The sequence below is a fragment of the Trematomus bernacchii genome, unplaced genomic scaffold (assembly GCF_902827165.1).
Source record: "Trematomus bernacchii unplaced genomic scaffold, fTreBer1.1, whole genome shotgun sequence".
In the NCBI taxonomy this organism is placed as follows: Eukaryota; Metazoa; Chordata; class Actinopteri; order Perciformes; family Nototheniidae; genus Trematomus; species Trematomus bernacchii.
Window position 1 is genome coordinate 5,976,468 of NW_022987582.1, and position 66,826 is coordinate 6,043,293.

The 66,826-nt window shown below is 40.9% G+C and overlaps 4 protein-coding genes across 9 annotated transcripts in view; 2 read left to right on the forward strand and 2 right to left on the reverse strand.

Moving 5' to 3' along the window:
* The first annotated feature begins 2,890 nt into the window (after positions 1 to 2,890).
* phactr4b (phosphatase and actin regulator 4b) lies at positions 2,891 to 17,793 on the forward strand. The gene is given in 15 exon segments (XM_034127984.1): positions 2,891 to 3,444; positions 3,447 to 3,521; positions 4,848 to 5,018; positions 5,483 to 5,563; positions 6,458 to 6,976; positions 8,790 to 9,137; positions 10,767 to 10,898; positions 12,301 to 12,814; positions 13,656 to 13,948; positions 14,046 to 14,244; positions 14,420 to 14,475; positions 14,826 to 14,887; positions 14,973 to 15,110; positions 15,243 to 15,319; positions 16,248 to 17,793. Coding segments are annotated over 15 exon segments (2,790 nt in total). The 5' UTR covers positions 2,891 to 3,335; the 3' UTR covers positions 16,264 to 17,793.
* Positions 17,794 to 18,721: 928 nt separating this feature from the next.
* On the forward strand, positions 18,722 to 28,574 carry rcc1 (regulator of chromosome condensation 1). Its single transcript, XM_034128139.1, has 10 exons — positions 18,722 to 18,824; positions 20,358 to 20,459; positions 20,753 to 20,940; positions 21,023 to 21,202; positions 26,451 to 26,547; positions 26,649 to 26,771; positions 26,939 to 27,079; positions 27,231 to 27,350; positions 27,545 to 27,697; positions 27,811 to 28,574. The coding sequence occupies exons 2-10, from the start codon at positions 20,378 to 20,380 to the stop codon at positions 27,984 to 27,986; spliced, it is 1,260 nt and encodes a 419-aa protein (XP_033984030.1). The 5' UTR covers positions 18,722 to 18,824; positions 20,358 to 20,377; the 3' UTR covers positions 27,987 to 28,574.
* A 12,869-nt stretch (positions 28,575 to 41,443) lies between these two features.
* Positions 41,444 to 46,109, reverse strand: oprd1b (opioid receptor, delta 1b). Of its 2 annotated transcripts, XM_034127693.1 has the most exons (4): positions 45,865 to 46,011; positions 45,528 to 45,530; positions 44,311 to 44,666; positions 41,444 to 42,028 (listed from the first exon to the last, which is right to left on the reverse strand). In XM_034127693.1, the coding sequence occupies exons 1-4, from the start codon at positions 45,879 to 45,881 to the stop codon at positions 41,499 to 41,501; spliced, it is 906 nt and encodes a 301-aa protein (XP_033983584.1). In that variant the 5' UTR covers positions 45,882 to 46,011; the 3' UTR covers positions 41,444 to 41,498. The 2 variants fall into 2 exon arrangements, with proteins under 2 accessions (XP_033983584.1, XP_033983583.1); XM_034127692.1 differs by lacking the exon at positions 45,528 to 45,530 and having other exon boundaries at positions 45,865 to 46,109.
* A 20,135-nt stretch (positions 46,110 to 66,244) lies between these two features.
* Positions 66,245 to 66,826, reverse strand: part of tcea3 (transcription elongation factor A (SII), 3) — a 7,778-nt gene continuing 7,196 nt past the window's right edge. For all 5 annotated transcript variants that reach the window (XM_034127695.1, XM_034127696.1, XM_034127694.1 and 2 more), the window contains 2 exons: positions 66,699 to 66,770; positions 66,245 to 66,613 (listed from right to left, as the gene is read on the reverse strand). In XM_034127695.1, the coding sequence (XP_033983586.1) occupies positions 66,605 to 66,613; positions 66,699 to 66,770 (81 nt within the window). In that variant the 3' untranslated portion in view covers positions 66,245 to 66,604. The remainder of the gene's footprint in view (positions 66,614 to 66,698; positions 66,771 to 66,826) is intronic.

Here is a 66,826-nt window from a genome sequence, read left to right on the forward strand (position 1 = left end):
TACGTGTTTACCTGCTCAGTCTGTGCGCCTGCTGAAGTGGCCTGGCCCAGTCTGTTATCCAGGTCAGGCCAACAGGTTCTGGGCTCATGCGGATTGGCTCCGCTCTCTCTGGAAGCGGGCCCGGTGTGGAGGCTGTATTTGGGGCACAGGGAGAGAAAAAGGAACGCAGCCGAACACACTCGCTCTCCATCTTTAGACTGGCTCGAGATGAAGCCAATCACTCAGGAAACTCAGATCTATCTAGGCATAATGACACAGCTCAATGCTCTGGATTCCTCTGAGGAGCAGTCAGACAAGCTTTTCTGAATACACGGAAATCTCAAAAGGAATCAAAGCAGTACTTCAGGGGTCCACTCTGTGCTCTCACTCTTCTTGTTCTTTAGAGAAGGCTGTCTCTTTCTCATTTCTGCTCACTATTCTAGCCCCAGCTCTCCTTGGCCAATATGTTTCAAAGTCTTGCTAATGACTGCAAAACTGTGATAAGAGACTTGGAGATGTGCATAAAATGCTGTCTGGAGGCATTAGGAGAGGTGAGCGGCATGATAAACACCCTCTGTTAGTTATGAAGAGCCCGTAGTAGTAGCTTAATATAAGCGTGCATGCTGGATATAGAAACCGCGGCGTCTTCCTGTTCGTCAGAGTGACTTCGTTCCTCCTATTAACGAGCTCAGTGCCATAGTGGCTGCTGGGATTCATGTCTGTTGTTGAAATGTTGAGAGGGAGCAGCATCTCAGACACTCTTGACCTTTAAACAGCTCCCGCTAAAAGTCTCAGATTTTAAGTGACCTTTCTCTTGATTCAGGGCAGTGATTGAAATTGCCCCATTTTTCTTCAGCTCCATGCTTCACATCGAGACTAAATTGAGGTTTTTGTTTGTTAGGATGGATGCATTACTAATTTGCGAATGGCTTTTACAGACCCTCCCTTTTGTTCTCTTTGTCATCTCAGTGCTGAAAATAAGAAAATACTGACGCCAGTGTGCGGTAAATAATTGTTTTTCATAATTGTTTTGATTTAAAAAAATCCTTGCTCTCTGGAGCCTCGCTGCACCACAAAACAATGGACATGCATTATTGTATGCACACATTGCACCACATACCACAGCACACACATTAAATTGAAAACATAACATGCTTTCTCTCAGGAATGGCAGGCATCTTTCAGTGAATGCTGACCTGTGAAACGAGCCAAGGAGGGAGGGTCAGTGAGCGAGGGGGAGAGGGAGTCCAACTCCTGGAGGGAGGGAAGGTCTTAAGGAGATTGCGGGAGGGAAGACAAGGGGGAGGACTGAACTGAAAGGCGTAGAGGACAAATAGTCGAGAGTAACACAGAGAAGAAGAACATACTTGTAGAGGAGACCTGGGGAGTTTGTGAAGGAGTTAGGCAGGTGCAGCTGTCCAGTGTAGCGTGTGTGTCCCTGGGTGCAGGACAGGTAGAGGCCCCTCGGGGGCTGGATCATGGGACAGAGCCTTCGAGTGGAGAACCCAGCTCAGGACCCACAACAACACAACAATGGCGGTGAGTTTACTGACTCACTCATTCACTCTGTGTGTACTTTTCACAGTTGTGTAGCAGTTACATGCATGGTTTGAAAGGAGCGTTGTGCTTTTTCAATGAGTTAAAGCAAAGAGGAGAGATAAGGGGTGGGGATTATGTAATCAAATTTGCCCCCACCTTCACCAACCACTAGGAATGTTAAATCATAGGGATCACGTGGATGAATCTCAGCTGTGTTTTTACACTTGTGTGTTGCGCACTTATTTTCTTATTACAGTGAACTAGAGATTGTATTTTATCAGTAAGATTAAATATTAATAAATACATTTTATTTATTTATGGATTTGTGTAAATAGAGCTTGTGGCTGACTTTAATTTTTTTGCATAATTTTAGATTCATTCCTATTTTTTCTTTTCAATTTTTACAGTTTTTAATATTACAAAGTGTGTAGACCCGAAGCCCACACGAATCTTTCATCTTGACCTTGGGTTTGACAAAGTAGAAAGTGGTGATTTAATGACAGATTAAACTATTGTCTTACATTTCTTTCCCTCATACCTCAAAGGCTATTCTTTTGACCTGCTCCTACTCAGCTATTTTAAATGGTTGAATGGTTTTAGTCCACAAAAGATTCCAGCACAGTGATCACAGCCCCTTTGTGTGCTGTCAATTAAGTAGATTACAATTCATAATCTGGTTTGGCAAGAGTAAGGCTTATTATGAAGTTGGAGGTATTTCCCAACCCTGTGCTTCTAATGTGAGTGATCAGGAAGGCTTGGCCAGCAGCTTTGGCTGAAGGCTGGGTCCTTTATAACAACAGTCTCCTTTAACCACATGCTCACCTGACCAGGCCCGACATGACTCATCGAATCATGAGGTTAGAGTGAACTCTGGGAGATGTCTGAGTGGTAGGTGTGGCTTCAGGATGGGGGTACGTCAGAGGGACACACACACACAGTGTCACACACCCCCATGCTTCCTGACCGGTATGCCTTATCTTGGCAGAGCTGCTGATTACAGAGCAGGACCACTAAAACCCAGATTCTTGGATGTAATATGTTCACGATATCTAGATGTTCAAAAATATTATTTGTATTTACTTTGAAGCAGCACTGTGTTTATGAGCAGTTTAGTTGGTTTTGTTGTTGAGTTTGAGGGGAAATAGGTTGTCTTTGTTCTCGGTCACAGAGTCAGGGTGGAGTGCCATTTCCTCCCTGTGTTTCCAGGCTGTTTCCCCCCCCACCCCCCACCCCCCTTTTCCCATAACTCCTGTACTCGTTCTCCCTTTTTGTGGCTCTTTTTGACCCTTTCCTCCCACTCCCATACACAGCTGTAGTGCCACCACACACCAGACCACTTCTCACTACAGCTGAAACAATGACATGTAAGGAAGAGTTTTTCTCTCTGTATCTGTGAGGAATAATTTCGAGTGGATCCACAGCTCTCTTGGGTGTGATAATTGAATCGGACGTACTGCACTTTTTTTCTTTTTTCTCTTTGTGTTGGTGGATTGACACTTTATAATCGGACGTCCATGGTTAATGTACAAACCTAAGAACATGGTCGTTCATCTTCGTCAAATTGATGGCTGCTGCATGTGCTGAGTCCTCTGTAATCGTGGTCTCTGCAGCGCCCCGTGGAGTGTGCAGCTCTTATCCTGCTTCACTGGCTTCAGCTGAGCCACTGTGTCAGAGGCTCCTGTGACGGAGCAGTCTGCTGTGTGAGAACCTCAGTTCTGGATCACAGGCGGCCTTAGGCAATGCTTAATCTGGATGTTATGGCAGCTGGTCTGAATCCTCAGATTTCTACCTCGCCAAGATAAGCTGGATTTCCTTCCATGGTGTGGACATATCTATTGAACCGGGAGTCTCCCCGCTGTAGTTTCGAACAGCTCTCTGGAACTTGTCCGTCTTGTATTTTCTGTTGGGACATATATAGGACAGCTGATTTTCATGCTTCCTCATGGAATGCTGTTTAAAGTCCCGCCACCATGGAAGCTGGACACCTAACACCCCTCTTCCAGGTAGACTAGTATCTTTTTTTTTTGGCTTGCCAAAAAAGTATCTCTCCAGGACATTACAACAAAGCCTCATTTTTAAATTGGTCCATGAATTCAAACGGTTTATATTTTAATTGTTTTTTTCGTTTATACAAATGTCCTACTTCCAAACACTGTAAGCATTCGGTTCAAATGTTACCCCGCCAGCAGCATTGAGGTAGCCTTGTGCAGCAGCGGTTAAAGACTCTGTCCTTCAGCTGCAAAAATGGGTTTGAATCCTGTGTCAGCAACTGTCCACAATACTAAAACGTCCCTTGGCAAGATACTGAAACCCTGCCAGCTTCAGGAAAGCTTGTCTGTAGCTAACCCCGCCGCGCCTGCTGTGTGTGTCAAATGCAGTTTCTTTCCAGAAATGATATTATTGATGTTTCCACATTCTTTATTAGAGGGCTAATAATGCCACATAGGTATTGTAGGTGTTGTGTGAGAGCACAGTGCTGTGGGAATCAGACTTCCAGGAGGGGACATCCTGTGTGTGCCTGAGACTGGATGTTTTAAATTGGACCCCATTCTCTCTCCACTGGTAAATATTATGTCTGCTGAGTGCAGCAGCTGCAGCCTTGGAAGAGCTAACGTGTTAAACTCTCTGTGAGCTCAGCACCCTGTCAGTGTGCCTGTCAATCACAATATGTAGCCACGACGGCACAATGCCATTAAATGGAGTATCCTAAGCCTTAATGGCATTTCATAATCAGCGTTCTTCTTCACGTTACTCTTCTTGACAGCGAGCTGCATGCGTAGATCATGGCTGCTACTACATTCTGCTACTGTACGGCTTCCATGTGTGAGTCTCTCTCCACTACAGAGGCACTGAGGGCTGAAAGGCTGATAAGGCACTAGTCTCCATCCAGCCAAGGAATGCGAGCACTTGACAGTGAGAGATCTTGGCTGAACGCCAGCGTCAGACCTCTCCCGTTAACTGTGGATATGTGGAGGAGTCTATGAGCTCTCAGCATCACCTTGCCAAAGCACACGCAGTCCCCGAGAACTAACAGCTAAAGATAATAACAGCCATTATGAGCACGGCAGGAGATGAGCTCAATTCCTCTCAGAGTATTGTGACTGCTGCTGGATCTTTACTCTTATTTTCCACATCTTTTCCGGCATCTTGTTTTAGGGTACAACAAATGTAGTTAAAAAAGTTAGACTTAGGGCCGCCCTATATCTCACCTGGTAGAGCTGCCCGCCCATCGGTGTGTCATCCCCTCTGTCTCTTCAATAAAGGTCCTGGTGGCCCAAAAATATATGAAAAAACGTATAAAAACACTTCTATATATGCTTTTCTTTCAGATGATGAAGCTGAGCAGCACCACAGCACTATGGTGGGAGAGACAGACAGCACGGGGGACACCACCCCTCCCCCAAAGCGTAAGGGAAAATTCTCCACCCTGGGCAAGATCTTCAAGCCGTGGAAGTGGCGGAAGAAGAAAAGCAGCGACAAGTTCAAAGAAACCTCCGAAGGTCTGTGGCGTCATTGTGTCCTTCATCAACGGTCGTATCAGTGAAATTCAGTTTTCATCTAAATGCCTCAATGCATGTGTCGCTGCCTGAATGTGACAGGTTGCTTTGGCTCTCGTCATGTGATCAGTGTAGCTACAATAAGACAATAAGCTGCTAACAAAACATCCTGTTGAGAAAGGAAATGTAAACGACATCTTTGAATTCTGGCGCATGAGGTCAGATTTAAATTTGACTGATTTGCATTATTTTCTCTTCAAAAAGAAAACTGTGTTTAATAGGGCTGCCAGACTTCCCTCGTAGATAATTCATGGAAAATGTATCAAAAAGACACTTTTACCATAAAGAGTTTCTTTTCTTTTCTTGACATTGCATGTTCTGGGATTGGACTATACACGCATGGCAATGCTGACAGGATTTATTGTGCAGCCCTGGTGTGTAACGTAAAAACTGTTTTTTGACGGCAGAACTGGAGAGAAAGATGTCGACGAGGCGTACGCGGCAAGAGCTTATAGAACAGGGGGTGCTGAAGGAGGTCCCGGACAATGGTAAGAGTGCTTTTGTAATCCAGCTGTATCTGACATCACACCCACACAGCACGGTACACTCAGAGTTCAGTACATAATGGAAGGAACACTGACCTCCAAACCAGCAGGTGTCCAAGACATATTCAAAATAAAGGCAAATTTACTTTCACCTTGCTGTTTTTCAATGTAATATCTGTTTAAAATGCCACTCTCCAGCGCTGAGGAAAAGTGGAACGCATTGTGCCCTGCAGCAGAATTGCTTTGAGAGGGGTGTGTGCAAGCGTAATGCCGGCCCCGCTGTTGCAGAAGCCCATTTATTAAACCTACAGCTGCTCCTTCACCACACCAAACAAACACACTGTCTACACACACCCTCCTGTTTTACTGCTGAACAGGGCTGTAAACTAAAAACGATTTGAATTACCAAATAATCTGTTATTTTCTTATTTGTATTACTTATTATAGTTATTATAAAATATCAGAAAATGGGTCCAATAACATTACCTCAGGGCCCAAGGTGTCCACTTTGAATAACTCGATCGTAAACCAATAGGTAGTTAATTCACAAGTAAATAAACCAGAGAGCAGTCAAACATCCTCACATTTGAGAAGCCAGAACTAACATTTTATTTGGCATTTTTAGATGGGGAAATGACCTAAAGGAAGTTGATGTTAATCATTTTATGGATTAAACGACTTATCGTATCATACTTCTGTTTTATTATAGGCTCAAGAGGGAGAGAACAGTAAACACCCCAAAAATATTCAATAACATCAAACAAAGCCTTTGGCAGTTTAAACAATTTGAATAATTTAGATGAAATAAACATTTTGTGTTTGGTTTTCTTTCCAGAATAATCATTTATAGCTGTATTTTCACAAGACATATGTTCTTCTGAACAACTTTTTCCGAAGCAGATACAGCAAACCTGAAGCAGCACTACGTGAAGAACGGCCACACGCTGCCTGTTAGTGTGGGGGTCGGGGGAGGGGGAGGGGGAGGGGGAGGAGGAGGGGGCAGGAGTCCATGCAGCCAGGGCAAACCCCCCTCAGAGTCAGACTTTCGAATGAACCCAGCCTGGCTCGCCCAGCCAGACGACCGCAGAGTCCGCTCTCCCTCGGACGGGGAGCGCCGGGGGGCTCCAGGCTCCAGGGGCACGGGACTGCATGAAGATGTGCGCAGAGGGGGGGGAATGGGGCCACGTCCACACGTAGAGGGCGAGTGGAAGCCCAACATGGTCTGGCAGGGACAGATTCAAGGGCAGATGGAGGAGGGCCGGCGCGGAGGCAGACTCCACCCAGAGGACGCCCAGAAGAGGCCTGGGCTGCAGAAGGCCCCCTCGGAGGATGGACGGAGGAGTCGGCCTGCTGAGGCGGACTGGAAGCCCACCCTCCCCCGACATGCGTCTGCTGAGGAGGGAAGGTCCCGCAGAGGTGAGGCATTTCCAGTATTTTTGGGTACAATTTGTTATCATGAAGTCCATCTTAAAGGTCTCCTATTATCCAATTTTGAAGCATATATTATAGTTCTCAGATAATACAAATATATAAAAAACATGTCTATGAAGTGTTATGCTCAAAATACCAAACAGATTACCCATTATAGCCATGCCTCATACCCCTCTATTTCAGCCCTGTTAGAGAATGGCTGATTCTGGGTCCGAAGCTTTAAAAAAAAAAGAGGGGGGAGCTTATGGCTGTTCATGCAGGAGAATTCTACCCAGATACTCAGCTAAATGCTGCCGTGATTAAATGCCAGATCATGTTCAAAACCACATCAAGGATTATTTCTGAAACAGTATAGAGCACAAATGCTTTTTCTCTTGCGGGTTTACCACAATGTGAGTACCTTTTTTATCTCCTGCTTCTTTACACATACTCTCTCCTACAGCGTTAGCTCTGAGTGTTAGCGATGCTTGCTAATGTAAACAAAGACCATATTACTTCCAAAACACGTCGGGCATTGTTTCTGATAGCGACGTTTCTGATAGGGCCGTGGGTCTAAAGCCAGCCCACATTTCCGATATTACGTCATATCGGCAGGAAATCTGGATCAGCTCCGTTGTACCCCCGTTTTTAGAGATTTGGGTACGGAGGAAAAGAGAGAGGGTTTTATTTTCCAACACTTTTTGAGTTCCCTTACAAACCGGGGACACATATTTATGTATAAGAGACATAAAAAAGTGCATTTTGCATGATAGGAGACCTTTAAATAATCCTCACTGTAAAGTCAAAGATAAGGTGTTCTACAATTTGACCTCTTTCACACATCCTTAATGATAGTAGGTGATTCATCAGTCCACTCACTCATACTGTCACTCTCCTGCTTATGTGCTGTCCTGCCAGATATAGACAGGCTCCTGTCGGCTCCCAGGGGCCCTGCCCCAGCTACGCTTCTTATTCAGGAACATGAGGGAATAGCTCGTCCTTTCCTCTCCTCTCCTAATTAATGTGGCACCATCACTTTACACATTATTGCCCTTTAACGCTAACACTGTCAGCCCTGTGATAATTGGGGAAGAGCCATAGCTAATTGATTTGACTAAAACACCAAACTTTGAGAAATAACAGTGCTTTTTGATCCAGTTATCATTTATCTGACAGCATCATATTGAAAACGCCAATACAGAACTACTATTAGAAAAGAGAGTTATTTTTCAGATATGCAGGTGAACAGATATTTTCTCCCACTTTCCTTCATGTGTCCCCGCTTGTCTCTCTTCTCTCTCACCTTGTATTTTCCTTTTTTCTCTCTCTGATGCTGCTTTTCTCTCTCCCACTCTCTTTCTATCTTTATCACATCTCCTTCTTTCTGTCCTCATTTTTCTCTCTCTCTATTCCTCTGTTCTTCATGTTCACTTCCTCTCTTCGGTATTATTTCCTCTTTGGTTATGTGATGTGATGTCACAGTGATAAAGGCTATTCTGTAAATAAATAACCCTGCACTTCAGATCTGTGGCTTTGAGGAATGGGGTGGGAGCAGCATCAGCAGCGTGGGGGGGGTTTGGTGCTAATTGCAGTCGCCCACTCTGTTTATCTTCTCAGCTGATCCCTAGATAATGCAATTCTCAAACAAGTGCTATCAGCAAAAGAATGAGCTTGCTGCTCAGTCCCTGAACTGAAACATGAAGAGAAATATTTCATAATGAGATTGAAATGCCTACCATGTGGAATAGTGTGTGTACTAAAGCTTGTTACTGCCAGAATACTATTGTAGTGAATGACCTATTTTTTGTTGTGTTTTCAGAGTCAGACAGCCATTTTGTCCCCGACCCCGAAGCCCTGCGGGACGCCCTGCAGAACACCCTGCGTGAACCTCTGCCACCTAAACACTCTGTCATGCCTCCAAAATGGCTGATGACCTCCGCCCCCGAACCTGGAGGCAAGGGTTCACCCCGCACTCCATCCAACCACCCCGCGGGCCAGTACTGCTCTCACTCGCCCGTGGCGCCCAAACCTGTCCGGTCCATCTCCTCTGCAGGGACGTCCACTCAACAGTCCTCAGGTGGAACACTGACCTCCACCTCTCATGGCACCAAGCAGCCCCCTCTGCCCCCTCCCAAGCCTGTGAACAGGGGAAACGCCCCCATGCTGGGTAAGTTCTGCTCAATTGCAGATGATGAATATCAGTAAATATCCCAGTTCTAACTAGTATTGAGTCTATTTTCTATCCTTTTCATACCCAGTTCTACCATGTACTTTGCATGCAGTCTTTCAGGTGTCCTTTGATTAATTTGCGACGTGATTGGCCCCCTACTGCAGTAGCTACAGTGGCTTATAATGCGGTGTTGTGCCGTGAAGTTGTGTGCCGTGTATTCCATGGGAAGATATTTTAAATATATGTTATCATTCATCAGTGGTGATGGTATTTTACAAAGCGGAATTTTTGTATTCACATGATGGGAATCACATAAAGTATAATAAGTAAAAAATTATTTAAAAAAAGGCATCAAATGCAATACTCCATTAGTAGTGCTATCATTAAAGTACGTTTTATTGGTATTGTAACTTGTACCCAACGATAGCCACGCCTAGATGGAGGGTATCAACATGATCCCATGAATCAAACATCAACCGTCAAGTATACATGATAAACACTAAAGTATTTGCTCACTAAGCATGTCATTTTCCCACTGGCGAAAACATTTCTCATTCATTCATTCATGAGTCAGTGCACAACTGTTGGCAAAGAGAGTCTTTTAAAGAAGTTAGCTACACACACACACTTCCTGTCCTGTTAAGGATTGTCTGAGCAGCTTGAAGAGCTTTTCCCCTGCTAATTCGTTATTACGCCTGGACTGCTTTTAGCTGCAACTTCTCCCCAGAATTTACACTCCGAAGATAACGGACTCTTGTGGCTGTGGGAAGCTGCTCACACAGATGCGGTGTGCTGGTTGTTGTTGTTGTTTACTGTGGGTTTGTCTCATCTGGGATCTTGCATTAATTCCCACTTGGGCAAGGCTGTCTGCTTTGATTCATTTTTAGCTTATTATCAACAGATCTGATTAATTGTGGTCCCTTAAGCTGACGGGCACATGTTGTCATGCCTGTAGATGAGTCTGTGTGATAGCTTTTTCTTTAGTTATAATACGCTGTTTCTCTCGTATGTCATTTTATCAGCTAGTCATGTGACCTGTCACAAAGGGAAACATGTTGCTTGTTGTCTCTTGAGGCTGTTTGGTTGTAGCTTGGAAACATGTTCAGCTTTAACAGCTTTGGACTACATAGAGCAGGCCAACAAGAAATCCAATTTAGAGAACAGAAATCTTTATCTTAATGGAGCTGACTTAAATTCATAACTAAATAATGTTTTAAAAGTAATTGCTTAACATTTTGGAAAGCTACATCCTGGAGACACTTGGCTAAGCACAACGTGTTGTTTTACATTTTAGTTTTTGTATGCATGAAAGAGATTAGAAATTGTGTGTTAATAAAAGCTGGTAGGTCATTTGTGTTAACATAGTTAAGCTAAGCTAAGGTTTTCCTGGTTTTGCTTCATATTAAACCAACATTAGACATACCTGTGGTATCGACCTTTTGATCTTTTTTGGCAGGAACACAAACAAAACATGTTTCCCACACTATGGGGCTATTTTTCAATAGATTGATGATCATTTAGGGCCCTCCTTCAGCGCACTTTATCCATACAGCAACATATACAGTACCACCCATATTGCAGCTAATGAAAGACTCCCGCTGAAGGCCTCCGTCTCCTCCCTGTTAGTCTCGGCCCTGCAGGGGGGAGAGAACGCTCAGCTCCCTCTCTACTGGTCCTGCTGGAAGCGAGAGTGCGACTACGATGTCTACCTGTCGCTGCCCGTCTACCTGTGCCGGCGGGCCGGAGGCCTGCGCTCAGGTAAAGGATGCCCTCTGGGGTCTCTGTGGCCAGGCTGCCGTGCTTGGAATGCCTCGTCCAGAGTCTGCGTTCTTCATCGTGTCGCGTCCTCTCTCGCTGCCAGCATACCCCCCCCCCCCCCCCCCCCCCCCCCCCCCAAATGCCTTTTTACCTGGCCTTGATTGCTTTTCTTTGGATGTGGTATGTAGGAGCCGCATGCACATAATGAGCTGATCATGAGTGCCGGGTGCTTTGTGTACATGAGAACCAACTTCTGTGTGAGTGAGCGATTGAATGTTGTTAATGCTTTACTCTCCTATTCGGCATGTGAATGAGGGAGAGCCTTTAGCGGGTTCCCGGTGTGGTCTTCAATGCGTCAAGTGAATTTCAAAGTGCTAATCCACTCAGCTCTTGCTCAACCGGGATGGATGGATATGAATGGAGGGGCTAAAGGGCTCTAACTTAATTTAAAAAGGGAGATGTAATCCAGTCTACTGCATGTTTAAAGTCTGGTTCCACTGAACTCTTATTATATCTCAGTAGCACGGCTATGGCTTTTAACAATGATGTGGCTTCAAAGCTAATCTACAGTGTTTTAATAATTGTATAGCAAATATTCAACTGTGCATGCTAATGATTATAGACGTTTGTACGTCAGCTTTTTGTTTAGGAGCTTTGCACTTTCAAGATGCTCATAAACAAAACGAAGTGGCAGGTTAAGAGCATGTAGGCTGTGTGTGTATCTTCTTCGTCTGTGTGACCTGGGGCACCTGGGGCACATGCTGCACACTGGTGTGTTGGGGGCAGTGCGTGCATTCATGTTGACACAGTCATGTGATCTCAAACACTGTATGTATGTATGTATGTATGTGCGCAATAATGCTCAGTCAGACATGTAATCCCAGTATTTGTATTTGTTCATGTGTATTCTGTCATGTTGGGTACATCAAACATGAACAGCTGATGCATGTGCTCTCATGTGACAGCAACAAACTGGATAGAAAAATAAGCACAGCATATATCACATATAGCGCTGTATAAAGGCCATTGAAGAATTTATTATTATTATCATAGTAATGAACACTGAGCCGGGACTGGGGGGGTAAATCTGGAGAAAACATTTTCTAAACAGAATTTAAAAAAACATATAATCACCACATTTTCATGAGCGTCTGGTTTATGAAGAGCCATAGCTGTGAATTGGACGTATTCAGAGGAAAACAACATACTGATATGTATGAACAAAGTTTCAAATTGCTTCTTGTAAATGAATCATCTCAGACTTCTCCTCCTCCAGCTTCATACTTCTTTATAGTTATGTTTATTTACCTTCAATGGCCTTTATACGCTCTCTCACTCTCAGGCCTTAGCTGTAACTGTCTTGCTTTATGGCGTCATGTTTTAACTGTTTGTCTATGTGCAGGTGACTTCACCCAAGCCACTGGAGGTGCCAGTCTTGTGCCAGCCAAGCCCTCTCCCCCCATGCCTCCTAAGAGGACCACCCCCGTCACTAAGCGCAACACGGAGGACCCAAACCATCCCATCATCCCCTCCCCACTTTCTATCGAGGACCACAGCCTCTCTATGGGCTTTCAGCTGCCTCCCCCTCCTGCCTCCCCTCCCCTTCCGACACACAGACCACCTTCACCTCCCCGCCAACAGATACACTCCCACCACCTCCACCATCAGCACTCCTACCCCCACCCGCTGCCCCAGCCCATACCCATGCTGTTTGACCCACCCAGCCCCACCAATGACTCCACTCAGCGCCCTGCTCCCGTCCCGCTGCACATCATGATCCAGCGGGCGCTGTCCAGCCCCGGCCCGGCTCAGCCGCATCCTGACGGGTCGCAGCGCGCACACACGCTGCTGTTTGACACCCCTCCGGACTACCAGGCGGGGCGCCCCCTTCCCGTCAGCATCCAACCACTAAAACTGTGAGTTTCTCAGTGTCAGGGAATCATTTCCGTAGATGTTTACCTTTTGCCCTCTGACGTAGATGCCCCACCTTGGGCAGCATGCTATCTCCCTTAAAGAGGGGCTGCCCTAGCATTTTGTTGTTGTTGCCAGTTTGTGACCGGGCAACTCTCGGTCAGAGATAGTTATTGTTGTGGGACACCTGGAACACATCCTTCACGGGGTGTAGATGACCCCGAGCCATAAGCAACAACAAATGTGATTCAGTGTCCTCAGCTGTTTAGTCTATCTATTGAAGAATGTTGATTATTACACTCTGAACTAGTTCAAACCTGGAGCTACAGGAGGGTTCTTCAGAATTGATTGTGGCATCTCAACCGAGTGGTCAACTCGTGGCCCGTGACATGTCTTGTGAATTCTCCAGCCGAAGCTCCAAATAAACCACCAGTGTTTGCCATCAAAGCTCCATCATCGTGTCTCTCTTTGAGTCCTGACTCCAATTGCTTCAGAAGTTTCCCCCACACTCAGTACATGATCATGTAAATTCACTAGGTGACATGAAAAAGAGAGCAGAATAGTTCAAGGCTTCTACCTTCATGAGATCCAGCCAGGCATGAGACAATAAGCATCCTAAAGAAAATCCTTCCCTGATCATAGCAAAGTCAAGTACAACTATAAGGTTGGGATAAGACTTCTCAAAGTACAGCTAAAGTTCATTATGTTGAAGGTTGGATACCTACATCTTGAATTGGTCAAATCGGTTAGTCATGTTTAAGTGCTTTTATTTGTAAAATACCCCAAAACAGATGCTTCATCCGTATTCTTTATGTTTAAATCTGTTGTATTTTCTCTTTCCATTAGATCTGAAGATGACTACTCAGATGAGGAAGAAGAAGAAGATGAGGAAGATGATGAGGAAGAGGAGGAGTACGATGGGGAAATCCCACAGCCAGAGCTAGAGCCACGGAGTCGCAGATGCTTTGTCGGAGACGCCGGTGTTTGCGTCATCCCGGGGGGAAACAGCAGCGAAGAGGAAGAGGATGAGGAAGAGGAAGGAGAGCATGGCATGCATCGGGAGGACAGCGACTCAGATGGCCCTGTGCTTTATAAAGATGAAGACTCAGATGAAGATGAGGAGGATGAACCCCCAATTAGTAAGCATAATGATGTTTTACGACATATAAACATTATTTACTGTTTTCAAGAGCTTTGTCGTTCACACCTCACCACATCTCTTCTTGGTTCTTCCAGGCGCCCTGGCCAGCAGGGTCAAGAGGAAGGACACCCTGGCTCTGAAGCTAAGCAACCGTCCCTGCGCCCCGGAGAGGGACAGGTTTGCCCAGGACAGGAGCAATAGAGAGGACCAGCCTCCAGGACAGACCGGCCTCACCTGGCAGAGCAGGGAGCAGTGGGATGCCATCCGCACACAGATCGGCTCTGCACTCACTCGGTAAAGACAGACAGCACCAAACTTGCAATTGTACCCTTAAAACTGACAATAGTGAATGTGCATTTCGTGAAGAAATCTAGAGATCATTTCTTAGATCTTTGTCCTACTTATTGCCTGAATGGCAAAGTGATGAAACTGTTTAAAAATAGTCCCTTCTCTTGTTTTACTATTTCAGGCGACTAAGCCAGAGACCCACTGCTGAGGAGCTCGAGCAAAGAAACATCCTTCAGCGTTAGTATCAAAGCTTTCTTTCCTTCTCAATGGTTATCCATTACAAAAATCTGTTTTGAGTGTGCTGTTCTTAAGCTTGTTGGACTTTAGTTTTGTGGGGTTTAACAATCATTACAGCTCAATTTGGACTGATGATTTGTCCATGAATGAATTGTTTATGTAAATAAGCATTTTATACATGCAGTATAAGCAACAACATCCACTTGAAAAGACTGTTTGAAATGCGTATTGAGCTTGAGATGTCTAATTTTAGAAACTATTTGTCTTTACCTTTGTAGCACATGAAGTCAGGCTTTCATGCAGAAACTAAATAAAGCTCTGTTGTCTGTTTTCCTTCCCTCTTTTTCCAGCTAGAAATCGGTCTGACAGACAAGCGGAGGTTAGAGAGATCAAACGGCGGCTGACCAGGAAGGTGAGGCGAAAACCTAAAAAAAACAGACGTTCAAGAGTCAAACCATCTACAGTGCTTGATACTAAACTGACATGTGTTTTTATAGCTGAGTCAAAGACCCACAGTTGCAGAACTACAGGCAAGAAAAATCCTGCGGTTCCACGAATATGTGGAAGTCACAGATGCCAATGATTATGATCGGAGAGCGGAAAAGCCGTGGACCAAGCTGACTCCGGCTGACAAGGTCTGTTTACTGTGTCCAGCAAACACTTGATCTCTCAGCAGTGGACTGTGTTTTACATTTTATCAACATCAAAGAACAATGTTTAGCATTTTTCCTTTTGTTCACGCCAACTCCCTCTTTCCTGACATCCAGGCGGCCATCAGGAAGGAGCTCAACGACTATAAGAGCACTGAAATGGAGGTGCATGAAGAGAGCAGGATCTACACGAGGTATACCTTTGATCAGAACGATCTTGACAATTACAATCCTTTTCGACTTCAGTCCTGGTTGACTTGGCGACAACTGTGGTTACCGTGGTAACAGCGAGTGGGCTTTAATACTACAGCAAATACTCTGTGTGCAGCTACTGTGTCAGAAGTGCAGCAGAAGAGCAACTGGTGTATCTGTCTACACAAAAACACACATATTGCTCCTACTGTTTCAATAAAGAACAGAGCCAATCTGATTCCACAGTTCACACAGGGGAAGTAGTTTTCGTCAGATGAAAGGGCAACATTAAATGGAGTTTCCCTGCTAAAAGTCAGATGATTTCTGCAACTCCTTTTCTGTAAGCTCACTAGCTGTTTCTTCTTGGACCCATACTCCCTCCCATGCTAAAAATGATTTCTGTCATGTTGTCTAGAGACCATAGACTGTATAAGGTCTCCAGACGAATGATTGATCTCAGCACTTTCCTCAGTGACAATAACATTGTGTTTCCTGTGACTATTTCACAGTAAAAGCCACTTTGTTTGTCACCTAGACACTTAATGTCCCTGAATAGTGATTTTGCATTAGCAGTAACTGGATACAGCTCTGATACAGCGTTAACACAGAAGAGTAAACAGTGGGGCAGATATAATTAGGATAATTAAAAGAAAATCATTAATTTAAACCTGGATTGCATGCATCATGTAAATCCCTTCTGCATAGGAAGTTAAATCAAATGCAGCACAGGATTTGCAGATCCTGACGCCAACAATTAAACCTACTCTATAGATAGATGACATAATCTAAATACATGGAATGGCTATTGCTGATCATAACAAATAATGATCATAAACAATATTAACAACAGGGTTCAATTTCATGGAAATATTGAGTATGTATTATAAATATAAAGGTCTGTTTCTTATGAAATCTCTTTGTTTTGTTTAGGTTTCATCGGCCTTAGCCCCCTTCTCCTCTTTGTGGATTATGAAGCACTTAAGATCTCTGCGTGGCCAGAAGCTGCTCCCTATGCAGACAGATCGCCCTTTTACATTTCCCGAATGTACTGTACAGATTATCAGGGAAAGCCTAGAACTGACTCAAAACAAGAAATGCTTCTTGCTTGCCCTCCATCGCCCTCCCACTACATTGCTTTGACTGAACTGAGGTGGTGGCGGTGGTGGTTGGGGACCAGATGCAGTATTTATCCCGGACAACAGGGGGAACCACGTGCCAATGAAGGGGGAAGTGGCGGAGGACCTACAGGGCTGACTCTGCTGTTGTGTGGTACCCCTCAGGGACTGGATCTAGTTACAACCTTTAACGCGGCCTCATTCTGTGTTGCCTTTTTTTCTTCTTTACTGTATATGGAAAAGCTAACTCATCTTGTTAATGTAATAACACACAATAATAATAGTAATAATAACGACCATGATGATGATGATGATGATGATGATGATTCATAATACTCCACACAGTAATAATAGATGAGAGAGAAGCGGCTGCAGCGACGAAGACTGGGATATTCTGTTATAGGACTGGACATCTCTGGGATATTGTGTGTTTTATATAAATTGTGTACAGACTGCTATTGTTATACCTTAGAATGAAACTTGGAAAGATCTTATTACGAAATATTCTGTAATGCACAAGATATTTTATATTGTAACTTTGATCACATGATTAGTGACCGCTTTTATTTGAGCCTTTTTTTAATGTTTATTTGGCTTGCCTGTATTTATGGTTGTGATGTGAGGTGGCCATTTAAGCGTTAATATAGTACAAGGTGCCGGTCAGGAGGCTGGTTGGTGTTTTTATCTGTGCCAACTTACTCGATGCCTAAAGGACTATAGAAAACTGGTTTTCATATCACTGATTTCTGCAATTCACTGCATGAGCCAACACAGAATCCAATGCTGTTGGATCTGGATCTTTTCTCTTCATTTATACTTTTTTATGAGTTTTTGTACTTCCCTTTAAAGGTCAAACATGCAATGCATTCTGTAGCCATTTTGAATAAGGTGATGCTAGTATGGTCTATACTAGAAGTTTAATGTAAGTTACTGTGCGTGTAGATCAGGGATTTATCAAAACAAATCAGAAAATATATAAACGGTTAACAGGGAGTCATTTTGGCTGGAACATTTTGAAACTGCAGAAGTGTTTTATCTTAAGTTGTTGTCTGGCCAGTAGCTTACAGGGTTGTTCATGCTGTGTCCAGGTTGATATAGGTTTAACCGATGCTTGTGTATATCTTGTCTTCCTTTCATTTGAAAATACATTTTAAATATAAAAGTAATATAGGTTGCTATTTTTTTAAGCACAAAATATTAGTTTACGATTAAATGCTACAAGAATGGGAATATGAAAGAATACCTTTTCTGTAAAATTAAGTTCCTTTTTAATTGAATGTGGAATTGTACGGACTGACAGTTTTCTTTTTGATTGTAAATAGTCACATCTGGATCTAATTAAAAACCTTACAAATCCTTGACATCTCTAGTCAATGACTGCACCTGGCTCTTAAATCACAGACCTGTCTTACCTAAAGATGGGTTCATGTGGAGATTTATAGGGGAAATAAAACCTCTAAATAAGAACATGAGGCTGCAGCGACACCTGGTGCCAAGGTACAGTAATGTCTCACTGTTGGGATGTATTCTAGAGATAATGCATCTTAAGAGGTCTAGACGAGGAAACTTGTAATACATTTGATTTGTAAAATATACATCCTCATGGTTTGAAGCAGTTCTATTTTCAAAGAGTGACGGGAAAATAACAATAATTTCCTATTTTGAGTTGAAAAGATAATACAGGTATAATTTATTGAGGTATACATTACACTACCTGACAGATCTAGCTGTTTAAGTAAGATGCAACATTCAAGGTTCAAGGTTCTTTATTGTCAAACTAACATAGCTACAGAGTAATTATGTCGTTGAAAATCTTAGGTCTCAGGTTTCTCCAACAATGCAACACAATAATACAGAGAAGCAGACAATATTAAAACAATATTAAAGTATATTATATTAAAAGTAATACAAAAAAGTGAGAAAAAAAAAGTGGAATAGTGCAATACGAGTCTATATACAAGTTATTGGAATGATATATTAGAATTAGATAATAGATCAATAATTACTAAGTAGCAGATGAATGTTATGAAATTGTTTCAGCAGTTCAGTTGTTTAACAGTCTTATTGCCTGCGGGATGAAGCTGTCATCAGCAGCTGTATCAAACAATAGGCAAGACATTAAGGTTTGCCACTTACAGGAGACATTCTGCTGCATAATCAGTAGGCCTACTGTTTATTGATATATTTTACTGTTTTTATCTGAAACTTGAACGTAGGACTTCATACTATTGAGTTTTCTTCCACCACTGCACATTGGAGTGCTACTGTCTCTTTAAGTAGGCAGGGGTTCCAGAACGTGACGTCGTACGTATGATACGTGTTTCAAGACCGGGAACCGAAGAGGCTGTGCACGTTCACTTCTAGGCAAACTTCAGACTACTACATATAAGAGGTTAGTAAAATATCAGCTCCTAAACTCCCCAACTGAAAAATACAAGCGATAACAAACACGTCGTAAGCAGTGTGTATGAGTCCATTCAATAAACGTTACGTGTGTTATTGTATCTCATTCATTTTTGAATGGCATGCTAACGCCGCTTGCTAGCTAGCAAACAGCTCATTCCATTAGCTAGTAACATTTAGCTCTACTTTAATGCTAACTAACATTAAAACATGACTTCTGCATTCTACATTCCTCATGTATAAGTAGCCAACTGTGTCACATATAGTTTAACGTTAGTCATAAGGAGAACTGAAGCACAGCCATGTAGCTAGTCTCATATCCTCGCTCTTTAACTGTTAGCAAGGACACATGGGTAAGTTTACTGCCAACGTTAGATCACGCTACTTATTTTTAAAATGCTAAATGGCTGAGCACTGGCAGCACTCTGAACAAACATATAACCTTTGGGAGTCAGTGAGAGCTCAGCGGGACTTCAGTTTGTTTTGTACTTTTGGGGGGGGGTTCATTTCACAACAGCATGGTAGCAGAAGCGGACGAAGCACAACTGTATGTGGAGTGAAAGTCTGACACTGTGCCAGCCATTCAAATGACTTTCTGACAGCTGTTGAACATGAACGGCTGTGAGAGTGTTGGTTAATGTTACGACCAAAATAAGGACTGACTGATTGTGTCTGTCAACTGCGTTTGCCAGTAGGCTTGTGAGCTTATGGAAATGCAATATTGCCTAAAATGGATATACATCATTCTGAAAGCGCCTCAACATCGGTCCCCGGGAACTTAACAAAGGGGCATTCATGCATTTGCAAATGTATCACAAATGTCAATAAATACATTAATTGATACATTACTTAAGCTCTGTTTAGCTATCTAGTATTTTTTAGACGTTTTCTTTGTCAATCAACTCCCCTTTAAAGGTGGGGTAGGTAATTTTGGAGAAACCAGCTCGAGTGAGCTAGAATTTGGAAATACACAGCCGGAAAAAATCTGCCACTTCCTTACAGAGCCCCTCCTCCAACACACACGAACGGGCACATGACCAATGAGGGCACGAGATAAGTTTGTGCACAGATGGAAGGCTGACAGGCAGGTAGGCCATCCAGTTATTTTAGCCTGGCCGGCTAAAATGATTGGTCGTGCTTTTTACAGTACTACCCACAGATGACATTTTTATGGATTTTTTGTCAAAGCACTTAAGATATTCATTGCTATCGGGATGTTAAGAGCATTCTATGGAATATAACAAAAAGTGTATCTCAAGCCGGTTTCTCAAACTTACCTACCCCACCTTTAAGTGTCAGTGTACTGTTAGCTCTAAATTACTTAAATTACACTGTATTTGGACATGACACCTACACTCACCATATGTTAGTAAGATGTTCAACTGCATTTGTAATCTTGGTGCACTTTCTGATAAAAACATTTTCATGTTGTTGTTTTTTTCACCTGCAGCTCAGTGACTTTAACCGTTGATGGGTATTTAAACATCTTACATCAAATTCATCCTATGTTTTTTTTTTCTAGAGTCATTAAGTGTTGCCATCATGCCTGCTAAAAAGACTACCACCAAGAGGAAGTTTGAGCCAGTTGTTGTGGAGGAGAATGAAGGATCCAAGAAAGTGAAAGGTAAATAACTTGTGTTTTTAAAAAGAACAGCGTTGGGAAAAGGCAAACAGACAAGACTAGACAATGAAAATCTATTAAAACATGGACCATTGCATATGAACATGGACAACAATACACACCCATTTTTTAGGAGCAAAACGTGTCTCACCACACCCCCACAGATTTCACAAGCTGACTCGTGTCCTATGCCTTTTCACTTTTTTTATGCCACCGTTAAGTTTGGCCTCGTAAGACTTATAACATCTTGGATCAAATTGAATACTGATATACAATTGTTTGTTTGTGTGTAACAGTTTCCCACAGGAGCCATGGCAAGGAGGCGGGTCAGGTTCTTGTTCTGGGCCAGGGCGATGTTGGACAGCTGGGTCTTGGCGAGAACACCATTGAGAGGAAGAAGCCAGCCCTTGTGTCGCTGCCAGAAGAAATTGTGCAAGTGATAGCTGGAGGCATGCACACAGTGTGCCTCAGCGTCACTGGCCAAGTAAGGATGCCTCTGTCTTCATTATTTCAAATTTCAAATTGAATGGCTTTAGCTACCGGCTAACATTTTTTGTCTTTTGTAGGTCTACACTTTTGGTTGTAACGACGATGGAGCCCTTGGCCGGGACACATCAGTGGAGGGGTCTGAGATGGTTCCAGAGAAGGTGGTGTTGGAGGAGAAGGTGGTGCAGGTGTCGGCGGGGGACAGCCACACAGCTGCGCTCACAGAGGAAGGGACAGTCTACATGTGGGGCTCCTTCAGGGTAAGTTCCTGATGCTTGTAGCCACCTAGGCCTGTGCCTGGAAGTGTGTGTGTGTGTGTGTGTTGAGAGATTTTCCCTACATCTAGTTAACTAGTTACTTTTAATTCTCTTCACCCACAAAACTTGGGAGCACCAGTAGAAATGTTCAACTTACACATTGCAAACAGGTCTCCAAATAATTCACTTTTCCGATGAAACGACAAAAGTAGAAATTGTTTCAAACATACAAAACAATCGAACATCAAAGTAAATCCTCCATATTAAACGTTTAGGTTCTTTTTACTTTTTGTTGTATCTCAGTGGTATTTGTCTCATTTTCTTTCAGCCCCATTTGAGTTGGATGCTACATATAAATTACGTTAATAGCTGTACTGAGTTACTCCTGATTAGAATCCGAGCAAATAACACAGAGTCTCCTGCTGACTATTTGATTAAAACACTTTAAAACTCATTAGCACAGGATTTGAGTTTGAACATACAGCATTAATTAGGTGTGTAACGCTTATGAGACCGAAACTGCAAAACAATCCACAGCTTCTTTATTTCTTTTGTTGGTGCTCTGGATTTTTTAAATGACATGGTTCGGCTAGATTTGTACTGCTGAAGTATAACATCTCCTTTAACCTAACACTCTGTAGGTGCTGGTGTTTAATCATTTGTCTGCACACGGATAACATCGGCTATGTAATTACATTGTTTGATGTCTATCGTTGGTTACTTAGCTGAGCTTCTAGAGATCATAGTTCAGTGACAGACGGACCGCGGTCCGGATCCGGACCCAGACACCGACCTATACGGACCCGGACCTATAATCAATACTTTAATAGGGGATTTCAATTTTGACGGGGCGATTCTATTTTAACCGCTGCCGACAGGGGGCGAAAGAGACGAGTGAGCGATTCAGGGAGAGAAACACAGAAGAAGAGAAGAGAGAGCGACAGATAGAAGCGGAGAGGAAAGTGAGTGAAGAGAATAATTAGCGATACAGGGAGAGAAGCGGAGAGGAGAGTGAACAGGCGTGTTAGCGGCAGACAGGGAGAGACAAATAATTACACATGGCGCTCTCCAAGAAGAGGAAAGTGGACAGTGAGAACAGAGCTTTTAACCCTGAGTGGACTCATTCATGTTCATCCTGCCCACTGGGAGCACAGAGCCAGTGTGTCTCATTTGTTCAGAGACCGTGGCGCTCATTAAAAGTGCCAAAACGCCACTATGAGACAAAACACAAAGTGTTTGACCAAACATTCCCTCTCAAGTCAGAACTGAGGTCACAAAAAATAAGCAGTCTCAGAGCCCAATATGATCAGTCCACCAGGATCAAAATTAAAACGAAATATAGTTCCAGGCCAGTGGCGGCTCCAGAGTATTTTTGTTGGGTAATCTATGGTAGGGCTAACCCATACAGTGGTGGGGCTCAATTCAGTATTTGCAATGTAATTACATACACGCTATATTGCCCCCCTTGACAGTGAAACGCCACGCGGAGGTTTAGATTATTTCCCCGTCTCCTTTTTTCAGCAAAATTACATCGAGAGCAACAGGTGTGAGTTAAACCAGTGGTTCTCAACTGGTCTGATTCACGACCCACTTTTTTCCCTCGTCAATAAATCGCGACCCAAAGATATAATACCCAAAAAAGTGCTGTAATATATGCTACTCGGCATCCACTTTTAAGTAAAGTGAAGTACAGTGCATACATTTTCAGTAAATGTAGTCCATGGGAATAAACCCACATCCTCAACATTGTTTGTGCCATGCAAGGCAGATGATATCCCTTCACAGAACTACAGTATGCTTTTTAAACAAGTTTAAACTGATGATGGTCATCAAGTTTCTAGAATCCAAATTGAACTGTATGAAATAAAAAGGCACATTTGTCTTGTAGTAAATAAAAAGGGCGACCTGGAGCCAATCCTGCAATTCCCCACAGGTGAAAAAGTTGAAATGCTGAAAACCCAACCCATGCAGGGGGGTATTTTTTGAAATACTAACATATAAAATAGACATTCTGGTACTCTCTTGAGAAGAAAATAAATAAGTCTATTACTACACGACATGTTTAAAAAAATGAATGCCTTTTTTGTTACTTTGTTCTGAAAGCTGAACCTGCTGCTCCTCACAGAGAGAAGAGGGAAGAGGCTGTGTGAATTACTTTACATTGTGGATAAGGGTGGATAGCCCCCATTGTTCTGTGTGTCAAAATGAAAGACAGCCCACACACCCATCAATCATCAAACCGTGGGGTCTTATTTCATTACGTGTTGATTCCTATCAACACGTAATGTTGTATCCATGGATGTATAAAGAGTAGTTCTACCGCAAAATTATTCTCCGTCGAGACTTCCTGCAATCGTGATTCTGATTGGCCAGAAGACATTAGCAAAGAGGTTTTATTGAGAAGACGATCACTATGTGACAAAAGTTTTCAAAACCGTTTCTAGTCTTCGGCATTTCCAGACAAGTGGCTACTGAAATCAATCTTACTGCTGTCTGTGCAATTTACTCGGCGCGAGTTGGCGGACTTTTGTTTTGCTTACTTTGACATAATTGTTCATGGTGGGGTCTAAGGTGGGGCTAAACCATTTCTTGGTATGGCTGTAGCCTACCCCAGCCATACCCTGGAGCCGCCACTGTTCCAGGCTAACCAATGAGCACCTGCATGTGTGTATGAGACATGACACCATTTCAGCCCAGATATAAACTCCTGGCAGGACAAGCTCCAGCTCAATTCTCGCACTGAACAAAACAAAGTGAGTGAGGGACTGCAATATAAGAGGGAAAGAAAGAGAAACTTTAAAACTGTTAAATTGTTATGATAAATTGTTATGTGTAAAGACTGATATTGTTCTATAATCAGCTGAAACTGTTAGGTCATGATGTGAAACGGTTAACAAAGAAAAAGAGAAACTCAAGCTGCTGCTACACTTTATTTTATTTATCTAAAATTAAGCACTTTTAAGATGCACACATTTTCAAACGCTATTTTATTTATTTTCTCTATTTAATTGTTAAATGTAGCCTGAGAGGAACATTACACATATCCACAGTATTTACTGTATATCTGTATAGTTCAATGTTAATTGACAATAAATATTGTTGTTTTTGAATTGTACTTTCTTTATTTGATTGGCAGTCAGTTGTTGATTACATGCACACGTTGATAAAGCTACAGGCTACTTCAATATATATCACACTAATTCATAAAGCAAGTTAGACATTTTGATGTTCCGGACCTTTGCATGGGGAGATTTTCTCTAACTGGACCTCGTGGAATTTTAGTTGAATACCCCTGTTCTAGATCATCAAACACCCCTCATCTTGGTCTTGATAAACTTACATGCCCAGGGCGTCCGCGGGGTCTTAAAAGTATTAAAAGTTGATAAATCAATTTAGCGAAGATTAAGGCTATTAAAAAGTATTAAACGGCATTTTCCAAGGTATTAGGAAGGTCCACAGCAACGACAACATGAAACACCCTTTAATTTACTGCAACGACATGTCGGGAAACCCCCTCAAGGCGGCCCCATGCATTGCGTGCTGTAAAATGCTGCTTCTTATTTTAAGTTTCGTTGCCTTGCTCCGCTCTGGGGGGAGGGGGAAAGAGTGTGCTGGGGCACCACTGATGGTGATGAAAGCTGGTTTGAGGGGCCCCCACAGACTCTAGAATCGCCACTGTCGATGGGGAACAAAGCTGTCCGGTCCCATATGCTAAGTGCTAGCCAGAAAGCCTGCTTTGCTGACTGCACGTCGCTGACACACACCGCTGTAGACTCTCTGCACTCTCTGGAGTCCGGGCGATGCTGCTCCTCCAAGGAAGAGACACACGTTCAATAAGCCGAACTATATCCGGTCACAAAGATCTGCTATTTTAAAGTAAAGTCAACACATATCGACCCTAAATATAGTCCATATTAAGAACGAGAAAAGTCTTAACATATCGTTTTTTGTAAACATATCATATGACAAAAGTGCGAGGGGCTTAGCCCCGGACAGCTCCGGCCCAATTTCACCCCTGGGTATTTGTGAGGGAGCTCCTATATGACATTACCCCGCTGAAGCTCACCAAAGTTTAATATATTTCATAGTTCAAAGTTTTGTTTATTGGTCAAATACTGGTTTCTAATGGTTTCTGAGGAGTTTTACTGGAATGAAAGAGCACAAAGTCTACAGAAGCAAAAAAGCAGCATACTGCATTAAAACCTGACCTTGACAGAGAGGTTGAAGTTCATGTGGAGAGGAGGCTTCAGTAGTCTGTCTGTTTTATCTCTTGGGAACAATGCCTGAATCAAATACTACTTTCTAATGGTTTATTTTTCTAATAAACCTTGCATTGGGTTGGTCACACAATGCATTCTCTTGTGCTTTGTTCTATCTGAATTATGATAAGGAGTTTAGTTATCACAAACTGTTTAGTTGTGCTATCTTACAATCAATATAGTAAATGTGAGGTAATGTGTGTCGCCAATGTAACCGGTTAGAACTTGAAGTTGCGATGAGGTCTTAAAATGTATGGAAAGGGTCTTAAAAAAGGTCTTAAAAGGTCTTACATTTGACTTCAGGATTCCTGCATATACCCCGATGCCTCTCCGCTGCTATAATAACAAATTAACATTTTCACGATTAAGCTCTCCATCTGCAGTTCCATAAATGATCCCGCATAAAGAGCAAACTAGAATTGTCTACCTCACATCCTCTCCTCTGTTTCCTCTCAACCTGAAAGCCTATTTACCCTGCATTTGATTCTCTGCTCAGACCTGAGGCCTCATGACGGATGTTCTCACCTTACACTTTTTTTTATTTTGTATTTTGTATTAAATGATTTCCCATGTCCATCTGTCTGATGATCATTGGTCATGCTATTCCTCATTGTTTTTTTTTCTCTGTACTTATTATCACTGCTCCTGCTAGGTTACATGTGTGTTTTCCATTAGTAATACTCAGTGGCACACTGGCAATTACATCTCTATTGCCTCTGCCAACCTTCTGCAATCCCACTTGATGTTTGGCAGTGCTGATATTAACTGTGTGAAACACTCTGTAACGTTGTTTTTAAAAGAAGAATATTATAATTATCTTCTTGTTATTGCTAAATCATATTTTTGAATGATTTTTATTTGTCCATTTTACATCTGATCAACTTATTTCCATTCAGAAGAATTGGCAGCCATGCAATACTTCATGCTTACACAACCTGTGTGTATCTCTGGGGGTTTAACTATTAAAAAATACTGAACCCTTTTTTGTCCAGGATAACAACGGTGTAATAGGTCTTCTGGAGCCGATGAAAACATGCACTCTTCCAATCAAAGTCCCCATGACAGAAGCTGTTGTGAAAATTGCATCAGGTAAGGAACATAGGTCTTTCATCTTGTATGTTTTAGTTTGCTATTGGTACAATTGCTGCATACAATGTTCCTGTTTAATCTTTGCAACTCCTTTTTGACAGGAAACGACCACCTTATACTGGTTACACTGGAGGGGAATCTGTACTCATCGGGCACTGCAGAGCAGGGGCAGCTGGGCAGAGTGCCCGAGCGCTTTTCAGACAGAGGAGGCAGGAAAGGCCTCGGTAAGTTCAACAAGCCTTTCTAAAGACAAAGCATGATGTAACAAAAGTTATCAAGATTTGACATAATCATTAAGCTTTGATTTGTGATGGCATTAACAATAGAAGTTTCCATGTCTTGTGTGAAATATGGCTGAGGCGTTGGGACTGACGGTGTCCTGTGATTTCAGGCCGGTTGCTGGTACCACAGATCGTTAAAGTTAAAGGAAAAGTTCACTTTGTCGATGCCTTCTGCGGCGCGTACCTCACCTTTGCTGTGTCAAAAGACGGCTATGTTTATGGATTTGGTCTCTCCAACTATCATCAGCTGGGTGAGTAGTGCACATCAGTGCCTTCAGCTGCTGTATCATCTGTCACTGCTTTACATTTAGCTTAGAGGCCGTCGCTCACCTTCTACTCTAAGGTAATTGTACCAGACATTGTGAATTGATTTTGTGTTTTTACCCCTGTTTTTTTATTCAGGCACTAAAAGCACCAAGATGTGTTTTGACCCAGTAAAACTGACCTGCTTCAAAAACTCTACCACTTCCTGGGTGGACTTCTCTGGAGGACAGCATCACTCACTCTGCCTCGACGCTGAAGGTAATCTGCAATAACTGTTAAACTACATCTGTATTTTTTGTTGTTGTTGTAATTTACAATAAAACCTCAACTAAACAAAAGGCAATAAAACAACAACATGGCTGGAATGGAAAGGCCAAAAAGTGTTTTAAATGTTTTTATCCAAGTATTTTGACACAAAATATGAATGAATCCTTTTTGTCTTCACCCTAAAGGACAGGTATACTGCCTGGGCAGAGCAGAGTACGGCCGTCTGGGTCTGGGCGAGGGGGCCGAGGAGAAGAGCGAGCCCACGCCGGTGACGGGGATGGAGCCGGCATGCAGGCTGTCCTGCGGGGCATCGGTCAGCGTCGCCGTCACCAGAGAAGGTGAGGAACAACGCAAATGCAGCCGAGGATTGACGAGTGATCATCTTTTAGTCTGTGATATAGAGAGCAATGTATTTCTTGATTTTAAGATGACTTTCTGCTGTGTTACTCAGGATCTGTGTACGCCTGGGGCATGGGCACCAACCTGCAGCTCGGCACCGGAGATGAGGACGACAAGTGGAGCCCCGTGAAGATGACCGGCAAGCAGCTGGAGAACCGTACAGTACTGATGGCGTCCAGCGGAGGGCAGCACACAGTCCTTCTGGTCAAAGACAAGCAGGAGAGCTGATGTCCAGCGCAGACAGAGAGCTGCTGATCCGTTTGGAGGTGGGGCTTTTTTCACAATGACTAAATCTGGGGAGGGGTTGATCTATCTGTGACTTCCTGTGCTGAGCCGAGAGAGTGTGAGAGGTTCGGACCCTTTTACGAGAACACTTCTCTTTCTGGTGTGCGAAAAATGTTCATGGATGTTCTGTAGATCATGACAAATAAGAGACTATTTTTTTTAAATCTAGTTTTTGATGTTCCCTTTGAATTCCTTTCATAAAAAGTCATTCAGTATGACTGTAAGATGTTATATGTGATGTTTGTGAATGTGACTGTTGCATGTACGTAAAGGAAATAAGAGTGCAAGCTTTTAATGACTTCCCCAAACAATAGTCTTTTTAATATTTTTTTCTTTAAAGCAATAATATCGCTGACCTTGGTTCAGACAGGACAGTTCTACTCGATGAGTTTAATATGTGAGACTACTGTTCATTACTGGGCACACACAACTGGTTGTCACTATTTGGATATTTGGTAACACGTCACACTGTATACTGCATTTTATTGCTTTTCCTGCCTGAAAATAAAGATACAATTTTAAGTTTTTAAACCTGTTTTTATCCAATGCATTAGACATTTTATTGCAATTTGATCATTAACTTCTCAATTTCAGCTCTTGTACTATCCCAGTAAGGTTTGGTATTTCAGTCAACATAGAGGACCTTGAACAAGTTCCAATAAAAAATATGTTTTGGTTTAAAGGGGACCTATCATGCAAAATGCACTTTTGTACGTCTTTTATACATGAATATGTGTCCCCGGTGTTCCAGGGAACTCACCAAGTGTCAGAAAACACAACCCTCTCTATTTTCCTCCATACCCAAATCTCTAAAAAAGGGGCTGCAACGGATCTGATAAAAACTGATCCAGATTTGAACACTGTCCTGACGTCAGGACGGTGGCGCTACGGCTATTGGGCCAACTCCACCAATCAGGAGGAGACAGCCACGGCCATTGCCGTTCGAAAGCGCTGGAGACGCTGTAGTACATATGCCAGGCCTGTAGATGGTGCTGTTCTGCTAAAACAGAGCTAAAAAATGTCAAATTGAGCAAAATGAGGCATGGCTAAAATGCATGATCTGTTTGGTATTTTGAAAAAAAAAAAGTATAAATATGCCTTATATAGGTATGGTCCTACACTATATTATTCAAATATAGCATGATAGGTCCACTTTAAGCAAATATAAGCTGACCATGCTCCTTTTTGAATGAACCCATTTTTCAGGAAGCCATTTTGAACTTGTTGAAGACAACTAGTGTCCCCTGTTAAAGATGGTGAATTCTGATTTAGTTTTAGTCCCTTGCTAATCGCGCGTATGAAAGGTTTGTCGATAATAGTTGGAAGTTCATACAATTTTACATAAATATATATTGTTGTATAGTAAAACATTTACAGAAAATCAATCACAAAAGCACTTTATAGGATAATTATAATCGGAATGAATTTGATATCTGACAAATCAATAGATTTCATAGAAACTGAGTCAAAATAATGCTAAAATCTGATAGTGCCATAAAGCATCAAACATAGTCTGGTTCATTGTATACCGACACTACAGGGAAGACATGGTCGTGGTGTAATGTCCTGGCACCTCAACACATTTCATAGTTAGGCTGTAAACTGATTCTACACACACCGTGCCATGTTCAACGATCCAGGAGAAATTGCCTTCCAGCGTGTTGGCACATCTGGCCAGCAGTTGCCCCCGAGCTGCCCTCTGTCTATTATGTATGCACGTAACACATTCCACACAGACATATGAATGTAAATCAGAAACACTTAAGAATGCAAATGATGGTACGAGTGCATGCATCAAAGCTACATGCTTTTGTGTTTTATCTGGAGTGAAATGCGCCACGTCCTTGTTCGTCTCATCCAGCTTTCATCTGTCCAAAGGCCGCACGATGAAGTATAAGAAGTCCTCGTGGCCGAAAGCTTCTCAGAAAGCTTTGAAATGTTGAAGTATCTTTCATAAGCAGTTAATTGATCCGAATGAACCTCTTCAGTTGTTTGTGTAGCATCGATGTTTGTCAGAAATATATTTGTAGGTTCACTGCTCATCTGTTAGGGTTGCACAGAGTGTTTTATAAGCAGGAGAGATGGCTATTTTTAACCAATGCTGCTACTTCACTCTTTTTTTTTTTCTTTGTGGAAAAACATCTCAAATGGTTCTGGGTAATAAGAGGTAAAGTGGAAAAGCAGTGGAAAACATCACTCGTTGACACAGCTGCACACCATTCTGTTTCGTAAAAATGACATGTTTCTGCTATGATGACTTATGGCTAGGCTACTTGCGAGAAAATGAAATGCAACAATATTATAATAGTGTTGACTATTGTTGGCTTTTATATCATCCGTAATGGGCATATAATGAAAAAGTGGGCAAAGGAAAGTAATAGTGCATCTACAACAGTCCGGTGATTTCAGAAAATGACATCCATTTACTGTAAAGCAGTCTTTTAAACCATGACACTTATAATGAATTAGGGTAGGAAAAGAATGTGAGGCATCATCATTAGTTCAATATATTGCCTAGCCCTATAATCAGTATAACCTGTTATAGCAAAGATTTCAACCAAGAAGGTAATACTTTCCCTAGTTCAGTGATAAGAAAACAAACACCAAGCTGAGTACAACATAACATATTCTCATTAATTACATTTTTGTCGCCTGATGTGCCTGAACTTTAAGCAATTCCCATTTGTTTTGAACTCTTTCAGGAACAACTACAGACCAAATTACTCCTATTATATCTCCTTTCGATTCCACACCTTCAGGAGTAGAATTGAAAATGTGATATTTTGAAAAGGATTGGTAAATGAGTCCATTTTGACTTCTGTTAACAGCTCTTCCACATGGGGCTGGGCTATTGAAAGTCTGATCATGCCCTTCAGTAAAACCCAGACACCTCCTCATACATTTCCAGCACAAAGAGGAAACATTCATGAATGACATCCTATGATTAATTCCTCTTGCTAGAAAGTATAACGGTATTTTTCTTAATACATGTGAGCTGTCATCTTCCTCTATTTAAACTAATCACAGAGGAGAGCACCTGTGTCTCCTTCTTCACATCCTCTACGCTAAAGGAGCCTTGTTATTAAAGCAAACGGCTGCTTCTCTCAGAGCGGGACGTGAGGCTTTCATAAGCTTTTGTTCTGGAAACACTGTGTTCACTCACATCTTTAACAGGCTCCATGATGCATTCACAAACAGCAGCATCATGATATTACAATTAGAATGGAACAGAAATGTGCATCATGAAGCGTTGATTGGGATGTGGCAGCCTTTGAGTCGTCCTGCTGCTTTCCTAATCAACTTGTCATTTTAAGTTGTATCGAGTGCCGGTGCTCAAGTGTGCCTCAATCAAGAAATCCAAAGTTTTGTGATAATTTGAATGCTTTGGAGAGGCGCTACTCAGGGTGGTTTTAATCAAGTGGCTCATCATAGTGGCAACCTGTTGAATACAGCGCAGCAGGAAGCTGAAATCACTGCATTCATACGCTGTGTCTCTCTCACAAAAAATGTTCTTATTTGTGTGTTTGAATTTGGGAAGTTGGGCTGTAGAAAGAATAAAATGGTAAATAAATAGAGCTTGATTTTACTAACCTTTAAAGGTCACCTATTATGCAAAATCCAAATGTCATGTCTTTAATACATACATATGTCTCCTCGGTGTAAAGAGATTCTGACATTTTAAAAGGAAAGCTGATCAGATTTCGGCCACAATGTTTTTTTGGGTTGTGTAACCATTAGCCAATCACCAAGGTAACCTTATCACCACCTTATCACCTGAATCTCCTTGAGAGCACCGTTGTGTTGTTTTTTTAACCAAACATCTCACAGAGGTGGGGAGGGCAGTTCAGTTGTAGACAGACAGAGGCCCCGGCTCCATGGGAACGCATACGGCAAAACGCATCGGAGTAACGCAAACGCAACCGCAAAAAACCTTCCGCCCACACGCAATATACACCGGATTGTGTCAAGCTACACGAGACAGCTCCGTTTACATCCAACCACTGGAAAAGCTGCAGTACATATGCCGAACCTGTACGTGGCGCTGTAACTTCCTCCACAAAAGCAGCAACTTCCTCCACAAAAGCAGCGAAGAAGAATGGTTGTCATGGCTGCACTTCTGTTTATTCTCCTTGGTGGGGGCCGACGGAACCGGGCAGAGTTTTTCGCCGGTCAACGTGTGTTAAAGTTTAAATCTTCCGGACAAAATTATAAAAGTGCCGGTCAAAGGTCTTCATTGTTATTTATTGAGCTTTAAAACAAATGAATAACGACGATATAATGATATATAATCATAAAATACACGGAGCCTGTCTCTTTTTCCTCTCTTCTCACAGCGTCAGTGTCTGTCTCATGCAGCAGCTGATCCTGTAATGAGTGACCCGACAGTAAAAATGAACATATTTATAACTAGTTTAGGTAGTTTGAGAGGTAATTAAAATAGCTAAGGGTGATGATCTGACTTGAAGTGTGTGTTTTGCTCCCGCTGCATCACAGCGGGAGGAGCTGCGTGTCTCCGTCCTGTCAGATTAGACTTCACTCGCGTTTATGTCCATATCGAGATAAAGATAAATAATCTGAATTCAGTGTGCAGTGTACTTTTGCGGGGGTGAGCAGCAGAGGCGGGGAGAGGCGGGGCTATTGCGTCGTCATTATCAGAAACGGATGACCGTATAGGCGACCACACGGCCCCGTTGGACCCCCCAGAGCGCTCCGTTCCCAGATCTATCCACCTTTGGACCCGTTGTCGTTTGCAGGGTCTGTTTCTAAGTTTCCGTTACGGCGTCGTCGAGCTTAAAGGGCTATACGCATGAGAAATATGCGGATTCAACCCGTTTTCGTTCCCGTGGAGCCTAGGCCAGAGAATCAGCACTTTTGGAACAGGGCTGAAACAGAGGGGATTATGGGATGCTACAATGCATGATCTGTTTGGTATTTCAGCAACACTTCAGAGACATGTTTTGTATATATCTAAGACCTATAATATATTGTTGAAAAAGAGTATAATAGGGGACCTTTAATTTAAATTGAACAACTATAACATTTATTTTTATTATTTACAATAGCGTACTATAAAACCCCATAATAGAGCATTTCTTATTGTTTTATTTGAGACATTTCGTTGTTACTATTCAGACACATGGGTTTTAATTCTACCTGCCGTGTTTGATCATTAGTAGTTCAATAATTAGGAACAAAGCATTGTATGTTTTCTACCACTGCTGCTCTCTAATGACAGATTCATGTGCTAACCCTAAACGTATCCAGCATATAGATTATAAAACACTTCAAAGAAATCTCCCAGTGTTTAATAGCTTGCATTTTTCAGCTCAAAAATCAACTATATGGATGCTGATACATCTGATAAATGCTGCTCTGAGCCTCAAGGGAATATAAGGAACTATTTTTCAAACCTTATCTTCAACCAAGCACATTATTCACTTCAATACTGTCACTCTTTCTTTGACTTGGTCTGAATACATTTGGTACAAAGAAATCACAAGACAAATTCCCCAGGCTCTTACTGAAGCATTAAGTGATGTATAAACTGCTACATGTACGACATGCAGAGGTGGGAGAAGTACTCAGATCTTAAAAGTAGAAGTACCAGAGGGTAGTGTTGGGGAATAATTTGACACAGTTCATCGTTTTCTCCTTTCACTGTCTCTTTTCCCATGGCATAGGTCTACGGCCTTGGGTATTGCTGCTATCTCTCTTAAAGGTCCCCTATTATACTGTTTCTCATCAATATATTATAGGTCCCAGATATATACAAAACATGTCTCTGAAGTGTTTGGCTCCAAATACCAAACAGATCATTGTAGCATGCCATAAACCCCTCAGCCCTGTTTCAAACGTTTTATATAGATTGATCAGGACAAAAAGAGAGAGAATCTTCTTTCCTGAAGCTTTCAGAATCTCTTTACACAGAGGGGAAACATGTTTATGTATAAAAGACACGAAAAAGTGGATTTTGCACAATAGGTGACCTTTAAGGAGGGGCAGCTTGGGCGCATTGTTGATGCCAGTTTATGACCGACCACAAGTTGCCATGAGATAGTTTATGTTAAGTGACATCTAGAGGCCCTTCTTTTCTGGAACGTAGGTTCCCTGGCGCACATTCTTTTCTATGGACGACGGCTCTAGGTAGATTCTGGGTCCATATTTGTTTAGTCTCGCTGATGAGGAATGTTGATTATTACGATCTGAACTATAAACCTCGAACTGCAGAAGAGATCTTCAGAATTGGTTTGGCAACCGCTGTGACACCTCGTGGCGGCAGCACATGTCTTGTGAATTCTCCGGCCGAAGCTCCAAATAAACCATCAGTGTTTGCCATCAAAGCTCCTACTCTCCTCGTGTCTCTCTGAGTTTCGTCTCCATTGCTTCAGAAGTTTCCATCACAGGTAGGAATACTCCGTAACAAGTAAAAGTACAACATTATTAGCATCAAAATATACTTAAAGTACCAAAATTAAAAGTACTCATTATTCAAGACAAATATATATTATATATTTTGATTATAATTATTGATGCATTAAAGTGTTATCAAAGCTGGTAAAGGTGCAGCTAGTTTTAATGACTTTGTATACGGCAGGGTAGCTTGTGAATTTACTGCAGGTGTAACTAAAGTCTGATTTAACGGTTGATTATATTTCACATAATTAATCAAAATCTGCAAAGTAACTAAAGATATTAGATACATGTAGTGGATTAAATGTACACGATTTACCTCTGAATTGTAGTGGGGTACAGTACTTGAGTAAATTCACTAAGTTACTTCCCACCTCTGACTATATGTTTGAAGTGAAATGTTGCATGCATTTTGGTGAGTGTGTGCACCTGAAGCCAAACAGTGTTATCAGCGAATGAGTACCTCTCTTGCTTCTAAGCTGTGGTACTCCATCGCCTGCGGCCCACATAATGACTGTAGATTGCCTTGATAAATTGGACTCCTCGTCCAGCAGGATAAGGGCTTCTCGTGAGACTCGAGGACTAACAGCTGTGCAGGGGCTCGAAGGGCCAATCTCTTGATCTGATGCATGGTTTAATAACAGTAACATTGACAAGTTGACAACATGTATCAATCTCCAATGACTATCACCTCTGCGTGTGACTCATTCCTTTAATGGACTTCTCTCGTAATTTTCTTCATTCGTGCCATATTGATTCTGTGCTAATTACCTACAGATGTCCACGCTAAGAATGAGGATGGAGAGAATTATATAAATTACTTTATGGTTGACAGCTGAGCTAAAAACAAAATAATGTTTCTCTTGAGGGAGGGAGCTGGAACAGAAGGTTGGGTCCTGTGAAATAATTGTGTTAGCCAAGGGGGGTCTGTCATTTTAATTTAGCTTTTATGTTTTTACTCTTAAAGCCTAAGTGTACATACTATATCAGCTTGGTCGCATCAGAAAGACAGTTTTACCGGTGGTACATAATGGTGCATCAGGGTTTCTTCAATCAATCACATTTCATTTAGACAGCCCAATATCACAAATTACACTTCGCCTCAGGGGGCTTTACAATCCTAGCAGGATACAACTGCCTCTAACCTAAAACCGTAGCAGACAAGGGGAATTGAACGAGTATCCCACTCCTTGAACATTGCAGTTCTGTTGTCTCCCGGTGGACTATTAAAAAAATGTCCATCCATCCTGTGAGGACATTTTGAGATATTAGCTGCAATGGAGCCATAACAGGATTGTATACGACAACATCAGGCATGACATCGACAATTTCAGTTAACCTGGGTGAATATGAATGATTATATCATATAAATATGGTCCTTTTAAAATAAGACAAAATAAGATTATAATTTATCTGATATTTGAGACAGATACGACTTCTCAAAAGGTGTCTTACTTCTGGTTTTTATCTCTTTTTGGCATGGCATTTTTAATTGGTATTGTATGTGTGATTAACACATTGACCCTGATGCACTTAAAGCACTGTTTAGTTGTGTGGCTGCACTGCCACACATAGCGGTCCCTTATGTTTGGTATGTCAGTAAAGAGGACATTTCTCAAGGCTAACAGCACTCCTTGTTTCTCCAGATGGTTTAGGGAGCTGGTCCAATGGATACACACTGAAGGTTTCGTAGCAACAACATGGTTTTAATAAAAACGGAGAAAACCTGGGGCCCAATTATAAGGCACCTGACTCTCCTGTTTGCTGCCGTCCCTACTGCAAGAGAGCACATTTTGCTATTCTTAGCCAATAATAACCTTACTGTGTCTAGTCTAGTCTGGATTTGTGTAGTCTTTCTTATTTTGTTTCGGTTTATTTTTGCACATTCTTCCCAGGACCTGTTAACAGGCTTGATGTGTACAATCAGTTGAGTTTTCTTTTAATGTGTACATTGTTGTGCACATGTTTCATCAATATTCATCAATTCATATTAAGATTTACACTGGGATTCACAAACTGGTTAAACCAATTAAAGTGTAAGTCAAGGGTTAAAGAAAACACAACATGTCACACAGTCCCCATGACTCAGCTGGCAGATGGCACCCAGTTTGAATTCCTGTCTCTGCTCCTCAGAAGGGAATACCAGAGTAGTTGCTGCCTTTTATAACCTCCAGTCAAACTGCTTCAAGCTTTTTGCACCTCAGGCAACCAGGAGGTCTGATTATCTGTGTTACAGCAACCGTCTGTCACACACAGCAGCAGGGCTTGATTGGCAAACCCAGTACCAGAATATCTGCATTACCTTCATCTCTGTATCTTATTCCTTTTGGGTGCCTTTGAGTTTTGGGTTATTTGACTCAGCAACAACAGTTTGTGCACCGACAGCCAGGATGTTGTGATGTGTGGAAAGCCTTGGTTACATGATGTAGGTGTCTGTTGTTGGGACGCCAAAGATTTAATTATTTTGTGTCATCATTTAGCTTAGACCACAATTTTATCCAAGAGGATATGTTCCATCACGGCAAGAAACAAATCCGATCCCTCTCTCTCATTTACAGCAGATCTCATCAGAACGTCTTCTGCACAGACAAATAAGCAGGAGAAGTCACATAATATCCAGTCATCCAGAAAGCAGAAAACAAACTGCTGGAAGCTTTGAGTTTATGATGCTGCATTGCATCACTGAGAGCTGTTATGAAAGCTTCAGTGAGATTCCCTTTGTTCTCATTTCCATTTGTTAATTTGCTCGAGTGCACGAGCAACAACAAGTCAGGGTCAGTGGATGAGAGCATTTAATCATAATGTGTCGCTCTCAAACTAGACTACAGTATCTCTGCGAACTGTACATGTTTTAAAGCCTTTTGCATCATGCAAATTGAAGCCCTCAGAGAAAAACAAAAGACAGGTAAAACAGTCAAAAATGTCGGTGTCAAAGCAAAGATCACAGGTACACTTGAGTTCTCTCCGCTGCATAAAGCGAAATGCAGGAAATCTGCAATGTCACAGTGATGTTGAGTCTCCTGCTGGGAGCGCTATGATGTCTCTATGAGGAGCTTCTTATAACATCTCTGTTTCTGAGTGAAGTCTGTCAACATCCACAGGAGTCTGAAAGAGAAATGAGCATGATTGATGCCTTCTTATCAAGTTTTCTTTTCTCTGAAACTTCTTTCAGCACAGTAATTTCAGCCAATTAATGTGTGTAAAGTCAAATGAAAGACCAGTTGAACGTGTGAACCAGACACCATCATGGGAAAAATGCACAATAATGTGTTTTTTTTTAACACATCCTCTTAGGCTTCACTGGCATGTGTCATTTCAGTGTTAACTGCCTCCCAAGTACCGCTCAGAAGGTATTGCCAAATTAAGTTTAGCACTTTAGTTTGACCCTTGCTATCAACAGGACACATTCCACATCCAATTAGAATTATAGATTTTTATGGGAAAATGCGTGTATTTTATTTCCGCATTTTTATGAATATACAAAAACTGTGCTGAAGGTTGTAAGGTGAATATGTGAATATGTGACATTCAGGGATTTTAACAAAAGTGAAAAGGTTAATGTTGTTGAAATTCTTTGTATTTGATTTGTCAGAAACAAAAGTGAATTGATCTTACGAAAGGCCGATATATCTTATTTCTATAGAGCTCCATTGCTTTCCAAAAATGAGCCACACTGTAGGGTGGCATGTTCCTACATTATGATAACATTGGCACTGATGTTTATATTCCACATACCCTGTCCTGCTGATGTCATTACTAGCTAGATAACTAAACCTGCTGCTGCAAATAGTAAAAGTATTAAATTGTGGAAGCTAAAAAGGGATTTAGAGACAGATGAATTGATGTTGTGGGTCTTTCAAATAATTTGTGGACAATAACAAAATATATCAACATCTTTTAATTGTTACATTGTAAACATAATTAATTCTACAATTCATCTGGTGACCAGAAACTCCAGAAATCCCTGTTTTATTTCATAGTTTGCTTTCCTTTACACAGTTATAATGTGTCACATTTGTTCCTGTGCCACATCTGTATCATCCTGATCTCTAATCCCTTCCAGATTGTACCAACAACTCACTCGTAACTCCCACGAGGCCTCACTGGCATTTACACAGAGTATAAATGTAAATAACACCTGTAATAACAACCACAGAAAACAAACATTGGATTAAAACTGAAAGGTATTTAGAACAACAAATCAACAGAGAAGCACTCTCAGGATACAACTCAAGCTATTCCATTACACTTATACAATACGGTACTTTATAAACTGTATCTGCTGAAACACAGAGTGTGAAAACATTTAAATATCAAATATTCTCATTATCCTCAAATATTCTAATATTTCTCATCAAAACAGTTCACTTTTTACAAAAAGAACATAATGCGTAATAAGGCATTACGGTACATATTTTAAATCAGCCAAACATATTGTTGATCACGCCGCAGAAAACATTGACAATGCTCTTCCTACAGCGACAGAGATATATTTAACAAAATATATTGTTTGAACATTTCCAATGCTGCTTACATTTATAGCACTTAGTGTAAATACATCAACATTTTACATATTAGTTACAAGTGAAGCTTACTGGCACAACAGCTTGACAGCACAATGACACAAAAACTCACATTATGACTTAATATGCTGTTGCAGAACAATCTTATCTTTACACTTGATATACAGTTGCCTTTTTTACAAACCGCATGGCAAGATGAGAGGCATCGGTGTGACTGTTCTTTCAAAATGTGCAAAAAAAGTATTCTCAACACCACAATATCCTCCTGCAAGTGTCCAAAGATCCTCCGTATGCCATTAACTGTCATATGTGTAGCAAGCTTCTTGTTCCTTGCTAATGTGTTTGGTCCGTTTTGGTCCACGTTGTCACAAGTTCAACACATTTATAGTTGTTTTTTGGTTTGGCACATCTTAACTCTCCTGTCATTTCAGATCCTGCCTTCCTCCAGGCTCTTGCAATCAGCTCACTCCCCTCACCTGGTCTCCCCAGCCCTTCCCCTCACCTGCTACTCATTCCCTCATTAACTCCACAGTATATATACCACCTCACTCTCACTTGTCCTCTGCCAGATTGTCTTGTGTATTTTGCCAAGCTCTCCAGCGTTTCAATATCTTTTGCCTAGTTATCTGTCCTGCCCGGTTTTGGCCCTGCCTGTTATCGGACCTCGAGCTTCCCGCCTGCCCCCCGATTGGATTTGTTTGCCTGTCTGACGCATCGCCTGGTTCTGAGCCCTGTTCTGCCTGCCCCTTCTTGGATTTGTTTGCCTGACTGCTGGATTTCCTGGTTTTTACCCTGCCTGTCCCTGACCCGAATAAACGGAACATTCTGAACACTGGTTGTATCTGTGTCGTGCTATTGGGTTCTAATCTGTACCTGTGAGCGTGACACACGTTCCCCTTCAGCTCCTCAGCTGACTGTCAGATGAATGTGTTTTGTTGTACAAAAGAAACCAAAGCAGCCTGACTGCCAGAGGAGTGGAAACAAGTCAAGTCAGCTGAACGTAGGCTTGAAGCGTCAGTCATCTCTGCTCAATCATCAAGGCTGTGTTTTCATGGTATAACATGTGTAGGATGGAACACGTGTTCCTCTGTAGTCTTTGATTAATAATGTGGCCTTCCTCTGTAATTATCTCTACTCTGAATATCACAGCAAGAAGCATGAAATTGGATGCATCCTTTATTTAAATGTTAAGGAGACAAAGAAAATGTTGTCTCAGCTAAGCGTTAATATTTTTGAATTCTTATTACCTTCCCAACGAGGTTGAGTATCAATAGTATTACCAGTGTAAATATACAGTACAGTGAGACAGTTTTAGCATTGTGACACATTTATCCTTGGATTGGTTCTGTAGTCCTTTGGGCGTGAAATAAAACCTCACTTAGTTTTAATTGAACTTTAAAGTGACTATTTGTCATGTAAAAGCACTATTAGGAAATACTTCTTCGACTTTAGGCTTCCATTGCGCTGTAGAGGCTTTCAGCTTGTTTTTTTTGTTTCCTTTCAGTCTCACTGCTGCCGTAGTGTTTTTTCAGCATGAAGTCTGTACTGTACACAACACTTAACAGCTGACGCAGTGAGCTGGTGAACTCAGTGAAGCAGTTGGCAGAGCCTGATGTTTTCCTCTGGAGTTGGCGGCTACAACAGCTAAAACAAGAGTGAAACTTCCACTTACATTTGTCAAGTTGTGTGAAACAGAACTTAACTGAATCATGTGGCTCTGTAACTGCTGGATGTGTAAATAGACATTTGTCAAAGTTTACAGCTATTTCCTCTACCCAGCTATGGCCACAAAAAGGTTACATTTAGTTTAATTTGAAGGTGTCACTAAATGACTTGTAGTCCCTTATAGATGGTACCCCAAAATTCAGGGATGGAAATTCGTTTGACAAGTTAGCATAAATCATCATCACTGGTAATATTTAGATGAAGGTGACAGCAGACAGCAATATATTCCCTGTTGACTGTCTGCCAGCGTTGCACTGCTAATGTTACGGGGAAATTCAGAGTCAGTCTGGCCTTCATCGGGGGAATAAATGATCTGTTGGATTGAGGTCACGTGACCAACTCAGCCAATCATACACCAGCCTCTGTTTGGCCATAAAAAGACTCCTCCTGTGGCCTTGTCTGCGTGTTTAGGTTCTATCTCCTTCCTGATAATCGGATCATTTTGGAAATGTGTCCTACATTGTTCACCTAATATGGATGTGAACAAACAGTCTAAAAGCTTAGAGTGTAGAACCAAAAAAAAGCAAAAGCATAATATATGGTCAACATAACATATATGGTTATACATTTTGTGTCCATTTCCTTATGCACAGGCACCCAGGTATATTTTTGATAATTGTAAACCACAATCCTGAGTCGTGTCTCAGGAGTGTCATCATATGAGACCAAAAACACAATCCATCATTTACATTATGGTGCTCAAACGGCCACGTCTGTGGTCTCAGACTCCTGTGGTGGTGACCTCAGTCTGGAGGTCTTCCTGAACTGATCTCCCCCCGCACTGATCCATGCCTAGTCAGGCCGGCGGTCTCTGTGTCGTCGCAGGAGCACAAACAGACACGGGCTCCCTGGTGCTGTTGCGCGCCCTGGAGAAACTGCTCTGCTCCAGTCGGGAGCGAAAGGGCAGGCAGAAATCCCTGAAGCACCTTTTAAAATTCTCGTCCAGGAAGGCGTAAAGCACAGGGTTGAGACTGCTGTTGGTGTAGCCCAGCGCGATGCACAGGTGCCAGCAGGCAATCACCCACAGGTTTGTGTTGTCAGTTTTCACCATGGTCTTGACAATGATGAAGAGCTGGATGGGAGTCCAGCAGATGATGAAGGCTGCCACGACCACCAGGACCATGCGGGTGATCCGCCGCATGGTCCTGTCCTTCTCCTTGGAGCCGGAGAGCAGACGGACGCTCTTGAGCCGCAGGATCATCAGACCGTAGCAGATGGTGATGACAAGGACGGGGACCACGAAGGCGAAGATAAACACGCAGATCTTCAGCACCGTCTCCCAGTACCAGTCAGGATTGGGGAATCTGAGTTCGCAGACAGTGTTTCCTGAGGAGTTTAAACAATTAGAGGTTTAACAGAGGGCCATGTGAAAAGGCCAATTCAAGTTAATAACCCAGCTCAAATGTTCTTTTTTACGACCTGATTACTCGCCGAAATAAGGAGATAAATAACGTGTGCACAAAGGTGTAATGTTCAGCATTTAGCAGCTAAGGAGCCTGATGTTTTCCTCAGGACCTGGCGGCTACTACAACAAAAAAAGAGTGAAACTTCCACCTACATTTGTCAAGTAGCGGGAAACAGAACTTAACGGTCCCCTATTATACTATTTTTCATCAATATATTATAGTTCTCCGTTTTATACAAAACATGTCTCTGAAGTGTTTGGCTCCAAATACCAAACAGATCACCCACTGCAGCATCCCATAAACCCCTCTGTTTCAGCCCTGTTTCAAAAGTGCTGATTCTCTGCCTGTTACTTTAGATGAAAATAAGGTGCCACTCCTTTTATGCTCTTAACCTTAACCTTTTATTTTTATTTTTTTATATTACCATATTCTATTCAATATGCTCCTTTAGATATCTTTTTATTTTTGTATTTGTTTTATTTTCTCCTTATAGCTTTGTGAAGCACCTTGAGATGACGTTGTTAAAGTGTGCTATAAATCCAATGTATTATTATTATTACTCCCAACGCCCCTCTGCGAGATATTTGGTTAAAAAAACACAATGGTGCTCGAGGAGTTACCTTGGTTGGTTATTGGCTAATGGTTACACAACCCAAAAAAACTTTAAGACATCATAAATCACAAAATCTGATCAGCTCATTTTCAGACAGGTTTTTATATAATGCCCCTTTCACACCAATGCGGTTCCCGTTCTAGCTCTGTGCTTGCGCTCTTCTGGTTCGGAACCGGTTTTTATTTTCAGCCCCCGTTTTGTTCATACCGCCCAGAGCCCGAGTGGTGCTGTGTCATTGCGTCATCGTTTGCGCCATGACGTGAGCGTTTCCGTGCCTGCTTCATAAAGCCAAACCGCGCGGAAACCCCTCACATCAACAACAACAACAATGGCCGATTGTATTGAAGCGCTGCTCGTTTTGCTTTGTCGAAACCAAATGGAAATAACCGGACGACTTCACCACAAACTTTCCATTCGTCACAAGCGACGTTCAAATGTTCTTTGGCAGGGTCTAGCAAGTCATAATGTGGACTTGTTTTCGGACGACCGCTGCCACTCCGTCCGAGGTCTCACTTTTGGTCCCGATAATTCTTCTTAACTTTTTTCAGTTTGTTACAAATCTGGTCCACGGTTTAAAGGGGACCTATCATGCAAAATGCACTTTTGTACATCTTTTATACATGAATATGTGTCCCCGGTGTTCCAGGGAACTCACCAAGTGTCAGAACACACAACCCTCTCTATTTTCCTCCATACCCAAATCTCTAAAAACGGGGCTGCAACGGATCTGATACAGACTGATCCAGATTTGAAAATTTCTCTGACGTCAGGACGGAGGAGCTGACCTATCAGGGGAATGAGAGGTTGCCGTGGCATGGTAACAGCATGGTAACACGACGCTCGTAACTCGGCCCCCTCCTTTGCAGGGGGGCGTGGTCAGCTCATGCAAAGACAGGGTGGAGGAGAGCAAAATAGAGCGAAATGAGGCATGGCTAAAATGCATGATCTGTTTGGTATTTTGAAAAAGAAAACGTATAAATATACCTTTATATAGGTATGGCCCTACAATATATTATTCAAATATAGCATGATAGGTCCACTTTAAGTTTGGGGTTTTCCATCACTGTGTACAAACTGGACAAAACGTGGGCTTTCTGTTGTTGTTCAGGAGGTTGATCCCGCTCCTGCCCCTGCCCCCGCCTCCGACGTAAGCGTGACGTATGCGGTTCTTGCTTCTAGACCGAATTCTTTGGAGCTTGGTAAGAACTGGTTTTCGGGGAAAAGAGCCGGCTCCGCTGCGGTGTGAACAAGAAAAAACAGTGCTTATCAGGCTCTAGCTCCGAACCGGCCCTGGAACCGCGTTGGTGTGAAAGGGGCATATGGATCAGGACAAAAAGAGAGCGAATTTTTTTTCCTGAAACTTTCAGAATCCCTTAATGCAGAGACACATATTGATGTATAAAAGACATGAAAAAGTGGATTTTGCACAATAGGTGACCTTTAAAGTGAATCATAATGTTGCACTGTAACAGCTGGATGTGTAAATAGGTGTTTGAAAAGGTTTACAGCTGTTTCCTCAGCCCAGCTGTGGCCAAAGTAATTTTACTAAATGTGGAAATGTTCTTCTTAATGAGTAAAAAATCTCTCACCTTCAAGTTTCATCCTGGTAACAGCCATGACCATCACAGGCACTCCAACAGCAGAGGAGAGGATCCAGATGCAGACGTTGATGAGCTTGGCTTTGGCAGGCGTGCGGAAGTCCAGGGCCCTCACGGGATGACAGACGGCGATGTAGCGGTCCACGCTCATCATGGTGAGCGTGAAGATGCTGGTGAACATGTTGTAGTAGTCGATGGCGATCACCACTTTACACAACACCTCCCCAAAGGGCCACGTGCCCATCAGGTACTTGGCGCTCTGGAAGGGGAGGGTACTGGTGGCGAGGGCGTCGGCGAGAGCCAAGTTGAAGATGTAGATGTTGGTGGCGGTCTTCATCTTGGTATACCTGGATGGTTGAAAGAAGCATGTGGTACGTGTTACTGATTCTGACTCAGAGTCCACGGGAAATGTTGTTTTTTTTCCAAGGTTTGTCTGCTGCTGTTTCTGGATGACTCACGACTTCCATCAAGGTTAGAAACCAGTTTATTGTTTGATCTAATCCATTTCCTCTCTCAAACCAATGATCTCCTATTTCCACTCAAATAACAAATAAAGATGCTTAATGTTTTACAGGGAACAACCCTAAATGCATGAGATCCAAAGTGTCTGTAAGCCTCCATTAAAATGCACTTCTACGGCAAGTAATGAGTCCTTGCCTGCTGAGAAATCTTCATTTTAAATGTTCAGATTCAAAGTGTGGAAAGTGTGTTTCTTTTCTTTAACCAGTGGCCAATTAGATATGAATTCATCCACATGAGTCCACAATATGACAGTAGTTGGTCATATTTAATTAAATGGAGCAACAAGCTCTAAGGATGAGGGAAGACAAAGGCATGTCTTCCCTTTTATCTTACTCTCCCATGTAAAGAGATGTATCACAACATACAGGCTGACGTTAATTGCTTTACCAAGGAGAGTGGGCCGGATGTTGTTTGTATTCTCTGTTTCTCTCATTATTCTGAATTGTAAAACAGTACAGAAACTCATATATTTTATCTTCAACACAGTGAGCAGTTAAGTGAGATGATTGATTGACAGTGGAGGTCGGACCATCACTCCATTGCAATCTCATTTAAGCTGCATTAGTTCAGCAACAAATCAACATGACATGAATCCTGGGAATCTTGAGAACATGAATCAGTGCCGCAGTCGTCGCTGTGCAGGTCAGGGTTCAACATGCAGCCTAATTTCCATGGCGATTAACTACCTGCTTACAACATCAATCCTGACAGGAGTCATTTGTACAATCAAGTAATTTCAACGCAAAACTGTAGCTCACCCCTCAACCCCCCTTCCTATTTAGTGTAGGAGTCTGTGTGTGTGTGTGTGTGTGTGTGTGTGTGTGTGTGTGTGTGTGTGTGTGTGTGTGTGTGTGTGTGTGTGTGTGTGTGTGTGTGTGTGTGTGTGTGTGTGTGTGTGTGTGTGTTAGAGCTGTAATCTTCCACTAAATCACGAATACCCCATTATTTCCTCTCCCCCTTGAATGTTTTTTGTGTGTTTTACTAAATAGTTTCTGGCTCTTTGTTCAATCATTTATTTCTTACCTGACCACCCCGTACATCACTAGCACGTTTCCCAGCAGTCCTACCACACAGATGACAGAGTAGAGAGCCGTGATACAGACGGCGATGACTGCAGCCCTGCTGTTGGTCTCGTTGCTGTACGAGTGAACGCGCAGAGGATCCTCTGTTACCGTCACATTGAAAGGAGTTATGGAGACTGAGTCGTTAAAACCACCAAAAGCATAGTAGGGAAGTAGATCCATGTTAAGGTTTCAGGCAAGAATCTGGCGCATGGAGAAGTCAGAGGTATCCAAAGCAGGTGCGCAAGAAAACTGGACGACAAATTAGTAACGAGACGCCCGAAGGAGGTCTATCTCCCTCCCTCTCTCATTCACTCTCCCTCTCTCTGTGTCTCTCTGTGTCTCTCTCTCTCTCTCTCTCTCTCTCTCTCTCTCTCTCTCTCTCTCTCTCTCTCTCTCTCTCTCTCTCTCTCTCTCTCTCTCTCTCTCTGTGCGTCTCTCTTTGCCAAAGCGCACACAAAACAAGATGTGTTATCCAACCCATTTCTTACTCTCTCTAAATGGATTCCATTTGTCAAAGTGCTTTATTTAGATAAACCATATAACCAATGCTTCCTCTCATTCATTTTTGGACTTCTACTTATTGTTTTTTTATCCCAAATAACTTATTCTTGTTGTACATGCCATCCCATAGCCGTCTGATATCAAGGATATGGAATAAATACTCAAATGGCTTGCCATAAGTGGCACTAGCACAGTCAGAGGGCCACTAGTTCATCAAAAAGCTTACATGTTGGTACTTTGGAGCTACTAGTGCTGCTCCTGGCGTCACTAGTAAGGCTTATGTGGTAACTAGTCGGACAAAAGTGCCACTAGTTGCTGAAAAAGAGTGACTAGTACAATGTTTTATTGAACTAGTAAAGCAGAGTGGCAAACTAGTGTGACCATATCTAACAAGTGCAATCAAAGAGCCAACTAGTGTAGGCAGCTGCCGTCTGATATCAAGGATATGGAATAAATACTCAAATGTATTGCCATAAGCTCATCAAACAATGTCAGTTAAACCCCTTCTGAACATCTCTCATTGTAGCAGCTCAATTAGACAGTCTTCATTGAGCCATCACTCTTATTCGTCCCCTGAGGTACTGCCTCTTCTCCCACTCTACATGGCCCGTGTTTGGGAGGGATACTCCATGATTGCAGTCACCTCCTTTAAATGACCTTACTAAACCACAGGAGTGATGCAATCACCTGTCAGTTGTAGGATAAGGCGAATTACATATTTAAGAGGGAGGATTTTGATGAGAATCCTACACATTGCTGCATTTCCCTTCGTGTGTCATAAGCAAACACATTGATGCAGGTTAATTCCTTTAACAACTCTGAATTTGTTTTCAATCAAAGTTCTTCTCCTTGACCATATTACATAACTCTATAGGTAGCCAACACACATTCTCATCAACTCGCTCATTTATCTGGAGCTGCCTTTTGTCTGTAGCTCATTACTGAGAACATCAGAAACCATTAGGACATAACGCTTCATGTGACCATGTGTGTCTGTTTGAGAGCGTTTCTCTGGGGTGATTGAATAATTTATACCTCGATGAATCAAAATCCTTTTGTGGCTGTGTCTATTTTGTTTCTAACTGGAAGTGGGAATTTGTATGCACTATGCAAAGTGACCTTTATACAATCTGCGTTTAAGCAACCAGCATCAGAGGAACTATCAGAAGAATAGGGCCAGAACAAAAGCTCTGGTGCCTTGCCCCTTTAACGCTTCTTCCAAAGATCATGCACGTCTTGATCTTTGGAAGAAGAGCAGGAATTATCACACTCTGGCTCATTTTGGGAGTTCAGCAAGCTCATTTCTCTTTCCTAATGAGGATGTTTGTTTGCAGCTAATGTGTAGATTTCTAGCCATCCATGGGTAAGCATAAAACCTCAACAAAGTTTTTAGGCATGCGAGCTACAGATGGTAATGTCAGATGGTCTACCACTTTAGTCCAGACTACAACAGGTTTGCTTATTCTTATTATCCCAGTGTGAATTATTTTCTGTAATGTCCTGCATTTCTCTCTTATTCTGTTGCTACTGTAACACCTGAATTTCCTCATGGGGATCAATAACGGTCCACCTATCTTATCTTATCTTATCTTATCTTAATATATCAAGCAGCATTGAATGACTTGCAATACATTTCAGTTCAGATATTTATAGTTCCATGAGGATGAATCCTGATGGTTATGGTGTTGCTCTGTCTCTTGCTTTAGTGCTACAAGCAGTTCAAAGTGTTCACTTATCCTGAGAAATATCTCAACATATACACACACACACGCATATATATATATATATATATATATATATATATATATATATTATATACTGTATCTATAAATATATAGGGAGTGTTACAAATGTTGGTAAAAAATGTTGTGTTCCCCATAGTTAAAATAAAATGTTAGTGTGAAACTCACTAAATACAATCAATTAACATAAACATGCTTAACATCAGCATGTTAGCATTTACAATGTGATGTGTTATATTTAAGGATTACGCAAAGTGTAATCAAAATGGCAGTGGGAGTTTAAAAATATAATGTTATAAAAAAGCTTAAATGTCCCTGCATGTAAGGCTTAATTTGCAAGTACATTGTAGTGCTGTAAGTCCAACTCTATTGCAAGTACACATTTAAATGTACTTAACTTTGTGAGGATATAAATGTTACTATAATAAATGTTATAATTTTCTCTATACAGTACACTTTCTTCACAATACTGAAGCCAATACATTTAAACTGCTTATTTTTCATCTTAAACACCAATGAATCATTCACCTGGTAAAGTACTTTCATTCATTAAAACCCCCAAATTACACCCCTGTAAGCTTTAAGTTCGAAAAGGTGTTTTAAAAAAACCCAGACAATGCGGTATATAAGGGCGAGCCTTTCAGTGAGTGTGAAATGATGGGAGGGAAGCAGTGGGGGTGGACAGGTCGCATGGGTTATCGTGCAGACACCCCCCTTCACACGTATCAGTTCAGCCTATGTCACACCAGAGGGCTCGACATGACATCTACACCACTCTGACCCCGAAGCCCTGATAACAACGCTCCATCAGAAAAACAACAGTCCAAGTGGAGCCCCGCCGTAAATTCACAAAGTATGCACCCCCCCCGTTGACAATTTACTAGCGGTGATTACTTGCGGTACCGAGGTGGGCCGGTCGAGAGTCCCGGGCTGATTTGTAGTCCCAGTCCGCCGCTGGTTACAGCTGTGTGGGTGAACAGTGGGTGACACCTGCTTATGCTGCGGGAGCTATGATGACACACGGGGTTAGATTAGAGGGTTATCTACCCCCCCTAATGAAGAGGGCTAAAAATACTGTGAGTGCAGGGTAGGTGTTCTCGGTAATGGCATGGAGTGTATGAAGAGCCACATCTTTCTCTGTACACCGTTTGGAGATTTGGTTAGAAAAGTGTTGTAAAAGAGAGGGAAATGGGTTAGTATGTACAGTGCAGTTAGAGGACACGAACAAAATGCTGCTGTTGCTTTTCTGGTGTTTATGTTCTCCCCAGGGAGACTATCACTCATGATCCATCGCTCAGGCAGAATGATTACTCCCATCAGTCATCGGCCAAATGGAAACCTTGGGATGCATTACGAGGCCTCCCCACACCCATCACATTGATGGCGGGGTAAACAGAGTGCAGACAGTTTAAAGTGGGTCTCATGCTGGTTTTAGGATGGAGTTATGATGATGCATGTTTGATTTATAAATGATCGATCAAGAGAAGAGGGCGCTTATAAGCTGCTGATAACTCATTCAATCCTGATTAATAATTTGAAACATTAACTCATCATCTGGTATGATTTGAGAAACTGGTGGCTCTTTTTTATGTTTTAAATGCTGCTGCTGTTATAACCTGTTTTGATCAGGTTGCAATATCTCTTGCACAACAGCAGCTCTGATATGAGCTGGTGTACTTCATAACTTCTGAAAGGTCAGAGGAAAAGGAACACATTCGGTATATCTTGAAATTTTATTTCTCCACGTTGCCGGTATATTTACGTGCATGCAGTATTAAATGGAAGAGGAGCTTGAAGAAAACACATGTGCTGGGGCTTTTAGAAGGTTTTGAGTTACTTGTTTGTTCTGTAGCTGTCAGAGCCCTTATGAAACAAAAATATATTGTAATATATTGGTAAATATAATACAATATACTGGATCATACATTTCCATATATGGGAAAGTAGTCCTTATATTTTTAAATATATTGCAATATATGCATGGACCATGTATGGCTATATATTGATACATATAAAAAAAATATATTGCAATGAAAACAAAAACTGCACTATACATTTATATGTAATAGTTTTATTGAAACACTCATTTATCTTTCATGAGTTACACAAGTTTACATAAAATTGAACAGATATTCATAAACAGTTATCTCACTTCGTTTTGTATAGTTACCCACTTTATATATGAACATATGTTTGATGGTAGCCTATATATTAAAAAAGTACAAATTGTCCATTGAATGATGGAAAATAATATACAGTTTATAAATATATATAGACACACACATATATGCACGCATATATATATATGCATATATGCACGCATATATATATAAATATGCATATATATATTCACATATATATATATATATGCATATATGCACGCATATATATATATATGCATATATGCACGCATATATATATATATGCATATATATATAAATATGCATATATATACACATATATATAAATATGCATATATATATACACATATATATATATATATATATATATGCATATATGCACGCATATATATATGCATATATGCACGCATATATATATATGCATATATTACGGCCGACCGGCTATTTGGAGTGGAATGCAGCCCATCCACGGCAGACAGCCCAAACAGTATTCGAATGCGCCACTTCCGGCTGACAGTGGCTGACCTCCGTCTTCGCTAAACATAACTCTCTAAAACGTGTTAACGTTCTCATTGGACACATTACGTGCCAGTGATCATCACCAATCAATCTCACAGATTTCGGGGAGGCCCCCCCCCCTCTCCAGCAATAGATTGATCTGATTGGCAGATTCAAATCTGCGTTGCCGCCTCTGTCTGTTGATTCTGTCGCTGAGTGTCAAAGAGAAAGCATTCATCAGGTGCTTCGAAACGGAAAATTCAAAAGAAACGAGAGGAAAATAGAGCACGAGAGTCAGGTATGTGTGTGAGCATTTAAAACTATTTTAAATTGAAATAATTCTGCATGTACACTACAAGTAGTCTAGTTGCTTAATCCGTATGTCCCGTCTCTCGGCACTACAACAGCTACATTAGCTAACGTTAGTTAAATTAGCTATGTTAGTTCCCACTGTCATTTAATTTCACTGTCATTTTACTTTTCACATATCACTTTATTCACTATTCAGCTTAGTTATCCTTGCCATGAAGGAATGAATGATTGAATGGATGAATGTTCTATATTATTTTAATGACAGATTGAACCACAGCAATATTGTTTTAGAGATTTTATATGTTTAACTGCTATGCCTGTCATCTCTGCTTGTGTTGTCTCCTGGGTTCTGTAGTGCCCGGAGTCTGTCTTTTTATTTTTTTCCTCCCAAACCCCATCCCCTCAGGACGCCTTTTGCCTCCTGTCAGGTCATCATTGTAATAAGAATTTGTTCTAAATTGATTTTCCTGGCTAAATAAAGGTTCTACTACTATTTATTCAGTTATTTTATTACTGGTACTGCTAATTGCACTATGCGTATTGTTGTATATTGTATATACGTATGTATTTACTACTACTACTTACAAAATCGAGGGTTGTAGCTTTGTGTCAGTACATATTTCAGGGTTTTTCTATGCCTTTGTTAATCTAAATTCTAATACTCATAGGCGACTACAACTCCTGCCGATGCCGAGGCCCAGTTCTCCCTTCCCACCACCCCAGGCTCATTGTGCTAGGTAAAACTCTCATTCAATAAAAGTAGTCTTTTAAAGGTGGGGTAGGTAATTTTGGAGAAACCAGCTCGAGATCGCTAGAATTTGAAAATACACAGCCGGAAAAAATGTGCCACTTCCTTACAGAGCCCCTCCTCCAACACACACAAACGCACATGACCAATGAGGGCACGAGATAAGTTTGTGCACAGATGGAAGGCTGACAGGCAGGTAGGCCATCCAGTCATTTCAGCCGGGCCGGCTAAAATGATTGGTTGTGCTTTTTACAGTACTACGGCTTCCACAGATGATATTTTTTTATGGATTTTTTGTCAAAGCACTTAAGATATTCATTCATTCATTGCTAACAAAAAGTGTATCTCGAGCCGGTTTCTCAAACTTACCGACCCCACCTTTAAAGATGAATGCAATTACATTTAAAAAAGTTTTAAACAGAACTGTTACAGATGCAGATGCTTGGTCCAAATTCCATAAAATATACCAACCAGTAGCGCCACACTCAGACGAAAATGTACAAAGCCTATTCTTCCACTATTTGTATTCCCACATTATTCACCAAGCCAGCCCATGCTTTAATATAGATATTATGGATATTGTTATAATTCCTGCTGTCTTTTGTGAACTTCTAATTATTTGTAATTGTTCTGTTCCACAGATGCTGTAGTAAACCACCATCCAGGGACCAAGACATCAGATATAAGAACATCCATTAACACAAGAATTTGTGAGTTAAGGCACGAAAAAAACAAGATTGACGATCAAATAGGGTACAAGACTGTTTTTTTGGCCCTGTTCCGGACCTTGTTTTAATGAGTGATCAGCTCATGTTTAAAGTTGTCACCAGGTGAAACAAAAAACAAGATTGTTAAATAGGATAACAGACTGCTCTTTTTGGCCCTGTATGAAATAACAATGCATCATTTATTAACTATACCTATACAAAATGTAATACATTTTCCCTTCATTATGTAATAACACCTCCTTTTGTAATAATTTGCCCATTATGTAGTAAACAAGTTCAATGCAAATATGTAATACATGTCGCCACATTTTGAAATATATTATTACATATTGCTGTGGTTATTACAAAATGAGTTGCAAACAATAACATTACAACTGTTTATTTATTTATTCAACCATGAATCATCCTTACTCATAATTTAAAAATATTTCAGTAGAATATCTTTCATTGGCCAAAACTAGATCAAGTGTTACCATATTCATTAGCCAACATGTATATCAACATCAATTTTGGGATATATTTACAGTTTGGTTATGGTAACATAATGAATATTACAGTTTTTTAAAAGGGCAACTCACGCATTTTGTAATAACCATTGCAAAATGTAATAATTTATTACAAAATGCAGGGAAATGTATTTTATATTGCGTTCAGGCTGTTACAGAATGCAGCAGATTATTACAAAATGTGGGTTTTATTACATAATTACATGAAAATGTTCTTGAGTCATTACATAATGTGTTGTTTATAGGCCTTTTCTTTTACTCTTTCCTTGTCCTTCTTTTAATGAGTATTTTGACAACTGTTACACATTGATAGAAAAAAACAAATTAAGCTTCTCATTATTCAGACTCAGCTCTCAGCGCTTAAGCTTCTTTTAAATGTTGATAAAACCAAGGTAATGCTCTTTTCAAAAGCTAAAAAGACACCAGAGCCTGTTTTAGATATTGTAATTACGCAAGGAATAAAACTTGAAGTGGTTACCTGTTACAAATACCTTGGTATCTGGCTTGATGATTGTCTCACTTTTAAACTTCATGTCAATAACCTGCTTAAAAAACTGAGGGTTAGGCTAGGTTTCTTTTACAGGAACAAGTCCTGTTTCTCACTTGAGGCCAGAAAAAGGCTAGTCACTGTGACCTTTTTACCTGTACTGGACTATGGTGATCTGATCTATATGAATGCACCTGCCAATTGCCTGGTCAAGTTAGATGCCGCCTATCACAGTGCACTGAGATTTGTGACAAACTGTAAAGCATTAACCCATCACTGTACCCTGTATGCAAGGGCAGGTTTGCCTTCACTAACTGTACGGAGGCTCAGTCACTGGTACATTTTTATATACAAAGCCATGTTAGGGAAACTTCCATCCTACATCTGCTCCCTGATCTCACGGCGAATTGTAAGTGGCTACTGCCTGAGATCGAATGCTGTGGTTTTATTAAATGTGCCAACTGCTAGGACTGTCTTAGGGAAGATAGCTTTTAGATGCGCAGCTCCGCTAACTTGGAACAGTCTGAGCAATTTGGTTCCACTAAATGTTTTTAAAGCAAGGATAGATGCTATCCAATCGGAAACCGTTGGAACCTGTAAATGTTACTAGCTATGTAAACTGTAGTCACTGTAAATATGCTGTATGATGTCCTTTTTGTTTTTCTGTTATGTTTATATGTATTCATGTGGAACCTACTTGCAGCAGGTCACCCTTGAAAAAGAGATCAATGATCTCAATGGGATTCACCTGCATAAATAAAGGTTTGAAATTAAATTAAAGATTTTTTTTATCAGAACATGCATTTCTCCTCATTGTGAACATATATTGCACTCATGTTCAGAATATATGGTACGTACATGGTCTTTTATAAATCGGAATATATAGTGCATACATGTCCCCATATAATTGTGAATATATAGCGCATACATGTTCCCATATAATTGTGAATATATATAGTACATGTCCCCATATAATTGTGAATATATTCTACATACATGTCCCCATATAATTGTGAATATATAGTACATACATGTCCCGATATAATTGTGAATATATATAGTACATGTCCCCATATAATTGTGAATATATACTACATACATGTCCCCATATAAATCTGAATATAGAGTACATACATGTCCCCATATAAATGTTAATATATAGTAAATGTATGTTCACATATATACACAACCAATATATTATATATATTTCCATATATTACTCAATATATGGAAAGCGGCAATTACTGATGTATTATCCCATATATTGCAATATATTAACACAATATATTATTCTATATATCAATATATTGTAATATATTAACACAATATATTATTCTATATATCTTCAATATATTTTGTAGATATGAATAAATATGTTTTTCATGATGATTATTAATCAGTATCAGTTGGTGTAGCCAACAGCAAGATTTCCTTTATTAAATATTTTCAATTAACCAGTAAATCAGAAAACAAAATAATGCAATATATTGACAGTTAATATATGGGGAAATATATTTTCTTTGCGTAAGGGCTAGTAGAAGCTCAGCGGAGGACTGAGCTTCTGCTGGCTGTCACATTGCATCGCTATCTAACAATCACACACCAAGCCATGTACAGAGCATAGATCTGACCTGTTCAACCTTTAGGTGTGTACTCTAGTTATCTTCTGACTACTGGCTCCTGGCTAGAAGCAAACTAAAATTATAGCAATTTCTATATTATCATGTCCTTTTCCCATCACCAGTTCGACATGTTATCATTTTACTGCAGCAGTGGCTCATTCTTGATCAATAGCTGGGTTATTTATGCTTTTCTGTAGGACACGGGATAGGTTAGAAACCATGAAATGAAATCAGACTACCTGACTTTACCTTTCACCAGGCATCCTCAGGGGACAGGACAATTACTTACAGGTCACATTCTTCATGAATGCACAAGGTAGATGCGTGCATGATCAATACTTCCTGTAGGAATCTTGTGATGGAACGAGCAGTGAAAGAAACCAGAGTCTGGAACAGAAGAAAACGTGACGGGGGCAGCATGTACGTTTATTTGTTCTTCATTTGTGGAGCAGTCCCAAATGTCCTGCTGTGGTATTATGCAGAACAGAATGAGCCATGCTGGGGTGTCCAGATCTTTCTCAAACCCAACATATTTACTCTCCTGTAGTGTTACATATCAAAACAGATATAAAACATGCTTTATTCATAGTATTACAAATAAATACTCTGCTAGCAAGATCGCTGCGATGAAAAGCTGGTTACATTAACTTTGGTATAATTTAGGGACTGCACGAAAATGATCAGGGGGGCGGTCAGAAAGGGGGAAGATTACATGATGTATTGTTTAAGGGTCTTTATTTCCAGGGGATAACGGGAGGATGTTTAAACGTGTTCCCATCCCACAACTAGATTTTTTAATTAATCCTGGTTGCAAACATGCTGCAAATCCATTAGCACCAATTATTTGGTTCATTCATTTGGTGACTTTATTTTCATTATTCTGTTATCTTTGTCTGACATGTATTATTATGCAACCCTGTATCCTTGAAATTATGCTGATTACATTTTCTTTAATAAACCACACCATGATTTTTCAGTACCTGAATATAATCATACACATGTTTAATTATGCTGCTGTCATGACAAGCAGATATATGCGGTAATGTTAAGTATAGAAAATATATTCCAGTCTGCTTGACATTTGCTTCAAAACGTAATTTGTGTTGCTAATAAGTTGTGTTTACATGAGTTTCCTTCCCTTCCCCCTACAATGAATACTGTCCCTTATTTTAGGATGCGTTTTTATTACGCTTTTCTTCTTCCTCTGCATATTGTTGTTGTGTTTCTAATTGAACAGTGGAAGACTTGTATAAAGATTGTACAATTCTAAAAAGGTTTTCTGATTTTTATGATTGCATAAAACAAGGAGTTGCCCATAAAACTGAGCAATCACTTAGAGTACATTTGACCATTGTTAATGCAGCGTCCTCAGAGAGGTTTAGACTTCTCGCTGGTCTTTTCCATTATGACTGCACACAAACCATAACAGATCATGGAATAAATAATACTAAAAAAAATATAGAATTGATTTGAAGTTGGTTGAATGGTTAAATGCTAATTAATTAGTCACACTTCAAGCTTTTTTCATATTGTCGATGCCTGTGATTGCAAAGTTACTGATGCTTGCCAAATACATTTATTGTTTTCCTTTCTTGACATCATTATATAAGGTAATGAATTACTGCTAATGCAAACTACTAATAATGTTGACATTCAACCCTATAGGCTGCTGTGATTGACAGATATTTACATTCAGTGGCTCTAACTGTTAAATGTAAATCTCACCCTCAAGATGTTGTTTTCATCTGTTTTTGTTTTTTCTTTCACAGCGCTGTTCGGCAATAACGAGCAGAGGGGCAGCAGCACTTTCAGCTGACAATTAGTTATGCAACAGTGGTTTGTCTGGGTCTAGGACTTGATTTGTTTTCTGATTTCCGTCTGGTGGAGGCAGTGGCACAGTTTAGATATGACAAGACTGAGAGACATGCACTGATTTAAAATGCGTGAAAATGAGTTCTGAAGACAGCAGAGTGTCTTTAGATGTGAGGCTACAGGTTTACTGTGTCTGTTTTCTTTCTTTTTTTTACAGGGTTTTTGTCATTTCAAAGTATGAGGCATCTCAGTTATTCATAAACGTCATTCAGTTAGCGTTGTGTGGGATGGTAAATATTCCTTGACCCACACAAAGCCAATCCTTGTCTTTGTAATTCTTCTCACAATAGTGTTTATAACCTAGGTTATGCACACTATTGTGAGAATAATTGCTTTGCCGAGCAGAGCTGAGGTGATGCAGCAAGACACGATTCATATTCAATCTGATAGTTGTATTGATTGAAACAATATTTTGGGGGTCAAGGGTCAGTTAGAGCACAAGAACAAATTGAAAATCAAACTGACTGTCGCACAAACATGACTTTTGGTCTTCAGAGTAGCACTGGATTGCACTTGATGTGTCATTTAGCAATTGTCAAGGCCCTGAATCAATAAACTATTGATTATAGTCTTCATAAATTGACTCTATGTGCTTTTCTTTGAGCAACTGCAGTGAATCACTCTGCAACACGAAACACCCTTTGGCATCTTGTGCTGTTACAGAATGAAGGGGAAGTAAGAACATATTTATATAGTTCTTTTATAAGAGATTGCCTCTGCCTATCTGTCCTCGAAATGCTAGCGTCACACACACACACACACGCACGCACGCACGCACGCACACACACACACACACTGCACAATCTTCTTCATGGTCACCTGATGACTGCACTTAATCACGGTGAAGGGGAAATGGGGGTGGGTGTCAGAAAGGTGTGAAAAGAGATGGAGCAGTGCTAGCTGTTGATATTCAAACACTGACAAAGAGACACACAAAATGAACAAACGTTGTTATTACCCAAACAGGCAGTTCAATAGAGCTACTCTCATGAGAAAACAAAGGGGGAAGGGAGGGAGGGGGGGAGTTATGTAACACTGTTAAGAGGCAAAGATCACTGTTGGAGTGGCAGATGATCAGCAGCGTTCTCTGTGAACCTACTCCAAGCGACAAAATGGATTTGACTTTCATTTGTAAAAAAGAAAATGCATTTTCTGCTATCTGCTAAATGTCTACAGCTGACAGATACATGTAACAAGATCCAATCTAAGAGCTGCTGAGTTGAAAGGAGATTGAAAGCATGAAGACAGTAAACGGAGAAATATCGACTGGGCAAAGATGGAGTGAATGAGTTATAGGCTGAGAAAAACCTCAGTGATGAAAAGAACAGAAATATATGGGATAATAAAAATCAGCAATGAGTGAGTGGTGAGTTTGAGAGCAGATGTTGAAAGAAGATTGAGATAAAAGTGCATGTATTCTGGCTCGAAACGAGAGAAAATAAAGTGTGAGTCAAGAGGACCTCAGTGAACAGTGTGACACTTGGTACATTTGTAAAATGTGGTTGTCAAGGAAACAGCCCGCCAAGTCTCAATATGCATTCTCCACGAAATAGCAGAGAAGACCACTCGTGTTGTTTTACCATCCTGTGGGAGCGCTGCTGCCCTCACTGTCACACCTGCAGGACTGGGACCACATACATGTTTACATTACAGTTTCCCTCATGAGACTAGGGGAAAACTGTTTATGATGAAACCCACTTGAAAGCCTCCTCAACCTATATGATGAAATTCAAATACAAATGATGTTTGTAGCCCAGGGAGGATGCCTTGCTTTGAACACAAGCTAACAAAGATAGAAGAGTGATCAAGGCTGTTTGAGGAGCTAACGTGTGAGTGGATGAATGCTCAGCAGCCAAAATGTGGACCCTTAACTTAAGTTAAGTTAAAGGCAGCTAAATCATTTCAGTGGTGAAAGGTGCTGAATTATAATGCAGATATAGTGTGAAATATGGGTGTGTGTGCGTGTCTGTGTGTGTGTCCAGGTGTAAAATAGACACGGACATATCTGAAAGCGAGCTAATGAGCTGAAGTAGAGTCAGTGACCATAGAGGGCTTGAGGTTGAGAAAGCCGGAGAGTGGGGGAAAAAAAGATAACAGTGAAGGAGACATGGCAGGTGGAGGTTGACGCCAACACATCTATTTTCAGATTCCTCATTAAGAGTAAATGCCAATCAGGCCTTTCTTGTAATGCACAGAGCTTCAGTTCCTTTGTGTTTATGAGTGTCAGTGGATGATGGCTTTAGAGCTTCTGATGGCCACTGACATCTGTGGCCGTCTAAAGTTCATGGCGCCATTCAACCGTGACATGTCTCCCTATTAAAACTAACCAGGCATAACTCCAAGGTGCATCACATGGCTCAATGCCCATGCTCTAACAGGGAGTGTATTTCAGGTACTGTTGCACAGGTTTAGCTGCAGCCCCATGCTGTCTGTCTCGCTGTATCCTAAGTGCTCAGCACCAAAATAGCATTAGGCCATTTCAATAATTCAACAACTTTAAGATCTTTTTGTGAAGAATAGTTCTGATTCAAGTTCTGATTCAAGAGTCTGTCTACTAACTAGAGAGCCTGTAGGATTATGACCAAAGGGTCCTCGGCCTTGGAGAAGTAGGATGAGGTATTCGATTTTAATGAGTTTCTGCAGCTGGAAGCCATTCCCATAGTAGAGTGACATATAGCTCGGCAAACTCTGGAGAGAAGAGAGAGGATTATATGATTGAACTTCTGCAAATCCAGGATTGACAGAACCTCCCATGATGGAGAAAAAGAAAACAGATGATGTTTATTTTATTCAAACCATATCAACAGCACAATGTGTACAATTGCAAGAGAAATGAATAATGTCTGCATTGTGGATCAATAGAAGTCAGTAGTAAACTGTCACCAATACTGTACATGTGCATTTATCCATATAATTAAGTCCAGGAAAGGCCACCGCCGTAGAAACAAAGTAAAATAAATGGTTGAATAAGGGACTCTAATGCAAGCCTTAAAAGCCAACAAAAGAGCGGCTAATTGCAGTCCAAGCATCCTGTTTTCTTCCAAACACTAATGTTGGAGGCAAAGCGTTCAATGGGAGAAGGGGCGGCTGCAAAGCAAAGCCCTCATTAGATACTCTTTGAAAGCCGGTGTGGTAAGCAAGAAATCACACTGGAGTGAGATTAGTATGCGTAGAAAACAGAGGTGCAGAACAGAACTGTAAACAAGGTTGTATCACTACTGCTTTGACAAGTGAAATTATTTTGTTAAAGAATAATATCTTGTTACCCTATTACATTGATCCTATTGAGACACAGACTCTTGAAGGCTGCTTATAAATCACTCAAATATTAACCAGGGAATGTGTTTCCTTAGACATAAATAGATGTGTTGGCTCAAGAAAATCAATCAATCAATCAATCAATCAATGTTTATTTATATAGCCCAATATCACAAATGTTACATTTGTCTCAGTGGACTTCACAGTTTGTACAGAATATCAGTATGACAATACGACACCCTCTGTCCCTAGACCCTCACATCGTACAAGGAAAAACTTCCAGAGAAAACCCCACAGTTCAAAGGGGGAAATGGGAGAAACCTCAGGGAGAGCAACAGAGGAGGGACCCCTCTCCCAGGACGGACAGACGTGCAATAGATGCCGTGTGTAAATCAAAGAGATAATACATTTCACAGCGTAGGTAGACCAAATGTTTGGAAATGCATGTGTCTAAGAAGATGAATCCACGAGGATGTCAACAATCCTGTGGGAGCCATCAGGGAAGTAGTATGATGGCAATGACAGAAAACAACCTTTCTGTCATTGTTCACTTTTACACAAGCTCCACCCCATTCTTTCCGTGATTTCATTAAGTCAATGTAAATAGATATTTTTTAAGTGTTGTGATTTCAAAGGAGGGATAGAGTACCATTGTGGATGGATGTCCCTGAGCTCCTAAGCAATATGATCCTATTATTATGCCAGCCGCATATATGTACACTCACAGGCATATTTTAATAATGTTATTGTATTGTACAACATATCCAGAGTCCACCAGCATGGCACATTTACAGACAGGAAGTTTCTCTGAGAGCATGATAAAATAAGAGAGACACAAAGGAAAATATCATATAGGTACTAGCAAGTTGTGTGAAGATGTGCCTGATAAAAAAGTTCACCACTTCATAATATCCTAAATGTTTAAATAAATAAAAAAACAGTTTCTCAATAACAGTGCCTTCTCCAATGAAGCCTTGGATGCTGCCGTCTGTTTTTATCCTCTTAGGACTCGACAAGGCTCATTGAATAATTTCCAGCAGATGATGAGAGGGGAGCAACATTTCCATGAAAAAGGCTTCAGCCTCATTACACATGATAATGGTGTTGACCAGGACTATGAAATGGACCTGACATTTAAGGCATCAATCAGGAGCATCTGCACATTGCCTATAAAGGTCGTATTTATTTCTTGATCTTATTAAATATGCACCCAACAGTATGTGCTGACGTTTATGTCTAATTAAATGGTAACGCATTTCATTTTAAGGTACTTCACAGAGCTGCTAGCTTGGATGTAGACTGTGTTTGTTAATGCCCAGCTATACATCACTTCTTACCAGCCTAAATCCTCCTGTTACACTAGTCAATTGTATTGATCACTTGCTTTCAGAGAGTAGCAGCAGTCTCTCTGTTTATGGTGTCGGAAATCTCCGTATTTACAACTTTAAGCTCTGCAGTTTGCACCTCTCCACCTGGCGACACAACACACAGTTTGCCTAAAGGGTCAAATCTTTTTGATGATTTGGAAATGAGTTTTTCTCACATCCCATCTGCACAGTAGAGAAATCTACGGTTAACTTGTGTGTTTTGGGCGCTACAAAAACATCTCATTTGAACTTTTCTTACTGTGAGTTCTGTGTTTAAATATGTCCACTGATAGCACTACTTCTATTCTATTTTATTGTATTTACATGCACTATGTTATCTGTTTTATTGTGTTGCACTGTTGGAGGAGCCTGGGACCTAAGATTTTCATCGACATAACTACACTGCAGCTATGTACGAATGACAATAAAAGCCTTGAAATCTTGAAATCATCATTTTACAGTATTAGTGGTGAGTCTTTATATCAGGAAATGCAGCCCTGAAATAAAAGCCATTTCAGGTGAAGTCGGAACAACCTTGCAGAATCCTAATGGAGTCCAGCAGCGTCTCCGGGAATTGTCTCCAGCACACTATTCCCCAGGTCCGGTCCAGGTAATTTCACCCAGCCCTAGCGCAACCATGCATATTATATCAAGTACTATTTGAACACCACTCCCCTGACTCCCTTTTCTGAAAACACGACTTTCTGAGAACATCTAACAGATTGTATGTCCTCAATAAGTTAAAAACTCTCCTGCTCGTCAAACATCTTCATGTCACCAACTTTTTATTTCAAGATGAGTGTGAGGATATATCACGCAAACAGGTGTCATACTGCACAGCTCTTAGCTACTGTAATAACCACTATAACGTGTTCTCTCTACAGGATGGTTTACCCTCTATACAGCATGATCAAAAGGGACTTGCTTGTCTCAAGGAACTTGCATCCTTCAAATCGAAAGCCAAAAGAAGTTTACATGGTTATGTATCCATACTCTGACAGCTCTCAACATCATATGCAGTCATCCAAGCATCCTTGAGGAAAGAATGATGAAATGGCGTTTGCTTTTTTGAGAACGAAAAGCGGGAGCTTGAAAAGGAAGCTCCACGGGAGACCAGAGATAAATCTTACATTCCCTCTCTTCCTCTGTGCATTTTTATTGCAATCTGAAATGTGTGATGCTTTGATCAAACACATCAGCAGTGCAGGTGAGCATTTAACATGTTACACCCTCTCACAAGGTAATTATAGAGCTGTAAAATGATTGATATGCTTCTACTATTGATGCCACAATACCATACTGATTTTGAGACTAAGATAGTGCCTTTTAAGATGAGGCGATGATGTGATGCATGACATTTTAGTGACATTAAAGAGTAATGGCCTGATATAGGGTAGGGATTTCTTTTAAGGTAGATTTGAGAGTGTCACAAGCTTTTTCGCATGATGAGACAGTCCCTGAGGTTGAAAGACAACCTGAACTACTCGGCAGGATTTGAAAAGGTGAAGACGTTTCAGATGCATTAGAGTCTGCAGATGTTCTAAATTGAAAGGTTTCATGGGGAGATAATGTCTCCTTCAGCAGATTGGCTTGACACTACTGCTTTTAAGATATTTTACCGAGGCAGAAGAAAATCACATAAGATTACAGGGCTTAGACTCAGAGCCTTTTCCTCGTGAGCAATATTCTCTCAGTTTTACAAACGGGAAGAAAAAGCTGCAATCAATGTCAAAAAGCTCATCTCACTGATTGAACTGTGTGTCTGAAGATGAAAACATTTTACAAACATTACTTTGAGATTATACAGGGAGCAACTGCAATTACTTATACATTATAAGTTCTGTTGTCGCTTATTGTCTATAGAGTAACAAACAAGTATATTTGAGATTAGAAATATGGCTATATCCATATACTGTTGTTTATACACATTAATAAGAGTACAAATGTTTTGTACTTTTAATCGCCTCACTGATTATGTTGTTTCTGGGACACTTTGTGCCAACCAAGGCTTTTATTGATTCCATTTATAGAGAGACTGCATGCAGCGACAACAGGAGACTGCAGGTTACAGATTTATCATAACACTGCAGAGAAACATTTCAGACAAAGAACACAAGGCTCCGATGCAATTCAAATACCAACAGTATGAGCCTCATAATTACAAGATGTGTGGATTAATTTGAAGAATCAGTGTAATACTTTCAATTTTGAGCATTTCAAAACAAAGTAGCAGCCATTAACACACTAACGAGTGCTGTGTTGTCGATGAGGAAAAATGACTTTGAATTTCTGTTTCTGCCTGTCAGTGTTGTCTTATGTCCAAATGTTCTATGTGTAGTGAAATATATTCATCCAGTCACTTTAACTCCCGAGGTCTGCCTGTATTGTAGCTGATGGAGGTTTGTGATTGGACGATGCCGTCATGTGGCTGTCACTGATGGATTACCACCTACCACACATGTTCTCAAGAGACAATGTAACACCTATACTGAGCTTACGTCACAGTGTGTCTTTCATTTACTTGACACGCATGTCTCACCGCACATGTACTGTATAGATTTATGGGCAAACTTGTTTTTTTTACAACTTGTTGTCAATTAAAGGTCGAGGTTTTCTAAATGTCAACTCGCATTTCTTTGACCCTATCACATCAATTGACCCCAAGACAGGAAGTTCAACATTGCCATAAAAGTGAACATGACAAGTATTGTGTGTTGTGACTGCTGGAAAAGCTAATACGTTATTATACATACATTATACATATAAGGGTGAAAAGCCAATGATATAATACAAATGCAAAAGTGTCAAAATGTAATTACTTTTATGTAATTGTGCAATGTCCTTATAAATATGTTCAAATAAGCATGAAAACTTTTTTTTTTTAGATCTCTTCATTTGGGGTAAAGTATGGAGAGTGGTAAAGCATCTTTTATTTTCTAACATCCCTTCTCACCAACTGTTGGCAACACAGATGTCACAGAGCAGATGCCACTTAGTGAAAATATGAGGAATTATGTGGCAGAGCCCATTAACAAATTAAGCACTTAAATATTTATTTTTAACTTGCTGCTGTGAGAGACTTCCTTTTATATGTAGCTGTTCAATTGAATTTCAGGTTCATGGTTTCAGGATGAACGATGATTACAACAGATGCACCCGTGTAGAATCACACAGTAAGTGCTGATGCTTTCTGAGCTCTGTGTGCATCAACACAGGACATGTAATGTTGGAAATGATGCAGAAGAAGTAAATGAATGTGGTTTAAATTCACAGGAAACCAGATGGTGGAGACTCAGCCTGAGGGCAGCCGGCAAGCTTTCCTTTCCATTCTTTCTGCAGACCATTACCGCCAAATATTATATTTATTTAATGAAAGTGCTGCATTAGTAAAGTCCAATCTATACAACCACAGATTTGAAGAATATAATTTGCACATTGCTCAAGGCACAAACTTATTTCTCATTAATCAAATTCAGTAATGTTCAAGAAACACGTTTATTTTGTTAAATGGCTTTAATATTGTCACGTTAGTGTTCAGCAGCATTGTGGCTTTACTGTAGCAGCCAGCTGGACTAACAAGCAAGTGTCTCCTTTATTTGTGGTCGGTAACCTCAAGAGTGAAAAATGTAATTGTGGAAACTGATGCTGCCTGAGTTTGAATCACAGTGAACTGTTGCCACCTGCTGCATGATTTCAGAGCTGCAACAGAAACACTTTAAACTATGGCCTAAACACATCTCTGATCTCCTGCACCAGGTTTTCTTTTGTCATACAAAATAATGGATATCATTGTTCAGCTGTTCTTTTATGATTTGTATTACTCTATTAACCGTCCTTATGTTTCCAATGTAATATATGTGTGGTCTTATAGGGTCACATGTTTAAGTAGCAGTGACAGAAACCTGCAGGTCTGCTGCAACTCTTACTACTTTTAAATCCAGGCTGAAGACTTTTATTTTTTCCGCTGCTTTAAATTACACTGCACTGTAACTTGTATTCATGTATTACCTATGTTATTCTTTATTAGCTTGTTTTATGTTTATTTGTATTCTCTTTGCTCTTTAATGTATCTTTTTAAATGCCATTTTTCTGATGTTTTATCTCTGGAAAAAAAATGTATCTGTGAAATAAATGATGGATGATGGTTGGTATTCAATAATTATTTACATGTCTACTGCATGGTTAGATTTGACTCTCTGTTTGATTTCAATTAGTTAATCACAGTTGTTTCAGACAATTTAAAACATGTTATGTTCTTTTATCATCTAAGTTGGTCCCATTCAGTTTATTGAAACATTATAATAAAAAACAATATACCGAAAGAAACGTGGCCGCTGAAGCTCCGGGGGTTAGTGCGTTGATCTGCAAATCGGGGGTCAGATGTTCGACCCTCTGCAGTCAACATGTCAAAGTGTCTTAGGGCAAGATACTTAAACCCCAATTGCTCCTGAAGGAATGTCCACGCTTTGGATAAAACCATCAGATAAATATTATGCAGTGGAAGTAATCCAAACCATACTCCACAAGACGTTGATGATGAAGGTGCATCAACTCTGATTAAGACTGTGAATTTTCTTTATTAAATGTGAGTTTAACAAGCAATCATACATATGATTCATGCACTTCAACCGCTATGATATCACGTAGCATATTAACTGGATAGTGTTCGCATCATGACAGCACAATGATCTTTGTGATGTGTTGACGGTCATCAAACTGACCTTCATGCTCAATTCAACATAAAGCAAAACCAGTTTTCAGCACATACCTAAAAACCTCAAAAAGGTCAAGTAAAAATGGTTAAAAACACTTTATCTGTTAAAATCACTAGCTGCAATAATCTCCTCCCCCTCCCCATAATAGAAAATAATTAAGTTCAATATGCTCAGAAAAAAAACACGGTTCATCTGGAAGGTCTCAGCAGAACTGCAATTTAGAAAGAAAAGAAAGAGTTTGATGAAGTACAAAAGACATTATGAGTTATTGAAACAAGTGTCGGCAAAATACATACCTTCCAGCGGTTACCGCACTCATTACACAGGACAAATGTGGTCATCGGCTCATCAGCACTGCGTGTCTGCACCTAAAACACACACACACACACACACACACAAGGATTAAGAAGCTGTAAACATTGCA

Coding starts and splice junctions, on each gene's coding strand:
- oprd1b (XM_034127692.1), bottom strand. CDS start 46,085: ATGGATCTACTTCCCTACTATGCTTTTGGTGGTTTTAACGACTCAGTC. Junction 44,667..45,864: donor GTGATGTACGGGGTGGTCAG/GTAAGAAATAAA, acceptor TCAACCATCCAG/GTATACCAAGATGAAGACCG. Junction 42,029..44,310: donor TACCAGGATGAAACTTGAAG/GTGAGAGATTTT, acceptor TAAACTCCTCAG/GAAACACTGTCTGCGAACTC.
- rcc1 (XM_034128139.1), top strand. CDS start 20,378: ATGCCTGCTAAAAAGACTACCACCAAGAGGAAGTTTGAGCCAGTTGTT. Junction 20,941..21,022: donor GCCTCAGCGTCACTGGCCAA/GTAAGGATGCCT, acceptor TGTCTTTTGTAG/GTCTACACTTTTGGTTGTAA. Junction 26,772..26,938: donor AGGAGGCAGGAAAGGCCTCG/GTAAGTTCAACA, acceptor CTGTGATTTCAG/GCCGGTTGCTGGTACCACAG.